The sequence below is a fragment of the Hippoglossus hippoglossus genome, chromosome 23 (assembly GCF_009819705.1).
Source record: "Hippoglossus hippoglossus isolate fHipHip1 chromosome 23, fHipHip1.pri, whole genome shotgun sequence".
In the NCBI taxonomy this organism is placed as follows: Eukaryota; Metazoa; Chordata; class Actinopteri; order Pleuronectiformes; family Pleuronectidae; genus Hippoglossus; species Hippoglossus hippoglossus.
This window is the reverse complement of record NC_047173.1, coordinates 2,216,646-2,280,496: the sequence shown is the minus strand read 5'-3', so window position 1 is coordinate 2,280,496 and position 63,851 is coordinate 2,216,646. Positions and strand designations below refer to the sequence as shown.

General features: G+C 42.5%; 2 protein-coding genes across 4 annotated transcripts; both read left to right on the top strand.

Moving 5' to 3' along the window:
• The first annotated feature begins 4,152 nt into the window (after positions 1–4,152).
• Positions 4,153–7,295, top strand: mrps33 (mitochondrial ribosomal protein S33). Of its 2 annotated transcripts, none has more exons than XM_034578596.1 (4): positions 4,153–4,369; positions 5,788–6,020; positions 6,619–6,842; positions 6,905–7,295. In XM_034578596.1, exons 2-3 carry the CDS (start codon positions 5,806–5,808, stop codon positions 6,722–6,724), a joined length of 321 nt encoding a protein of 106 aa, XP_034434487.1. In that variant the 5' UTR covers positions 4,153–4,369; positions 5,788–5,805; the 3' UTR covers positions 6,725–6,842; positions 6,905–7,295. The 2 variants fall into 2 exon arrangements, with proteins under 2 accessions (XP_034434487.1, XP_034434486.1); XM_034578595.1 differs by having other exon boundaries at positions 4,203–4,369; positions 5,804–6,020.
• A 1,713-nt stretch (positions 7,296–9,008) lies between these two features.
• Positions 9,009–30,787, top strand: braf (B-Raf proto-oncogene, serine/threonine kinase). Of its 2 annotated transcripts, XM_034578586.1 has the most exons (20): positions 9,009–9,259; positions 15,771–15,872; positions 15,987–16,274; positions 16,780–16,883; positions 18,269–18,371; positions 18,467–18,615; positions 19,705–19,824; positions 19,982–20,141; positions 21,547–21,586; positions 22,339–22,458; positions 24,135–24,271; positions 24,366–24,483; positions 24,793–24,877; positions 24,996–25,172; positions 25,287–25,333; positions 25,492–25,610; positions 26,026–26,157; positions 27,095–27,229; positions 28,021–28,174; positions 28,329–30,787. In XM_034578586.1, exons 1-20 carry the CDS (start codon positions 9,104–9,106, stop codon positions 28,349–28,351), a joined length of 2,469 nt encoding a protein of 822 aa, XP_034434477.1. In that variant the 5' UTR covers positions 9,009–9,103; the 3' UTR covers positions 28,352–30,787. The 2 variants fall into 2 exon arrangements, with proteins under 2 accessions (XP_034434477.1, XP_034434478.1); XM_034578587.1 differs by lacking the exon at positions 22,339–22,458 and having other exon boundaries at positions 9,014–9,259.
• The last annotated feature ends 33,064 nt before the right edge of the window (positions 30,788–63,851 follow it).

Sequence of the window (63,851 nt, the reverse complement as noted above, 5' to 3'; positions counted from 1 at the left end):
CGTTTGACCGGCTGGTAAATGAGATAGATTCTCATTGACTTGAGGTGCGGGTCGGTTGGGCTAAGGTTTTCAGAGGTTTGTGGGCTGCGTTCACAAATTGTGCAGTGTCATGCTGTGGTCCACTCTCCTGCTGCCATGGGAGTGTTTGCACTGACTGAGAGATCCTACCACATTCGATTACATGTACAGACTCTGAAAGTGCAGGCTCTGAATTCGCTTTGTCATAAGGTGTGTATTTCTCTTTGTAAAAAGGCTTGTGCTGTTCGCACACGTTCTCTATTAAACAGTTCATTACTTCTTCGCTCCTCATCTTCTTCAGAATTACTCCGTTCATATTGTTCAAGTCTATCTTTAAGTTCATTAACCGTGCTTTTCAACTGTGCCATTTCTTGCCTTAATAGAACCGTCTCTGGAGGTGAAGGGCAGGTTGCTCCGTCCTGCGTGAGGGCCTGGTTGTACGGTCGTCTTGGAGATAACCAGGTGGCCTCCGCTCTCGGCGGGGCCTTCCACTTCTTTCTTCATCTGAACTCTATCTGGTTTGGCTCTTGGATCCATATCCAGTCTAGAGGTTCACTCCGGCTCAAAGGACCATGAGATAAAGATTATAAACTATATTTGATTCGGTTGTGCCGTATGACTGGACCATAGAACCTCGAGCTAGTGTGCACATTCAAACACGAGGATCCAAGAGCCATTTAACCATTTACTAGGGGTGAGGTTGATGAAGGGATGGAGGAAGTGTAGGAAGGATGGTATAATGTATGATTTATATTAATGCGTTCTCTAGGGTAAGAAGTAATGCTTCAGGCCTTCCTTTGGTCAGGTTCTCTTTAAGGCTTCTGCCTGCTTGGTAACAATATAGCTTGGTTGGTGTGGCAGCATGGTCTCAAACAAAGCCTCCCCTTCTCTTGTCTCCTCCCCCGTGACAGGTAATTCTCTCCGCCCACTCCCGGTCTCAGCGAATGAACATTTGGGCTTGAGATTCTTCAACAGTCTCCGTCAAAAGGTGGTTGACCACCACAGCTCCAGTTCACAGAGCATAAACTCCATCCAACATTATATATGTTTTTTTCCTTACAATACATTAACTGCGGACAACAGATCATGAAACGACTCATTTACTTGAGGAGCTTTTGGGCTGTTTCCAGACTGAGACGTGTGGACTCCTGCAGCAAAGGGAAACATATAAAAATAAAAAATAAAAGTATTATAATCTCCCCATGTCACAGTGAATCCATTAGTTTTGTGAGTTCATCTCACAAAACCATTGTTGTGCCTTCCCTATCTGTCTCCAAAAAAGTGTCCTCTTGCAGAGATATTATCAACCTTCCTCCAGTTGTTATCTATCTAGCGTCCTATAACTCAACCTTGGGTCCTACACATTCTGCAGTGGAGAGAAGGGGACTCTTTATTATAACATACATTTAGAATGGATTAAGACAGATGCCTCTGACTTTGCTCTTATCTCTGTTCGAGAGGCCCCCCCAAAAAAATAACACAATGCATACTCTGTGAAAAAGAACAAAATATGCCTACAAACATTTCTACGACAAGACGGACCGTTTCTAGGTGAATTGCCTTGACCATGTAGCGACACATACAAGGGAACAATTAAATCAGCATAAATTATATTTAATCTGAAGCCATTGCGACCACAAACAGCTCCCAGCAGTTCAGCAGTTCAATCCCTGTCTCCCCATTCTGCATACCAAAGTGTCCTTGGTTAAGATACTGAGCCACAAATCCAGCTGTGCAGTGCACTTATGATAGATAATGAGACGGACGCACCCTTTGAATGTGTATGTGAAAGAGTGAATGGTCAGACTGAACTGTGCAGAGCCTCGGGAACATCTGCCTGCTCTGTTTACACTGTGTCTGCCTGTCCAGCCTAGTCTGTCCGATCCAGAACCTCTGCACAACAAGTTTCAAATGTTTATAATCAGCAGTTTAAAAGTCTCTGAGCCTGTTGAGCAGATGTGAGTCTTGTCCCTATAATAAAAACAGTCATAACACAAATCTCCTGCCCAAATTCTCTACACCATATAGAGAAATACGGACAAATGTAAAAAAGAAAATGCAATAATGGACAATGTCAACAAGGTAGATCCATCATTCAGAGTTTGGTGTCAGGTTGTAGTGTTTTGACTTCACAGGACCCACCAAAGAAGCAGCAGGCAGTGCACGCAGCGAAAACTATTTGTTTGAAAAGGCAAACAGGGTTTGAAGGTAGGCAGACACAAAGAAAACTCAGATATCCAAACTCAAAGTGTAGACTCGCATGCACTACATTTCTGAAATTGGCCTGGTACTCACTGGTAATCAATTTCTTACGATATCATCCATAAGGCACTTAGATTGAACACGTATGTTGTTTTTGTTCATTCTAACAAAGATTTCCGCTGCCACCCCCAGTGGAAAGTCCATTTGGCAACAAATCAGGATGAAATAGAAAGGCGCTCAGTAGAGTGAACTCCACAGGTGACTCCTCTCGCAAAATAAAATGGCCATACTCTTGATATTAGTTTAACTTTTGACATTCCATTCTCCAAAGTCCACATACACAGTGTCAGTTTATCTGATCATGTGTTTTCCACTTCCATCCCCTCCCAGATTCCTAAACCCAGTCTCACAGGCAAGCAGTTCTCTGATGCCTCCTCCTCTACTTTCATTACAGCTCCCCCTGCTGGTCTGGCCACAGAAGATCTAATGAGAATATTCAGGTGCCCTAGCCCTCACATATAAATTCAGTTTAACTCCATTACTGCAGTTGTGGAGAAGAACTGAGCAAAAAAAAGAAAAAAAGGAAAAAGTCTCACCAGCATCTGAGATCCTCTCTCAGCTACCAACAATTTATTCTCTCACATCATCAGATATATTCAAACACGCCAACAGAACCAAAGTGTCAGGGTTTAATGTTTGAAGGACCCAAATAACAAGCGAAGATTTAAAAAAAAAGAAGAAATATACAGACTTACAGTCACTGGAAGGCAGGTAGACAAACTAGAAATACAAAATTCCAAAAGGCAAAAGAACAAAGTAGAACAACGATGGAGGAGTGAAACTGAAACGTCAGGAGCACAAAACCGAACAGACCACCTCCTTAAGACAAAGGGAAACTTTACAGAGACTCTTTCCACAAGGGAGGCAGGATAATTGAGCACAGATGAAACACATGCAGACGAGGGACATACAGGAAATGAGAAATTCAAAAGGGAAAACACAGACAAATCCCAAAATCCAAAAGCCCAGTTACTGAAAGAATAAAATACACACAAAAACTCAAAATACGTCATAGCGAATTAAATCCAAGCCCCTAAAAATGTTCAAATAACTTAAACCTCAATGATAAAAAAAAAAAAGATGTGGAAGATGTAGGCATGATGAACTTACGTCAGTACGTCTTTCTGAAGACAAACTTCTCCCAACAACTGTCACAGCTCAAACTGTCCCAGAAATCCCATGTGTGAAAATACAACTGCTTCTGACACAAAGATAAAGGATTGTGTTTGGGATAAGCCCAAAAATTATTCATTCAGGGGTGATGGTGGTGATGATGGTTGGAGCCAAATCAAGTTGTGCGTTGTTGTGTGTGTGTGTGTCTCCTTCATGCATATTGATAATATATGCAGTTTGTTTCTTATAGTGTACTTTATTAAGCAAGTATTTCAACAACTCTTTCAGTGAATGCATGATGCAAAAAATGAATCACCTTAACTACCATTTATTGATACATGTGTATATGTATGTATATTTGTTTTATTTGATATTCAACCTCCACATTCAAATCCACCCTGTACACTTAGCATTTACACTAAAATCTCTGTTTACTACGTATATACCTATAATATTTACTATGTATTTTTTTCCAGTGATGAATATGAAGTTGAATACATTTGTATTTTTAATACAAATATTATTATTATATTTCAAACGCGAACTATACAACTTAGAGCGAATTGAAAAGCGGAACAATCGAAAAGGTTCAACAAACTCACGGCTCTTTAATAGCGACGGACTTCCTGTCAGGGCTTGATCACATAACACAGCCGTTTAACTACACATGTAATGGCGGCCATTCCGGGTTATTTATTCTTCTTTATGATCGTGAATCATTTTCACATCCTTGTGAGTTTTGTAGAAGCGGTATATTAGAAAATAAAATAGCGGAAAACCGGAAGTGAAAGCAACTGACCAATCAGCTCCAGGGAAAAGTGTCATGCGCGTTAGAGCCTGAGATAGTGTGGTGTGTGTGTGTGTGTGTGAAGGTTACAGATTATACTGGAGCTTCAACATTAATAAGAAACAAATGGAGCTGTGGTCATTCAGCTAAGACTTACTTTCAATTATTCTTCACCGACTTCAGACTGAGGTAAGACGCCATGTTGTTGAGAAGAAGTGAACATGTGAAGTCAGGACCCTGCTAACACTTAGCTCTAATGTGGAAGCTACCAAAAATATAAACACATACAGTAACATGAACTCTTTCACTTCTACAGTTAAAGATATGGCTTCCACGTGTATCGTTGAAATCATGAATCAGATGGAACGATTTGCTTAAACTAGTGTGAAGAACCGAGAGGGGACTTTCAACCATTTGATTTTATGCCCTAAAACAATGATATTTGTTCATTGTATTTTTTAATTGACCAAACAGATTTCATGTTCACTACATGACTGGTGCCAGACCATAAAGTCTGCAAGCTGCCATCTTTGTTTTGATTCTGAAACACAAGTGCAACGTGGGAGATGCAGAAAAAATCCTCTCTGCATTTTTCAGTGAACTGAGAGAAGAATATGGAAACTCCTTCAGAGCAACAGCTAGACTTCTGAGGGTGTGAATGAAGAGTAAAGGAATGTGAAACAAAATGTTTAGTGTCTAAAATTGTATTTTGAGTAGTTAGAATGATAATTAAGGACATCTATAGATAAACTCGGACTAGTCAGAATTGCAATCGAAGAATTTGTGCAGTTGCTGATCCTGTCCATCTTGAAAGGAATTATTACCAGTCAGTGCTCAAATTATATCAAATATATCTCAATTGTAGTTTTGACTCATCATAACTTCAGTTTCTGATATAAAAACAATTATTGATAATATAAGTATAAATATTAGAAATAGTACAATAAAGCTGGTGATGTCCAAAATGAATTCTGAGCAGTTGAAGCCAAGTAGATAGTAGATATCTTAAATCCTCATCCCGAGTAGTCAACATGCAATAGCTTATATCTTGAATTATAATTGTGAGTTATCAAAATGCATTTTTAGGTATCCAAATAGTTATTGACTTTCAAGTATGAGACGTTAGGGCTCACATGCAGCTCTAAATTCTCAGCATCACTTCAAAATGTTCTGCTTCACCTGTAAAATGTTGATTGAAGGGAAACTGCACTGATTTTATTTTTCAAGACTCAAAACTCCTACAAACACAGAACGTCATCACAACCAAATCATATTTACCTTATAATTGTGAAGGACATAGAAGAGTGGCAAATTCTTACATTATAGATTGTGAATATCAAAATGTATTAATCGACCAATTGCCTGAGGTCCAAGGACATTGCAATACAGAAAGAAATAGAATATAGTCAAATATATGAAGTCATTTAGACATGGTGTCTCCATCCCTTAGTTTGTCCACCAGACAGCACTGACAAGTGTGTTATTACTCTGTCCTGCTCACTACATACCTATGTGGTTAAAAACTCAAAGCATAAAGTTCAGTATCTCACTGGATCAAGTTTAACAGCATATGCTAATACCGTCGTATCTGTTCCCTGTGTGACAAGTCTCTCTGCTCTGCAGCCATGGCCAGTCTGTCCAGCTACGCCGTCCGCATGGCCAGGCTGAGCTCGCAGATCTTCAGCCAGGTTGTGCGGCCGACAGACCCCAAATCCATGAAGGTGGTCCAGCTGTTCCAGGAACCCCCCATGGCCAAGACAAAGGAGGTGTACGAGTGGTACCCTCATCACAAGATTTACTTTGCCATGACGCAGAAGCTCAGGTTCATGGGACTCTTCAGGTACTGTAGACACTGGTGACTCGGGTTGTGACTTGTGACTTGATCTTTGACAATATTTGCCTTGTTAAAAATAAAGTCAAATGTTATTTTATTTATTTCTTTCAACCAGCACAGCTGCTGATCACAAAAAATTACTGATACTGGTGCATTTGCACTTTAAGGGATTACACTAATGAAAGTGAATGGATGCCATTGAAATCATTCAATCAAAACAATTCAAAGCAAATAAAAAAATATATAAGTCCCACATTGAGAAAAGCAAAGTTAAAATCACTATACTTTACAACTAAATGTGTCTCAATTTCATTGATTATTTTAATTCAGCTTTACTTTGCAATGGTTTTTTGTTTTGATTGCTGCAATACTTCCTGCATTAAAAGCCCACCAGGGGAGGGAGGTATTAGATTCTTCGAGCTGCTGGAAAGGTTTTTAATGTGACACACGGGCTAAATGCAGGAAGTGTTAAGTTTCATTGGTGGTAGCTTGGCAGCAATCAAACAAGATGGCTGAGTTCAATGAATCAGTGAGGAAATCGGAAATATAAGTTTGGTTGTATCAGCATGGACACATAACAAAATGTTTCCCCCTTCCTTTTCAGAGATGAGCATGAAGACTTCAAAGACGAAATGCGTCGCCTGAGGAAGCTAAGGGGAAAAGGGAAACCGAAGAAAGGAGAGGGGAAGAGAGCGGGCAAGAAGAAATGAGCTGTGACATTTCTGCGTTCTGCAATCGTTTTACAGGACTTACCATTTTTCTTTTGCCTTTTTATGGAGGCAGACAACAGTCGACTGTGTACACTATCACTATGTGTGTATGGGGGGGGCTGCTAATCCTGAAAGAATTCCATTGGTCGGGTCATGACTCTCTGGTTGCTTTGTCTGAAGCTTCACTATGTTGCCATGAAGAATACCCGAGATCAGCATAAAACATTCTCATCTACGTCTGACGTGCTTACGTGAATGCCATCCTTTGATAGTTGAACCTGTATGAGGTCTTGTATTCCAGTTGCAGGGGTTGAAAAAGTATGGAGAAGAAATTATTATTATCTTACCATACGCTAAGGTCTTTAGGTACAATGTGATATAAACACACTGATCCCTTTGACAAGTTCTACTGTCGTGTCTTTTCAAGATTCATGGATTAATCACACTGCCCTCGTACCAGCTCAAGTTGTTAGCCGGTGCTAGCTCAACTTTCAAAGGAATGGTTGAAAAAGGATGTAAAGAAACTGATATCTTTTATGTTTTTCAAAATAAAATCAATGTGAGAAATGCATATCGTTACAAAGCCTATTGTTTAACACAATACATGGATGTTGGTCATTGTGCTGTGCATCGTGATAATAATGGCGGATCCTGTATCGTGTTGGCATCTGATAATGGTGGTGGACCACGGCCGAGGTGGCAGCTGATGGTGGATCCTGATGGCGGCAGTGGACAATGACCGTGGACTACAGTGGCATCCGACCTTGATGGTGGATCATGATCGTGGTGGCTGCTGACCATAGACTATGATTGCAGCAGGACTGCTTGATATACATAGTATTTCTCCTCAGATACTCGACCATTACTGACAATAATCCATCAATTCATTGACCTCCAGTTATGCTTCAAAATGTTTATTCTTATCAATGCTGCTAAAACCTTTATCTTGATGATGTTCTCCTTTACACTTGACATCTATTGCACTTCTGTCCGTCCTGGGAGAGGGATCCCTCACATGTGGCTCTCTCTGAGGTTTCTACCTTCTTTTTACCCTGTTAAAAGGGTTTTTTCGTAGTTTTTCCTTACTCTTGTTGAGGGTTAAGGACAGAGGATGTCACACCTTGTTCAAGCCCTATGAGACAAATTGTGATTTGTGAATATGGGCTATACAAATAAAATTTGATTGATTGATTGATTGGTCATGTCTTCCAAGTTTTGCTTTTAAGCTTTGGCAACAGAAGTGTCTCTCTGCTCTGTCTAACCATGTAGCTCCAAAACTCAAGGTCTTGGGAATAATCTGAACCTGCGCTGGGTCACTGCTAACTACTTGGGTAAATGGTGTGTGTTTAAAGAGCACTTTTCTAGTCTTGATGACCACTCAAAGCTCACTCCAGTTCAGTTTGTTTTGCCACTCACCCATTCACACAAACATTCATACAGTGCATCTATGTGCAGCACTTTCTCTATCCCTCACGCAGCCACTACAGATGTCAGGGGCAATTTGGGGTTCAGTGTCTTGCCCATGGACACTTCAGCACGTGGAATATGGGAGACTGGGATTGAACTGCCAACCTTCCGGTTCCCTCTATACAGCATCACATACAGAGGCCTACGTCCACATCTGGATCATACATTCAAGTGCACAGGCAGACAGCCTTTCTGGATGTCAGCTGGAATCAGATGGAAAACTCTCATTTTGATATCTAAGTCAATCAGATGTGGTCAATTTCCAGTATTCTATAGTTTAAAAAAAAAAATTAGTTGAAATTGTGTTATTTATTTTTATTTAAGAATGCACTATTTCTTACTGGAACATTTTTCGTAAACCTTTTAAAAAAATTTCGGTCTCACAATTAATACTTTCTTCCCCTCAAAATTGTGTTTCTTAGGACAAAGTTCTGGGTTTTGATCTCAGAATTAAGACTTTAATATTCAAATGTCTTTCCATTGCAAACATCATGATCAGATCAAACTAGACCTTTTTTCTTCAGGCTCCTTATTTTCTTGCATACGATAAACATGAAGAGAACCAAAATTCAGCATAAACTGTTTTCATAGTAAAGTGTGGATTTTAACCCAATTTTTTTTTTTTGTTATAACACCACGTGGTCACTTGATCGGGTATTTTTAACCTCGGCTAATGAGTTTCACTTTTCCCATCATCCAGTGGAAATTCTAGAGAGGGCTTGTATAACCATCCAGGCCATAATAACGACAATAGTGATGATGATCGCATATATTTGTGTGTAGTGGTTGTGTGCCATCCATCCACAGACCAGCGCTGTGGTCCTGCGCCTCCCTCTCTGTCTCCCCCTCCTGTCCTCAGCACCAGCCTGCGTTTCCCTCTATTATTTTCCACTCAGTTTCTCGCAGTTTAAAATGGCGGCGTTGAGCAGCGCCGAGTCCCCACCGCCCGTCTTTAACGGAGACACCGCGGAGCGGGAGCCGGGCAGGGAGCCGGGCCTGGAGGAGCTGGGCGCCGGGCTGGACGCCTCCTGCGCGCAGGGGATCCCCGGAGGTCCGCAGGATGAGGAGGTAAGCGCGCGCGGCGGCGGGTTAGCGGGTGGAGGCTAGGCAGGGGACACGGGCTCCGAGCGGAGGTAATTGGATGTAAATGTTCAGGAAACACCGGCTGGAACACGGATCGTGGGGGGCTGCAGTGCAGGGGGCAACGGGCGATGGGCTCAGTGTGAGCGAGCCGTCGGAGTGCTGGGTCTCCCGCGGCCCACGGCTTCCAGCGGACAGAGCGATGCGACAGAGCCGAGTGAGCGGGAGGGGGGAGCTTTTATTCGGCCGAGCCTGTGTTTATTTCGGGCCTTTATTCCACTCGCTCCTGGCTTCATTTTCCAGGCTCGCTGCAGCTGCAGCCTGGTGCGCCAACAGAGCGCGCGCACACACACACACACACACTACACTCTCTCATACACACACACACACATCGCACTCACACACACCTACCTCACGCACACACACACACTTGTCCCTCTATAGTTGTGAGGGCATAATACATTCCCTAGACCCTCACCCTAACCATCACACCTAAATGCCAAACCCTAACCCAAATCTAATTCTAACCCTAAACCCAAGTCTTAACCCACAAACAGCCCTTTGAATTGAGGACCAGCCAAAATGTCCTCACAATGATGGTATTGAACCAAAAGTGGTCCTCATAAGTATAGATACACACACACACACAAACACACAATTACGCTGCTGTCCAATGCATTTCGTGTGTGTGCAGTCTGATGTGCACACATTTTAATTTTCACCAGAGGCTCCTCACCTCAGAGGGCTGATGATGATGATGATGGTGATGATGATGGAGGAGGGAGCCAAATCAAGTCGTGCTTGTGAGTGTGTGTGTGTCCGTGTTGTGAAGTGCAACTGAGATGCACAGGCTACTTTTATGCATATTACAGGCTTTACAATCACTCCCCCCCCCCCCATACACACACACACACACACACACACGGACACACACATTGCCCCTTCTCGTAAGAGAAAGTGCTGCAAATAGACATACTGTATGAATGGGTGAATGCCAAAAACCTAAAGCGCCTAGAGTGGCTATCAAGACTAGAAAAGCACTATATAAATACAGACTGTTTACACACACACACACACACACACAAACACACACACACCATTTAAAGCACAGTGACCATGTCCCATGTAGCCCGGCCTGGGAATCCGTCTCCAGTCTGCAGATCTGAGGCCTCACTGCTGGACCATGACAGCAAACTGAATCCCACCAGCAGGACATTTTAACATTCGAGAATCAATCGCGCTATGTAAAAGTTTCTAATACGCAACATCAGTGCTGAAATCAGGTGTTCGACCTCTACGTTAAAACCGGCTCACCATCTATTATTTCCCATCTCACTTCTGTGGCCTCTAGCCAAGTTGTAAAATCTGCTCATCACCCCAGTAAAGAGCTTTCCTGTGGCATCGTATGTTGGGGCAGCCGGCTGTCATCGTTACCATCTCTGTCATCGCTTATTCAAAAGAGTCCATGGAGGGCGATCTCCCTGCTGCTCCTGTCGTTAAAGTGCTGTTGGGTTTGGTTTTTATCAGACAATGTAGTGATCATGAAACTATCAATTTGTCTCCAGAAAGGGCTAGAGCTTATCCTGAATGGAGATCTCCCTCAATCCTCTGTCTATCGGAGTGTGTGTGTGTGTGTGTGTTACTCTCTCAACTGTTACACAGACAGAAAACTAGTTTATGCTGCACGAGTTGAAACGGAGTCAGTTACAAATTAAATGTATAATTGAAATAATGTTAAGTCCACTGTCAATGTTAACAGATGTTTACTGGACACAAAAATATATCAGGCCTCTTTCAAGACCAAGCAGAAATAAACTCACAAAGACAACACCAGCACTTTGTAACTTTGTTTTGAAAAGTGCAAAATGAATTAATATATTATCATTATCATTATTGTTATTATTATTATTATTATTATTAAGGCACATACAGGGTCACGCTAGCTCACAGACCTGGTGGAAACACACATATGGGGCGGCTGTGGTTTAGGGGAATGTCAGTGGTTTGAAAAATGTCATGTGTACAAAAATGGCAAAAAACAAACCGTACTGTGAAGCGCTTTGAGTCATCAAGACTAGAACGGCGCTTGGAAAATGCAGGCTATTTACCATTTATACACACACAGGCTACAAGCAAGCATTAGCAGCAAATCCATGTTGAATGAATGTATAATATTACTATACCCTAGTTCCGATTGATGCTCATCCTTCCCAAATATGGCCAGGGACCTCAAAACAAGATGAGCGTTGTGTCTTCAATTAGCCGTATTCCATCTGATCACCAATGGCCACACCTAGGGCATCATTTCCCAGTCTGTCTTCAGGGAGAGCTCCTGGAGGCTGATTAGATATGTGCAGACTTAAAGGAAGTTCAATGATAAGCCGGTTGTAAAGTTGGGGGACTCGCAACAGACGGATATTTGTCACAGGCAGAGGAGTGATGCTCGTGAGTAAACTTGTGCTTATGTGCAGGGGTTTCCTCTAAATTTAATTTCAAATGACTAATATGTCAAGTAGATATCTTCATGTCATGTTTAAACCAGCTTTTAGCATTTCAATCATAGGATCAGGATTTCTAACCAGCTGCTGCCTCGATGGAAGAGGAAACACTTTCAAAACCAAAGCACAAGTATTGTCTAATAAAGGTGTTATTGCACAAGAACAGGGTATTCTTTGATGATGTGTACATTTAGTGTTGTAGATTTAGTTTTGAAATGCTTCAATTTTCTGCAAGCCCAGCAATCCATGTCTCACAAGTCAAACCGTCTCTCATTTAGAAAAAGTATGAGCCTTGGTTGTCCCTCCAAATTGTGGTCAGCTGCGTCCCCTCTGCTTTAATTGTCAATGTGATGTGTCCAGAATTTGACCGGAGTCTATATCTGGCAAATTAAATTGGTTGGGGATGGTTTAGAAAGCAACGCAAGGTCTCACACTTCAGACTGCATGTCAGAACAAGCCACGAAGTCCAAGGAATTCTCTGTGGTGAGGCATGCATCAGGGTTTTTAGCATAAAACAATTTCTAAAGCTTTGAGTGTCCACAGGAGCACAGTGACATCGATAATTTGGAAATTGAAGACATCTGGAACCAATAATACAGCCGTCACTGTAACAGAGCTTCGGAAGTTGTCTGCAGATATGGGAGAACGTACCAGAAGGACAGCTCTCCATCAATCAGGCCTCGGTACAGTGGCTAGACAAGTCAATTTTGAGTACAGAGCACATGACAGCCAGAAAGGGGGACAAAAAGGAACTCCGACCAACATTAGGCCATGGTCTTCACCCGGCTGATACATCCCTATGGTGAAAGCACAAAGGTGGCATAATCTTATGGAGTTGTTCCTCAGCTGTAAGGACAAGGGAGACTGATCAGAACTGAGGAATAATGAATGCAGGGACGTCCTTGAGGAAAACCTGATGGAGCTTCAGAGGATCTGACAAGAAGAACAGGATAAACTGAGCAAAGCTTGTAGAGACTTAACCCAGGATGATTTGAAGGTTTCTACAAAAGCAGCTTTTACATAGGACTGAATTAAGGGATGGAAAACTCTGGTAAATCAGAGATTTCAGTTTTTTAAATATTTTTTATAACTTTTTACTTGGTTTCTCCTTTCTTTGGCCAGACTTCAGTTCATTTAAGTTCCAGATAATAAATGGCTGCATATGGATCATCCAATACTTAATATCTATAGCCCTTGTCCTGTGACTGTATTATGTCACAGGAATCTACGTCAGGTCCCAGGTCAGTAAGGTCTGAATCCAATAGTTATTTTCAGAATTTATTTACGTGCAGATTATTTTGTGAGGATAAGCAATTCATAGTTTGACAATAAAATATCAGTAAATGGTGAAAGATACTATTTAATTTTTTCAGAAATCAGATCTACAGATGTGTTGTTTTGTCTGACTAACCCAAAGAGATTCCGTTTGGTACAACCCTTTAGGTTGGGACATTTTGTTGGGGATGACCTATATTTTGACTTGGGTACATCCGGATTAATTTCAGGAAATTCCGGCCTTACTTCCTAAAATGTTTTTGTAACAGTGCCTGTGTAGAATGTTGCTAACAGTTTCTCAGCTTCTCGGGGGTAATTTTTGATATAGCCCAACTGAGGCAGGATTTTTGGGAACAATGGCGATATTTTATTTTAATTGCTAAAAAAATTTTCAAATGTCAGCCAATATTCGTTACATCATATGCTCGTTGTTGGTCCATTTGTAGCAGAGATGATGGGTTTTGGGGTTTCATTGTTGCTGTTCACTTATCCATGGGCAGGGACTACAAATGGAATTTAGCTTTAAGATTATGCGTTTTCCCCTTCTCTAATTGACCCCAAGCATCTTTTTTGGCTTTAGGTTATATATAAAAATGTTTGTTCACATTTGACATCAGTACTGATATATCTGATTGACAGATGTTGATCAATGAAATCGGTCAACCAGTTGGTAGGGTCGTAATGTTTAGTGGTGCTAAGTAGAATTTCAGCTTTCAAAAGTGTCAGTTTTAACTTACATTGTCAGTAAGAGAGATACTAGCATTAATCCTTCACGCCGAGTTTGCTTTCATTATGAGGGTTAATAGAATCTTACACTGACTGAAATCAAGTAATGTCTCACTGTTGTTGTAGATTGGTGTTGCGTCACCTGTACCATCTCCGTGTTGCCAATTGCATCAGGGTCAGGAGGAAGCTAGAGAATGTGGTTTCTACCAAACTTTCAGATACGAGCAGTCAGATACAAGCTAAATTTGACCAAAACAAGACATCTTTTCACATCAAATTTAGCTTGGTCTATTTTTCATTAAATAGTATCGACAAATAGGAGAAATACTGTGTATCAATCACAGCCCTGCCCATATATTGTCAGGTTAGCTCAGGTGTATACCCCGCATCATACTCTCATGTTACCTCATCTTTCTCTATCATCTGGAATGTGAAAACATCATAATTCTGCATGGTCGAAGAAAACATTGGTGTCTCGGTCATCTCGGTTATGAGCCACACTGGAGTCTCTCGTGATGGCTGCTGACAGGTGCCAGAGCTGAGGGCTGGAATCAACAGAAATCTCTTCCCTCTTTCGTCCTGCCTGGTGTTGTGCTGCCTTCCCGTTTCATTACCGATCTACTTCCATCACAGTTAGATTTGTTATTCATGTTACAGAAAATTAAATTTGTAAAGTTTACAGCCTCGTCCCCCTGTTGCTACAGTGTTGCTCGATGAGGCAGCCAAAAGTTAAAAAAAATGCAAGTTCTTAATGATGAATTGACTTGCTGTCTTTTAGGGGACAGCCCTGTAAAGTAGAGGTGAATTCAGATTTACAGTGACCCGTCACATCATTATAAGGCAATAGCTACATATGAAAACAGGAAACAAAGAAAGAGAAAGAAAGTTAGTGAATAGTAACACTTGCTTCCAAGTAACTGAAAACAGTTACTTTAATTTGGGGTTCTGCTAGAATAGTTGTACATATTGTTCTGCTCAAAATCAATATTTTTTCTCTTACTGTACACTTATGGAGTGCCTGTTTTCACCCTCTACAATGCTCCGCTTTAGCTCTTGAGTCACCTCCCCAAAAACCCACTTCTGATTGGCCCACTCTTTTGTGATTGTTCAACCACTTAGTGTATGTAGGAAGTGTCAGGGCCCGTTACCCAGATGCTTCCTGATCAGCAGTAAACACCGCTGTAGCCACGGTAATGATGGCGTCAGTTCTGCTGTACCAACTCTGCCTTCCTTCATCCTTCCTTTTGCGTTTGACGTCAGTCTAGAAATTGTTGGGTTATAAAAAGTCCCAGAAGAATCACATCTCTAGTACTTTACAACATCTGCAGTACCTTTAGTACAAACTGTACCTTAGAAGAACAAGCAACATGTTTTATTACAGAAGCATTGGTTCTACTGGCATTACCATTTATGAGCATTGCACTGCTCATAACTATAACTTAGTCATAACTAGTCCCTCTGGTTGCAGTAACTTGTACACTGATTTAACTGTTTGTTTAATTAAATGCTTCACCTGAGTAATGAACCATTAAGAGTGTTTGGCACCTTTTTTTTTTTCTGCACAACCATTTCCAATATGACCAAAGAATGAATATTTTGCTCTTTTGTGTTGCTGTAATGTCTTTGACTATTCACCTGATATAATTCTGATAGCCTGAGTAATTTCACTGGGTTGTGCGAGAAGTCTTCTTCTGGGTCATTGTGTGTCAGGTGATTAATTCAGCTAAAATGCTTCTTCTTTGTCATTGTGCGTTGTATTTTTTTGAAGTCGTGAAAGCTCACAGCCAACATGTCGTCCGCCATGTCACCCTGCCAAGTCGTGGCCAGAATTTGCGACTAGAACCTACTGTGACAGATTGGCAATATTAAAAGGCAAAAGTACGACATCAACGGAGGCCGAGTCATGGACAGATTCATTCTATAGACCTCAGACTAAGGCTGCTGTTCATTCGTTGAAAGAAACCAACTCCGTAACGTTGTTTGGTGTGTTGTCCCCACAGATCTGGAACATCAAACAGATGATAAAGTTGACACAGGAACACTTAGAGGCTCTTCTGGACAAGTTTGGAGGAGAACACAATCCCCCCTCCATATATCTAGAGGTAAGAGTGCTTTGACTTCGGTAAATATAACTTTGGAGACAACAAATCTTATGTATGACACTATAGGTTTTGAAGCTGTCGAGTCAGTGCTCTCTGGTGTGTCGCCCCCTTCAGGCCTATGAGGAGTACACCAGTAAGCTAGACGCCCTGCAGCAGAGGGAGCAGCAGCTGCTGGAGGCCATGGGGAACGGCACAGACTTCTCCTGCTCTCCCACAACCACGCCAGACCTTCTGGAGGTCAAGATGGGTGGCTGTGGGGCTGGAGGGGGGGCTCAGGCCTTTCCTTCTGCCCCCAACACATTGGATTGCCTGCAGACCCCCACCGACGCCAGCCGAGCCAACCCTCGCTCCCCGCAGAAACCCATCGTGAGGGTCTTCCTGCCCAACAAACAGAGAACAGTGGTACGTCAGGAGGATTTAAGAAACCATTTATTTTTTGATTTGCAATAGATATTTATTTTTATTCGCAACATTAAACCTAAATGTTACCATTTGATGCTTTGTACTATACCAGGCTAGGGCTGATTTTCTGCTGCAATCCCCCGGCAGGTCACAGATAAAAGTTAAATATAATGACGAAATAGCACTAAGAAAACTAGACAAAGACTAAAACACATGATACAGCTTACACACAGTAATGCATCACGCACCTTGTCTAACTTGAAAGTCAGAGCGCAGAAGAATCTAGACATGTCTGACCCATTTAAGGCCTCATCATACTCAGCAGTTCTGGGTCGTTCTAGATGAAAATTGACAGATGCGAGAGAAATGTGGTGAAATCTTTAGTTATCAATCAAAAGCATCGGTGTTGTGAATGTTTGATGAGCTCAAACCTAGCAGTTGCCCCTCATCCAGCCTCCTCTGCTGTGCCGCGTCAGTTCAGTGAGTGTTGTTGTGCTGTGCTCAGGTCCCAGCCCGCTGTGGGATGACTGTGAGGGACTCGTTGAAGAAAGCTCTGATGATGCGAGGCCTCATCCCCGAGTGCTGTGCCGTGTACAGGATACAGGATGGGTAAGTGTGTCTCTATTGTACTGCGGAGGAGACTAACTAATAATGCATATGCTGATACTTGACCCTTTCTTTTGTTGTGTGCTGTCCACACACTGGTATCAGGTTAGACTGTCTTTGATATCCAAACGCACTATATTTTCCCTTGGATATACATTTGTATATATTATTATAAAATGTACAGTGTTGTCCTGAACTTAATTTACATAAATTACCGTTCGTCTCTTAACTGTTCTGCTTTCAACCTGTTTGGAAAATTCTGCTTTTATATTTAAATGATAACACTTTAAAGAGCGATGCACATTTTGGGAGATGATATGTGAACAAGTACATTAAGCTCTATGACTCAGGTTTGTCCGATTTCTCTTGATCTTCTTTGAGATGTTTTTTACACGTTGACCGGAGTCCCCATGTGGAATATCAAGTTGGTAAGACATGATTTGAGAAGACATGTACAAACTGTCCATATAATGTCTCATAGCTAATAGTACATATCGGAGCAAAAGACATAAGTTCGAAGGAGCTCAAAGGCAGGGTTGCGTCGAGACACAGATCGGGGGAAGGCTACAGAAAGATCTGCTGCATTGAAGGTTCCCAGAGTGGCCTCCACAATTCTTGAATGGAAGAAGTTTGGAAACAACCAGGACTCTTCAGCGAGCCGCTCACCCAGCTGAGCAACCCACTCGCACACATCAACTCCTGTGGACATTCTGCGGACTTTATGCTAGGGGGCCCAGTGGAGAAAATCCTCATACGTCAGTGGCTCTCACTCGGACATTTGCGTTCACACCTCCTCCAGAGAAACCGTCGCAGAGCTCTAGAGATCCTGTGTGGCGATGGGAGAAACCTCCAGAAGGACAACCACCACTGCTGCTCTCCACCAATCAATGCTTCATGGCAGTGGCCAGACAGAACCCTCACTTTAGTGACAAGTGTTTAAAGGACTCTGACTCTGAGAAAAAAATATATTTTCTGGTCGTGTGAAACCGAGACTAAACTGTTTGATCTCAGTTCTTAGGAGAGGATGTGCAAAGAACAATGGCAGAGAATCCCTTAACCCCAATGTGCAAAGCTTGTTGCTTTATACTTGAGAAGACTTGGCTATAATCACTGCCAAAGGTGCTTCAACTAAGTACTGAATTAAGGGTCTGGATATTTATGTTTTAAAATTTTTAAATCTAAGGTACAGTTTTTACTTAAGGTACAAATATTCTGTTTCACTTTGTTAAGACGCAGCAACATAATGAAATGTGTGAAAAGTGAAGGAAGGCTGAATATTTTACAAATGCACTGTTCATATAAAATGTACATATGCATATGTGTGTTTTTACATATTTCATAATCACATAAATCATATAAATCAGTGGAATATGAACTTCCTGTTTCAGAGAGAAGAAGCCTATTGGCTGGGACACAGACATATCCTGGCTGACAGGGGAGGAGTTACATGTAGAAGTGTTAGAGAATGTGCCGCTCACCACACACAACTTTGTGAGTACGACCAGACAAACTCCGCCTGCTGATTATATTCCTCAGCCTTGTCTGGTGCCTGATTGTGTGTTTGCGTGTCTGTGTTTGATTGACAGGTGAGGAAGACCTTCTTCACACTGGCCTTCTGTGACTTCTGCAGAAAGCTGCTCTTCCAGGGTTTCCGCTGTCAGACCTGCGGTTACAAGTTCCACCAGCGCTGCAGCACTGAGGTTCCCCTCATGTGCGTCAACTACGACCAGCTAGAGTGAGTTTCACACAGCGTTGTTGCACCATGATGCTGTAACCCGGTCGGGACTGAACCTCCTGTAATGTGTTGCACACAGGAGAGGGACTTCCACTGCGATCTCGGACTTTGGATTTCATCGCACGTGTCCAGTAAAATACACCTTTATCCTGCTGTAACAAACTGCAAAGTGTAGCTGTGCAAGCTTTTATGTGTTAACTCGTGTTAGCTCAGCTAGAAGGGTGCTGGATAAGAGCCTAGATTTGTTCTTGTGGATGGGTCTATTTGCTGGTGTGTAATATTAAAGTGTATGTCCTGGAAAGTGATGTGAAAGTTGCTGATGTTAGCTTTACACATCATCTATCGGTTTCATCTTGGGTTGGGTGATGTCTGAACTGGCATATGACGATGATGACATAGGGGCAGTCAAGGTGTGATGAGCTCTGGCACAAAAAAAACTCCATTAGCAAAGCTGCAGATTCTCATTTCAACCTGATGCTGAGCGTCGCTGAGCGTTGGTTCGTGGTTTCACGTGTAAATATTTATCTAGGTTACATGTCAAAATTAAACATGTCTTGTCTCAGCGCAGTCAAAGATGGATCGTGAAAGTATGCTGTACAACCACGAATTAACTGTTTCTGCAGTTCCAACAAAACCAACCTTGGTGTTTCTGCCAAGGTGGGCAGGACATGAATAGTAATGAATAAGAAACGAGTAATGGCGGTGACTTGGTCATGATGCTGGGCTCATATCTTAATGGCAGTCAGTCACCAGTGATGGATCCCTATGTCGTTCAGCAGGTCATATTTTGTAGTTTGGCTAACTCCACAAATAAATCGAAATCTAGACTTGATGTGAAGGGACATTTAGCTTGAAATGGTCATTGTAGTGATTTGCTCAAACCCTGAATTTACTGTATACATGTGACAGTACAGTACTGTTCATCTGGCTGAGCTTCGTGCTCTGTGCTTTCCTTTGTCTGTCACACGACTACAATTTGTGCAGTGTTTCCTGATTCGGTTCTAAATAAGTGCGACTTCATTGCTGAGTCAGGCTGGGAGTGACTGAGTACTGAATTATTAACTAACCTTGGCGATTTGTGTCCTGCAGCTTATTGTTAGTGTCCAAGTTCTTTGAGCATCACCCGTTCACCCAGGAGGAGGTGTGCTCCGAGGGAACCACCCCCGTGTCGGAGGCCTGTCCGTCACTTCCCCCGTCCGACTCCATGGGGTGAGTCGTCCACTGCCACCGCTTTGCAGTTTTTCATTCCAGAATGTTACACTCGCTGATGCTTTTCTCTGTCATTTTAAGTAAATATGCAGAGTGATGTCTTGTGCTTTTTTGTTTTTTCGCAAGTACTCTTAACTAGCAAACCTTATCTTTCCAGGTCTATGTGCCATGCCAGTGTATCACCGTCCAAGTCCATACCCATCCCACCCAGTTTCCGGCCCAGCGAGGAGGACCACCGCAACCAGTTTGGCCAGCGGGACCGTTCGTCCTCGGCCCCCAACGTCCATATTAACACCATCGAGCCTGTCAACATAGACGTGAGTCTGCTTTCCCTCTGCTAGTATTATGATGAGAAGTGTCAGCCATGAATTGTCACCCAGTGATCAGATTACAATCAGGCAGAGCTTGACCACATGGAAGCACAAGTGTAAATGCACCCGAGACAGATTGTGTCCGAACGGTCAAACCCCCTCCGGCGGTGGTCAGGGGACGACTGCATACACCCACTACTTGGGCAGAATTACACACTCACACACACACACGACTGTTCAGACCAGTGAGCCAGCAGCAGCGAGGCAGCTTGCAGCCATTAGTCAGGAAGCAGTCCTCTCCTCAGTCCTCACGTTATTCAAAACAGCTCTGAATAGAGTGAAGAAGAGACCAATCAAAAAAGAACACAGCTTTATGGATGCATACCATGTTCTTCTATTCTTCTTCTGCTGTCTTTTAGTTTTGTTGTATTTGGACCTGCACAAATGATAGGAGGATGTAACGTGTAATGTCTTTCTGATTACACATGTCACCTGGTTTTCACCAGAATAAACTTACTGAGTTGAATTCCTACATTTCCCAGCCTGCCTATCAACACCTCCCAAAGGGGTGGGGGTGTATGGTCACATGTTGATGATATGTATTAATACCAGGAGTAAATGTGATCAGGTTAGAATCCTATCTGACACAGTCTGGATGCCATGTGTGAACTGAGTGGTCCACTTTAATGAGGATGACTGTTGGCACAGACCGAGCAGAAAGGTCCTAACACCGACTAACCCAGATAGAACCTGCACTTTGTTCTGTTGGCTGTCATGGCGTCACCTCCTGGTTGAGAACTTGAGCTCAGATCAGCATGCGGAGTCTTTTAAGTAGGGACTACACGGTTTGGAAGTTTTCCCTCCGTCTGATAATGAACTCTTGACCACAGCTATGTTACCGATTTACTCTGGACATTTCACAATAAAAATAATTGTGTGAACTCGGTATCTGTGGAGCACTTATTTGAATGTTTAATGGTGAATTCCTCTGTGGGCAGCCTCACTTCGCAGTGCTCTTGAAGTTGTGTGTAGATTAGAGGTGTTAACGTCCAGATGTTTAAAAATTACAGAGTTGGCTTTTGGTTAAATCTGAAACTTCGCCAAATAGGTTCCTTGTCCTTTTATTGTACTTAATACAAAGAAGAAATAAAACCAAAGTACTTTGTAAGAAAACTGCTATTAAGTAAAGTCTATCATTCTTGTTATTACAATTGAGGCACATTAAAATCCGGTAATTTCCCTTCACATTATTTCAATGTGTTGCCTCTAAAATGACACAATAACACAAACATGGGTGCACCTTCTGTTAGAGCCTGGCTACAGTACATTGCATATTACAATATTAAATGTGTGTGTAAATAATTACATATGTTGTTCATATTACTGATTTTCTTTCCTCCTTTCATTTCAGGACCTGATTCGAGATCAGAGCTTACCACGATCAGATGGAGGTACGGTTCACAGCAGCAGACGTCTGCAGCTTCTGTTCCCACCATCCTGCGTCTGTGTGCTCTTAGTCTTTTGTGTGTGTGTGTGTGTGTGTGTGTGTGTGTGTGTGTGTGTGTGTGTGTGTGTGTGTGTGTGTGTGTGTGTGTGTGTGTGTGTGTGTGTGTGTGTGTGTGTGTGTGTGTGTGTGTGTGTATATGTGTGTGTGCATATGTGAGTGTGTGTGAATGTGTGCGTGTGGAGCTTTGTTTAGTCCTGCAGCCAGTCACTGACAGTAGTAGGTTTTATTTTTCAGATCTGTGGGTCAGGGTTTTTGGAAAGGACATAACCTCCACTTGTGCAGACCAGTCCTACTTAAGAGTTGCTCTGCCAGGTCAGGAGGAGACATGCGTAGCTGATGAATCGTTTCAGCTGTAATTGCTAAAGTATTCATGGAAATAAAGTCACCCGGAAGCTCGACAGTAAATCCGCGGTGTGCTGTGGGCGGCTGGTTCCCCCGCGTCTACTACTCGTCTCGCTCTCTGACACAAAGTCGTTCCCGTTGCGTTAAATGATTCCAGATTGACGCGTGAACGTTTCGGCTGCGTGAAAACCTGCAGATACCCTGACTAACAGAGCTAAACTAGCGTGCTAGCAGCGTAGGGAGGTAGCGGGGCTCCTCATTCGGGAGCCCGGCTGTGTCCACGGACACCAGCTAGAGGTGAGAGGGGCAGGGTGAGTAGCAGTGATGGTCTGTCTGTCTCTCTTTGCCCTGCAGCCCCCCCGACCCACCCCGCCCGCTGCTTGAGGAAGCACCGAACACGGACCTCAAGCCCCCTCCTATACTCCTACCCCAATGACATAGTGTTTGATTTTGAGCCTGAGCCTGTTTTCCGAGGTAGTTAGGCCTCTGCGTGTTCCTGTGTCCTTCCACATCCACCCCAACCCCACCTGTCCAAACCCTCCCCCCCCACCACCACCACCCCCCATCCCCCCCCACCAACTTCCCCACACTCCCTGTGTCCCATCCACGACATCCACTGTGTGTGCCCTCTCTCTCTTTTCCTCTGTGTCTTCTCGTGCTCTCTCTCTCTACCACACAGCCGTCACTACACGGGTTACACAGGGATCTCCCTTCACTCTGATGAGACACTTGTGATTTGTGTGGATGGTGGTTTGTAACGTACTGTAGTGTAGAATGCATCAGAAAGTAAACCAGGGGATTTAACAGCACATTCTGACTTATTTAAAGGTTGGAACAGTTTATACACTTCGAAGAAAAGATTATTTTATCCGATCAATATTGTGATTGCAATCAAAATTTTATTATGACTTATAAATCAATCCTTAGTGCTGTGTATAGCTTTGTACTAGACATCAGCACTAATGTATCCTATTTCTACATCAGTAATCTGAGAAATTAGGATGTATGCTTTTATTTTACAACTTAAAAAGAATAATAACACTGAAAATGCGTTTGAGCACTGAAGATAATTTTGCTACCGGCTCTCGAGAAGTGTGCTTAATGATATTGTGCCAAAAAAAACAATTCAAGTTAATACATTAACATCTGATAGGATTTGATCAGATAAACCTGTTTAAGCGAGCACCATCATCTTCGTCACAGACTCAAATCTAACTCCTGTATGTTCATAATGTGTTAAACCTTTAAAGGGGAATTCCAGTATTTTTCACCCTGGGCCTTATGTTTATATACGTGGGTGTGTAAATGTATGGTAGTAAAAATCAGTCCAGTAGATCGTCTCCACTGGCAGCCGTGACAGGTGGGAGTTGCTACAACGTAATCTTATGGGGCAACTGCGACAGTCTTCGAAATGTTCACTCAATTTATTTACCTGGGTCTTTGATAAGAGTGTAGCAACATTAAACAAGTCTCACTCATAACCGTGCAGCAGCTCGGTGTGCGAATCATTTCCACAACCACATTTATGATCATATGGCCCAGGTTGAAAAATACTGGAATTCCCCTTCAACTGGGGGATTCCAACCACTTTTTTTAATATCTGAAAACGGAGACTCAACCCACTGTCTGTTAATGACAGCATCCTATGTTTGAAGCTTTTTCACTCAATGTTTGCTTTAAAGAACTGCACTTTTCAAAAATAGATTTTATTTTCTTAACTTTTAAAAAGAGTCGAACCCCAATTCAGATTAATTTGTAATATTTACTTCAGTTAATTTTATTCAATATTTTCCCTAAAAATGTCCAACTCGTTTATTGCAACAAGTTTTCACGTTTTATAGCTTTTTTAGTAAACAGTTCAAACTGTTTAAATCAGCTAAAGTCCTCTCCAACATCATAATATCCTTTTAAGTTAATAACATGTATCTGTAAAGACAAGATGATTAAACCATTAACTACCATCCAACCAAGCACCTCGCTCACCTCTCCTCTGTGCATGTGACCAGACACACTCGACTGATTCAGACGCCTCGGTCCCTGTCCTCGCCTACAAACCGCTCCTTCTCTGCACCTCTACTTCTCCTCCTCTCCTGTTTGACCTGCCTTTCTCATCCTCTCTCCTTCTTTTGTCGCCCGCGACCCGTCTCCAGGCTCCACCGCAGGGCTGTCGGCCACGCCGCCCGCCTCTCTACCCGGCTCCCTGACCAACGTCAAGGTTCCACAGAAGTCGCCGTGTCCGCAGAGGGAGCGCAAGTCGTCGTCCTCGTCTGAGGACCGCAATAAGATGGTAAGGGGTTTGGTGCTTCTGCAGAGTGTTTCTGCAGTTCAGTGTGTGAGAGTGTGTGTGTGTGTGTGTGCTGACTATGTGTCCTGTGGAACAGAAAACCCTGGGGAGAAGGGACTCCAGCGATGACTGGGAGATCCCAGAGGGTCAGATCACTCTGGGCCAGAGGATAGGCTCTGGATCCTTTGGAACTGTCTACAAGGGAAAGTGGCATGGTAAGAGCAACAGCACCCCCTACTGTCAGTCCACTACCTTCTGGTGAGGAAGCAGTTTACATCCTATAGGCATCAAATCACTATTCTATTGCTTCATTACAACACACACAGTTTTTTAGCTCAATCCTACATAAACATAATTAATACAAGGAATCAGAACAAAACAGTCTTTATTCCTATTTCTTAGTGGGTTCCAGATGTTTGATGTATTTTTCACATGTCTCTATATAAGCTTTCTGAAATGTTCCAACATTTTGGACGAAGCCATCTTGCACTATTTGAGAACCAGCTGTCCTCTCCTCCTCTCAGGTGACGTGGCGGTGAAGATGTTGAACGTCACCGCGCCCACGCCACAGCAGCTCCAGGCCTTCAAGAACGAAGTGGGAGTCCTCAGGTAACTTCTGCTCTGGGATCAGGAGAATCTGTGCACCTTTTTTTTTATAAATAAACAGCCACACAAAACACATGCAGACGCGTAGTTTCATCGACCTGTCTGTGTTGTTTCCCTGAAGGAAAACGCGTCACGTGAACATCCTGCTGTTCATGGGCTACACCACCAAGCCTCAGCTGGCCATCGTGACCCAGTGGTGCGAAGGCTCCAGTCTGTACCACCACCTACACATCATCGAGACCAAGTTTGAGATGATCAAGCTGATCGACATCGCCCGGCAGACTGCTCAGGGCATGGAGTGAGTGCCCCTCCCCACACGCTCACTCACACAGACACACACACACACACACACACACACACATAGTCTCAAAGATTCAACAGTGTGTTTAATCCCTTTTCTCTTCCTCCTCAGCTACCTGCATGCGAAATCAATCATCCACAGAGATTTGAAGAGCAACAGTATCCTTTGTCACTTTATGTCACTGAGTCAAGTCAAGCTTTAGGCCGAGGCCTTTAAGTAAACTTGCAATGAAAATATAAACTCTGCATAGAATTCATGGCAAAGATCATAGGTATGGAAGAAAAGAGTGTGTTTCCATGACGACCTCTCCTCCCAGATATTTTCCTCCATGAGGATCTGACGGTGAAGATCGGTGACTTCGGCCTGGCTACAGTCAAGTCCCGCTGGAGTGGCTCCCACCAGTTTGAGCAGCTGTCTGGATCTATTCTGTGGATGGTCAGTATCACTTCCCTAAATTTTACATTCACTCTGTCTTTTATTTTGTGAGACCTCTGCGCCGTCGACAGCCAGTGGCCGGAGACATCATATTTTCGTGTGGTCTGATCGTCCTATCCTTGTGAACACGATAGTTCAAGAACGCCTCAGGGGAATTTGTTCAAATTTTGTACAAACATCCACTACGACTCAAGGATGAACTGATTTCGATTTTTGGTGGAAGTGTCCTTGGGCAAGACACTGAACCTGCTGTGCTGCTAATGTGTTAGTGATGTATGACAGAGAAAGTGCTGCACATAGATGAACCGTGTGAATGGGTGGATGGGGAATCTGTACTGTTAAGCCCTTTGAGTGGTCATCAAGACTAGAAAAGCTCTATATAAATACAGACCATTTCCCTATTGTGCTCCCTCAGGCTCCAGAGGTGATCCGGCTGCAGGACAAGAATCCCTACAGCTTCCAGTCAGACGTCTACGCCTTCGGCATCGTGCTGTACGAGCTCATGTCCGGAGTGCTGCCCTACTCCAACATCAACAACCGGGACCAGGTGGGAAACTATTAAGTTTGTTTAAATTTCGGTTTAATATATTGTCCTCATTTTTGGATTTAACCATACATAAACAGAAACGTAAGTGCTTGTTAATTTACAACGTGTTTCATTCAGTCTTGTTTGTAATTGAACACTAATAATAATGTGGCTGTCATACTCGGATTATTAAACACCACAAACAATAAGCTGCAGTGTAATTAAATCTTTGTACACCGGCTAAATAAATAAGATCAGGAAAAACGAGAGCACAGGGGAACTGTAGAGCTGCTGGTGGTTGGTTTAACAGTTTATTAATCTATTGGACTTTAAAGTTTGACAGTCGCGTTGTAGTTCCATTTAGCTGAAATGCGCTGATCTCTTGTTTTTAAGTGTTTCCGCTCCACGACAATGTTACACTGTCACTTGTACAAATGATTCCACACCATCTACAACCTCAATAATCAGTTAGAGCTGCTGCCATTGAATATTCTTTCAATAATCGAATAACAAAAACTCAGATTTTTGAAATTCTTTTAATTCCATTTTAAAATATAATTGTTTGTTTAAGTATAAAAAAATGTATGTTCAATTTAAACGTACTAATGTAGTGGCCACTGAACCTGCAGAGTATCTTGTTTTGACTCATGTTCCAATAAATCAAAGTTGACCTTATTGTGAACTTCAAAAATCGTGTTTGCCCATTAGCAGCAGACTGCACTATGGGCCCTCACCTTTCGTAAGCTGTAACCATATACATGTATTAACACAAAACAACAATAGAACCACAACTTAGTATATTCCACTAATCAAAAATCATTACTGTGCAAATAATATTAGCCCATACTTAGCATGTCATAATAACATATTTACCAAACAAAGACATGTAGTGAAGCGACGGCCTGTTTTTATCTCTGCAAACACAAATTCTGATGCCTCCTCTCTTCTCCTCCCACAGATCATATTCATGGTGGGTCGAGGTTACTTGTCTGCCGACCTCAGCAAAGTGCGCAGCAACTGTCCAAAGGCCATGAAGAGGCTGATGGCCGACTGTCTGAAGAAGAAGAGGGAGGAGCGACCTCTCTTCCCTCAGGTCAGAAAGAAATGTTCCTGCTCTTTTATTTTATTGGGAAGACGACAGATAAATACAATATTTGTGTTGGTGAAGAAAAAATGTTTCCAAGAGTTTCCATGTGTCCCCATGGTGTTTGTATGCGAGTGTGAGGGAGCGGAGTCAGGAGGGGCTGAATAAAAGAATGAAGACAGATGTAACTCATTTAAGAAAACTATCAATTCCGTTGTGACCCGTATTGATGATGTGGCGGTGGTTACGAAACAAGTCATCATTTAAACTGCAGCGGGTCAGAGACGTCAGCTTAGTCTGTGTGTGTCTGGGTCTCAGCACAAGAGAGAGAGTGAAAAGTGAGCGAATGGAGTCAGGATGAAGAATCAAAATGTATGTAGGTTAACAGTTTGTACAGTTGAATTGATTCTCGGAGGAAAAGCCATTATATCAGCAAAATAAAATGACCAGTCGCACAAAACGAAACAACCGACGCTGGGCTCAGCCAATCGCAGATGGACGATGTATTCCTCCAATCGCTAAGCCCTTGCAGATATTTATTTTCAACAGGCTCAGAGACAGTTCTTCATTTCTAACCGTCCCTGTGATAGAAGACAATAAAAATAAAAGCCCTGCATTTTCTCAAAGGGCAGAAGGCATCCCTCCATTTCTGCAAAGCTCTTAAACTTCCCCACTCCTCCCCCTGTTAGGAGCACGTCACTGAGACGGATTACAATACAGCTCACAATATTTGTCGTGGTTGTGTTTAAATGCTGTACCAGTGACTGATGGATCTGTGGCTGTGCGGTGTGTTCTTACAGATCCTGGCGTCCATCGAGCTGCTGGCTCGCTCGTTACCCAAAATCCACCGCAGCGCCTCGGAGCCTTCGTTAAACCGAGCCGGCTTCCAGACGGAGGACTTCAGCTTGTACGCCTGCGCCTCCCCCAAAACCCCCATCCAGGCCTGTGGCTATGGTGAGCTCACACACACACACGTACACAAACATCTGACTTCACAGCACCCGGGAGGAAACTAGTCCACTGAAGGATACAGTGTTGGCAGCAGCAGTACTGTGGCTGCTACAGAGCTCACACACTTATTTTCTCCATGTTTTCTCTTGTTTTTCAGGGGAGTTTTCAGCATTTAAGTAAGTGCTGCAGATCCCACCACTCCATCCCTCGTCACTTCTCAAAAGTCTTGTGTCTCTGCGGTGGATTAATTACTGGAGAAAAAAAAGAAAAAATTTGTCTCAAAGAACCTGAAGAAGACAACCAAAAGCTGTCCTGCAGTCAAACGGCCACTGCGACAGACACAACTGAATTAGGAAAAATAAAAAAAGAACAAAAAAAAGCAACTTGAATGACACAAAAACGAAAAATAACATCCATACCAAAACCGTTTTTCCCGCCTGCTGGAGGGAAAAGATGAAGGCGACAATGAAGGGGAGACGGCGGAGGGACGTCAGGAGAAGTCGAGGCTGTGGACGCCGCTCGTCTCGTCGTTTCCAGTGCGAACGAGGAGGGGGGCTGGTTTTCTTTTCAGCCGGGCCGCCGCCGCCGACCTGCACTTGGAGTGACGGCAGAACGGGGCCTGTGGAAGGAGACGCAGCGCCCCCATCTGACGGGGGGTAGAGATGGAAGGTCGGGCGCCGGCCTTGTTCCCCCCACGAGAGCTGGAGGTCACTGGGCAGGGGGTTAACCCCACCACCCCCTCCCCTTGAAGAGCGATGACTTGAAAGATAGATCTATTTTTACTTTTTCATTTGTTTCTCCCGTTTCAGAGTTAAGCTAGCATTAGCTAGGAGTGATGACCTTTTTCTGTCCTTTGTTCCTCTAGAGGAGATGGTAGCTGTGCGACATGCAGCACTGGCCCCCTTTTTTTTTTTGTTGTCCTTTTGGGCTTAATGCTGACCAAATTCTGCAAAATACTGAGTTTTGCCTTCTTGTTTGCCTCCAACAAAGTCAACACCGGTGATGAAACGGCCGCAGCTCTTTATCTCTCTGGAATAGATTGTGCATGCGAAAAGCAGGAGAAGCAGATTTGCAGGAGTCCCGAGCACAGGAGCTGCTCTCTGGGAGGAAAAATGCTAATTTATTTGGTGATGCTGGAAACAACGCGAGAGGGAGTTCGTAATCCCTCTAAAAAGAACCTGGTCGGAGTTAACTCATTAGATTGGACTCGATTCGCAAGATTTCTCGATGTTGGATAATTCGACGGGGACCCTCTACCTTTTCAAATGATCTCATCGGAAGTGGTCATTTGTGTGGCTTCCGTTTGGAAACTCCCATTGCGCGGCGTGAAGGGAGGAAAGACGCAGGCTTGATAGATGATGGAAGCTAAACAAGGTTTGTTTTTTAAAGAGCCGAGTCTAAGCCAAGCTGCTGCCCGGGGGTTTATACTGAGCTAAAGAGTGTGTACAGTGAGTTGTTACACAGCATCTTTGCAACTAAAGCTTTTCATTCGCTTCTGCCGCTTTCCCACAGAACCCAACCTCTACTTTCTTTTGTGACACCAAGTGCATGTCTTTCTTCTTTTTATTTTTTTTTTAAAATCACGTGGCTTTAATATTGCACTCTGCTTAAGACGGGGACCTTACTTGTTGCCGCTGCTGACCAATGAGCTGCAGTGTGATCTGCTGAAGGGACACGTGGTCTTCTGGCAGGTTCTGTTAGTCTTGAAAAAAACAAAGTTCTGAATCGTTCCTTTCAGTCACACCTTTCTAACCTTTTTCTACACACATGCACCTGTTACTCTTTTCATTCCAGCGTGTGTTGTAGGTGTTACACATTCTTTTTTTCATTTTTTTTTTTCATTATTGTCATTGTTTGCCTTTTTCTGTACAGGCAGGCCTGCAGATATTTACTTATTTATGTGAATCTTTTTTTTTTTTTTTGTTGGTTTAACTGATTTAATTTCCAGAACCGCTTTATTTGACGCTCTTGTCTTTCTCTAGACGCTTGTTTTAGTCTTTGTGACTCGTGTACTTGCACTTTGTAGAGATGAGACGGATCGAAGCAAACGAGCGACTTGCCTTGACTTTTTTTTTTTTTTTTTTTTAATTTTTTTTATTGAAGAATAAATTGTGACATACAGAGCTGATGACCTAAAAATCCACCTAATGCATGAGTCATCCGCCGAGGCCCGAGTGTGAATATTTTTTTGCCGAGAATGACTCTTTGATAAAGCCTCCACGAGCCGAGTATGTCACCGTGTGTGATGGGGAGCTGAGAAAATGAGGCTGCTGGCTTGATGAATGGATGTTTTTGGAGGTAGAGCACACAGTTGAAGCGTCCATCCATCCAAATACGACAACCTGGTTCTTCACATTCATCATGGATCATGCCTTTCCATCATAAACGCCATGAACTAAACCCCCACTCCCCCCCCGACCCCCAACCGCTTCATGGAACTGTCCGGCTTGTGAGGAGATACACTTACTTATCATCTTACCCACAAGTCCCATCTTAGGGCTGCAACGGATTTAGCCTAGCTTAGCACAAAGACTGGAAGCAGAGGGGGGGGGGGGACTGCTAGCCCTGACCCAGGACAGTCTTACAGCTTATCCCAGTCCTGGATCATACACCTCCTTTTTAGTCACAGGGCAGCTCATGAAATGTGTCACACTTGCATATTGAACATGCAAGTGTGGTTAAAACTTAAAGAGTGACCAAACCCACATTTGTGTGAAGCCTGGCATCTACTGGCGAAAGCAAGGTACTTCATTCCCACCGGCTATTGTTATGGTAATCATTCTTAGCATTATTCTGTCATTGTCTCAGCAGTGTCGGCCACGTCGCTGGTTCACATGATGCTTTGGTTCAGGTCTTGTAAACAGCTTGTGCCCTCTCGTGGTAAAATGCTTAATTTATTGAGCACAAGTTGGTGTTGGTTTTAAAAAGGACAGCTCGAGTTATGTGCTTTCACCAGGAGATTTTAAGGTCCACGTTGGGTTTGGTTTGTGCTCTTCTATAGTCTGTAAATTCCAAAGACATAGAAACAGTATTGGTCTCTTACATGTTACATATCCTTTGGTATGAGTGACGTTCGTCTCTATCCTTTAGCTTCAGTAAGCATCTGAAGAAAAAAACCATCGGGTTCAGGTTGTGAAGGAGACTTTGAGTCATTAGAGAGACAACGATGCCATGGTCAGGAAAGGCTAAAGGTTTAGAGATAAAGATAAAAAAACAGCTTTAGGTGGAAGTGGAAGATGAGGTAATTGGTCAAGGGTTCTAAATTGAATCATTACATTCTACTAACAGACTCAGAAACCTGATTTAATCCTCTCCTCTGCCTCAGAGCTATAATTATGGCTTTACATATATATATATATATATATTTATTTTTTATGAAGTCAGGGCTCTGACGCAGGCCTTGGTCATTACAGCTCAAGGATACACATCTCCAAGCACTGGACCACACAGTCTCAAACACTTTCACATAAAGGACAGTTCAGAGTCTGTGGACTGTGGCAGGAATCTGCAGGGAACATACGCAGTTTACAGAGGAAGCCGCTGTCAGTCTCTACTCACTGAAACTGACTTTATTCTCACAAGAGTTTAGCTTCTTAAGAAAGTGACACAAAATACATTTTGTCACATCTCAATTAATTTAGAGTGCCGAGTAAGGTTGGAAAGCAGGTAAACTCTGTCCAGGCTGTTCTCTCCAAACCCAAACACATGAAACCAAAACCATCTGCGTGGAGAAATCCCACCAGAGGTTGTTTGCCTAACGGTCTCTGCTCAAAGTCCTCTCACATGCTCGTCTCGGAGCTGTTGACTGTATCTCATGGTCTTCTTCAGCACGCTGAGCTGACACAGTTGAAAAAAATGCAGATGTTCAAACTTTGATCGACGATTCCGATCAAATCCTTCTTGTGCATGTCGGGGGGGAAAAATGCAGACCATGGAGGTTCATTCTTGACGTTGGGAAGAACCTCAGCTCCAAGTTTACTTAGTGGCTTGTTGTAACAAATGTAGGTCAATGTTAAAGCCCACACATTCGAATCAATTAAACCTCCAAACACGTGATATGGTCCAGAACCAGTGAGTAAGTGGACTTGTTTGGTAAACTTCAGTTTACTAGGTCAACAATGAACTGGCGGCCTCACTGGAAAATATCCCGTGGTCCCAGTCCTCTTCCACAGGCATCGCTGTGGTCCCTCAGAAACTAGCAGATTAGTTGTAATCTGGGATTTCACATTTTCATATTCTTCATTGTTACCAGGACAGGACCTGAGGGAGTAAACAGCAACGTCTTGAAGAATGCTGTATTCATTATCAAGTTTTCTGATGTCCGTCTATAAACCGGAGAGTTTACAGGACTGACTCTCTCCTCCGCCGCCCTCCTCCTCCTCTGATCTCACTCTCTCACTCTCTTCTCCTCCACGTAATGCACAGCCTTGCTCTCTCTTCATTCCTCCTTTTTTGTTCTTCAGACACATTCCCCTCCTCCCTCCTCCTTGCCTGCACCTTAAACCCAACAACTGAGAACTATCATGAAAAAAAAAACCTAACTTTATGGAGACATTTTTTTGGGGGTTATATGTTTTGTTTCACCTGTAAATAGTTGTACAAAGGAAATACTGTCAGTTTGCTAGGAGGCATGGAGACCACAAATGTAACAAATGATAAACTGTTGAAAAATGAAGAGACGAGGATTAAAAGATGTTTTGATAGGCAGACTTCTGAGAAAACCAGTTGAGTGTAAAAACTATTTAAGGCTGTATCATAAGAAGAAAAAGCTTAATGTATTTGTTGTGAATATGAAAAACTGATATATTAAAGAAGTGCATGAAAACTGTAGCTGGGTTTCTGTCTCGTTTTGTATGGTGACGTGTTGGGGGGGGGTGTCCTCCTCCACTGATAGTGTCCGTCCACACGGTGGCAGCACCTGCTCCTGTTATGCTCCCAGAAAGATGCTCTGCTGTGACGCGAGCCGTGAAATGATGTCAAAGTGGAGCTCAACATCTTTTCCTCTTCTGTGACGAGTCTGCCATCACAATGTCTGTGTTTTTAAAACACACGTGTCGAAGCTGTCTTCTCTGATGGACAACCAGTCCCAGGCCCTGCAGGAAACCATCGCAGCACTGGGCAGCTCCTTCAGAGAGGTATCTGGTAAGACTGTACAACCAGCCCTGCTCCCAGTACACTACACGCACCTTTAATGGACTTCTGCACTTTAACCCAGGTTCACTTTTTAACTGCAATATTGATTTCTGTCTGTGAAATTCAATGGCTAATGTGCAATCCATTTCACTGTACACATGTTCACTGTACATATTCTGTTTACACTGTATATTAGTTTTTATACTCCATTTGTGTTATATATTTCTCATGTCTCCTTACATAAAACCTTTCATTATAAGTATTGCATGCTACTTATTACTTTATCGTTGTTTATTTTTGACTTCCCTCTTGATGCTGTAACATTGCAGATTTCCCCACTGAGCGACTAATAAAGATTTTCTTATTTTATACTTAATCTGTGCACAAAGTTAGAGTTAATAAATGAAGTCAGTTCATTCACACTCATCCCTCCTCATCTGCATTATTATCTCGAAGTTTCATTTGGTTGAAACACTATTGTGCTGAAGTGTCCTTGGGCAAGACACTGAACCCAAAATTGCCCCTTATAGAAAAAGTGCTGCCCATAGATGCACTGTATGAACGTGTGAATGGATGAATGGCAATAACATGTACTGTAAAGTGCTTTGAGTGGTCATCAAGACTAGAAAAGTGCTATATAAATATTTAAATACAGACCATTTAAAGAAAGAGAACATGCTTAACTCACAGCTTGTAATTCAGGAATGTAGGAGGTGACACTTGACTTGAAAAAGAATCTGCAAGTGTTGTGGTGAAGGACGTACATTCAACCTTGAGTCTTTTGTTATCACTGACGGGAGCTCCATGTTTCACTGTACACACCATCACACTGAGAAAATACACTGATCAGTCACAACATGAAAACCAGTTCTGATCTATGTACAATATGTTTTCTTTTTGACTTTTTATTTCTACACATTTGAATGTTTTTCCAAGGGTCTCATGATTTCCTGGTTATAGAACTGTTCAGTAGGGGCACTGTCAGTTAATGAGTTCAAATGAATTGCTGATGTCAGCTGAACATGCAAATGTCTAATTCATCTGCAGGCCAGCATACGACACTGTACAACGACACCACAATACCTGCCTCATGTTGTTTGTTGTTATTGTCCCCTTCAGTTGTACATTCTTTAGTTTTCAGGAGACTTTATAAGAAATAGCTGGCAGTGAGGAATTAAAGACTCATAGGAGGAACTGTCACTGAAACAACATCATCCCGAACATCAAGTGAAACCCGTGAGTCAAACTTTGCAGTCACTGAACAGAGACACGCGTCTCTCCTGCCCTGAACAGGAAGAGGTCAGGAGGCTCCTTCATATTTAAGATTTGATCGATGTGTTTGCACCATTCTGCTTTATAGATCAATCTTGCTAACCAATATTTTAACAGCCTCAAGGCATCAGATATATTTTTTAAAGGTTTCCAAATAAATCAAAATTTATAGACCTTTTTTTAAAAGCAGACATTTAAACGTGCTGTAGCAGTAGAAGCAACTGGCACAACCTTACAATGTTGATCATGTAAAGTAACACACTGCCTCAATTAATGATGGTTGTAGTTAGACCTATGTTTGATACCTATATGTTCACGTATGTATCTTTCAGTTATATATTTATTTTACCTTTGGACATAACCGAGCCATGACCAGAACCTAGTGAAGCCTTAAAAGACCTCGTTGGAAACGTATTGAGATGTAGTGTTGTCTCGGGCCATGGCTCTTTTCCCTCCTGCAAAGAAAATAAACTAAAGTGACTTATCGACAGCAGAGCATCTCTGCTCGCTATTTTGTAGCCTCTGCCCCTCTGTTGCTGTCTGTGACAACATTGTACTCACCAAAGTGGCTGCTGAGAGCTGAGAAACAGGCCCAGTGGGGCAATGAACAAGAGCAGCACTGACGGGCCGGGCCATCTGGCAATTGGGCAAATGCCAGAAGGGCCGGCCCATGTATGGGCTGCTCGGGCTGCTCCGAATGGGTCATTGCATTGATTTATTTTGGATTTCGATGCAAAACATAATTTAATTTATGCAGCAACTAAAAAAAATTGATGTGCCCAATTGTGCCTTTTAATAAGCACAATCAGGATCTATTCAATGTAGCCAGTGGGTCATGTGAGGGTGGGAACCAGGATTTGTGTGTGTATGATACAGCATCGCATGAGCAAGGGAGTCACCAGGCTAAAGAAAATGAATCAGGGCACCAAACGACCAAAGAGGGCAGAGAACAAACAAAGACAGCTCGGTTGGCTGCAGGCGTAAATGTAGTAAATTAACATGTATATCTTTTTTTAAGCGTCCACAGTGCCAATGTTAGCATGAGTGCCACCAATGACATGGACACTGCAGACAAAAAAAGAGGAAGACACTGAAGAATCAGAGTTGGACACTGGACTTGTGGCAGAAACTGATGCGGAAAAAAAATTGAATAAACGCCTGGGACAGCGGGACAGCCACTGGTGCAACAAGTGTGGCCTCAGAGGATGCTCAACTATACAAATTTTTTCAGGCGTCTGAATGTTTATCAAGTTGTACTCAAATATGGAGACTCCTATGCTGATGATGACGGTGAAAGAGATCCTAATGAGTCAGGACTTCATAGCTTGTTCACTACAAGATCATCGTGTATTTGAATGTGCTTTAATTTGAGCACATCGTGTTATAGCACCTAGTGCTTTGCTACTCTCAGATGTTCCCTCGCTGTTGGCAGTCACTAGTGATTATAGTGCGTCTCATTTGTGTGCATCTGTATGGTTTTATCTCAAGCTTCTAATGTGTACATGTGGGTGGGTTCATGGTTGGACACGGAGCCGCTCGGTCGCAAACGTCAGCGCCATTTCTGATCTCTGTCCATCACTGAATGGCAGTTAGGTGATCTCACAGACTGCCTCACAATGGATTGATTATTTGATTGATAGAGAAATGATCCCCCCCCCCCTCAGGGACCACCATCATTCACGAGTTCACCCCGGAACCCACCAACAGGGTAAAAAGTTTGAGCGAGGACATGAGGTCTGCAGTTATTTCCCTCAGGAAGTTGTCGTTTCCAGAGCTTTATTATCTGAAAGCAGTTCTTCATCGATGCTGCAGGAGTCACCAAGGAGCTGCAGAACAACACGGAGTGACTGGGATGAAAACACACGCACATACACACACACACACACACAGACACACACACACACACACACACATAAATACTTATCAGATGACTTGGAAACTTGGCTTGCCACTGAAAATGTGATCCAGGAGAAATTAATTTCACATCATGTCAAATTCATTCACCTGCATTAAACACTTGTCGAACAGAAGTTATTACTTAGGGAAAAGTGTAAGTAGGTTCATCAGTGTGGCTGTGCTGGTATCACATCTCACGTGCACGCACACGCACGCGCGCACGCAAGAGGCTGTTTGAGACATGCTGCTTAGCAGATAAGCAGCTTAGCAGATAAGCACACTCAACCCTGTCTCCTAGAAATTACATTTAGTTAGATATAACTAAACTGCAGCAGCAAATGTGTTTTTGTGAGAAATGGAAAAGCAGGCTGGATGTAATGGCTCACATGCTCTGAGGCAAAGTTTTTTGGGGGGGGAGTGAATGTAGGAAGTGGCATCATGTAATAATAAAAATAAAGTCTCCAGAAGGTGGTTGAGCGAGAGTTGGGTTTACATCCGCAGTCTAGAATTCTGACTTCACTGTTGATGTACTAGTACACGTGTACAAATGGGATTTTCTCCAACATAAGCTCGGCTCACGTACATCATGGCTGTATGATACTGTATGTACAGTGACATCAGAAAGAATTCAGTCCCTTTCACTTTTTGTGTTGGTGATTTAATTTGAAATGGATGGAATTTGCCATTTTAAAATTATATATCAATAACTCTAATACATTAATTTTAAAAGTATCCAGACCCAAAGGAACATGATACTCGATAGGAGCTCCTTTGGCAGCTCAGCACGTGAAACAACAGCTTTGACTCTTCTTGGTAACGTCCCAAAAACCTTTTCACTCCTGGATTTGGAGAGTTTATCCTGTTCACATCCTCTCAAGCCCCGTCAGATTGGATGGGAAGTGTCTGTAAACTTCGTCTTCGGGTGTCTTACACGGATGTTCCGAGGGTTTAAGTCTGAGCTCTGGTTGATCCACTCAGGAACAGTACCCCGCATACACGTAAGAGGTGACTTGGATATATGCTTCAGGCAATGTCCTGTTGTCCCAGTCCATTTGCACTCCGGAGCATGTTTTCTTCAAGGGCGTCTCTGTATTTGAGGGCGTTCACTTTTCTTTCAGTTCTGACTAGTCTCCCTGTCCCTGCTGCTGAGAATCACCTGCATAACATGACGCTGCCACAAAGATTCTTTAACATTTGGATGGCATCAACCAGTGAACCGGTGTCTGCAGGACAAAGTATTTACAGTTCTGCCCGAATAAATTCCCTTTTTCATACCATGTGCCTTTTACTCAGAGCGGCTTCTGGGTTCTCGGTCACCTTCTCAACCAAGGCTCTTCTCGCCCACTCAGTTCGGCTCGACTTTCGTCTCTGGGGGAAACTGTTCCATTCGATTCAAACTTCTTGCCTTTTACAGTTATCGATGCCACCGTGCTCCTGAGAACGCTCAAAGCTTGAGACACGATTTTATACCTTTACCCTGATCCGCGCCTCTCCACAGTTTTATCACAGATGTCTGCAGGGAGCTCCTCAGAGTTTATGTCTTGGTTTTTCTCTTGACATGTAGTATATATATTGTGGGACCTTATATACCCCAGATGTGTTGCTTTGTAGACTATGTCAAATTATTTTCTATGTGCCACAGATGGACTCCAGTCAAGTACTACACACATTTCATGCATAATTCAAGCAAAAAAAGGGTCCATAATTTGATGAGTTCAAACACAGGATGAATACTAAATACTTTTTTTTTAAATGAGAGATTTCAGTTTGGGATTTTTCAATAAATGAGTAAATAATCCATGTTTTATATACATGATGATTTACCTTGTCATTATGAGTCATTGATTTCAGATGAACGGATAAAGAACGGCATTTTCCTCCAATTCAAATGAGATCCACGGCTCGGTCAAGTGAAGGAGGAACTGTACGTGGGCACATTGAAGTGGAACATGTTTGTCTATACGGAGGTGCACGGCGTCACACCACACCCCGAGTCTATCTACATTTTCCAGCCGCGTTCAGGCCGTCTGCGCTCTGAAATATGACCGTGCACACCATTAAACATATTTACAACCCTTCATAAAAAAAAATCACAGGGACTGCCTGTCTCATATCTTATTCCCCATTTATCACCGCTGTGGTTACAATATGGATACCTTTATTTATATGACAGTGTGTAATAGCTATAAGATCCAAATCCGCCCACACAGTGCAGCAATATGAAACATGCGTCAGGCGGGAACATAGAATGGGGGGGGGGGGGGGGAATTAAAAACCCTCTGCCCTCCCTCATCTGCACTGGAGGTGATGGGGGTGACTCCCCCGCTGCTCCGATGGAGCACCTCACATTGTGGAGGAAGTTCCCGGTGTAGAGAGCTCACTTGGCTCCCTTTAGAAAAATGATGGTTCACATAAGTAGTGAGCGAAACAAACACACACACACACACACATCTTACTTGTCCAGGTGCTGAGACCAAGTAAGTCAAGCTAATGGATGGATGGCTGCACAAACACAATAACACAATTAGACCGTGAAGAAAGTCTGGGAAACAAAATGAAACAGTGGTTTGTCAGAGCATTCCTAATTGTTATTCACAGGAAAGCTCCAGCCGCAGCCACATGGTTGATTTAAACGTCGGTAAGGCCGGAGATACATTTGCTTTTAACTACTCGAGTGCACATAATAGCTGCCTCGCGGTTCCTGCATCTGTTCGGAGCGTCAGCGCGCACATTCTCAGAAATGAATGCTACCCATACACAAGATGCAGTATGCCCATTAATGGTAGGGGGCAGCGTGGGGTCAGCATGGCAGAAAGTTTGCTAATAGACCAAGAGTGCAATGTACGACGTGCCATTGCTGTTCTATAGTGACACAAATGCTTAGCTTAAAGAATAAATGGAAACAAGTCGGAGACAGTTACATCTGTGCATCTTTACTTCAGTCAACTGAGACCAAAATAATACAAAAGTTGTAATACATGTTTAATGTTCACATCATGCAAATCAAATAGTTCTGTACGGTCTGAAGTGTAGCCCTAGAGGTTTCCTCTAGTACCATAAGGGGTGAATTGAAAAGCAAGTATATCTCCATAGGTTACACTAAATTTGTATTCATTGTATATATACACACTAACGAGTTCGTGCAGATTCATTATGTGTGATGATGTTGTATGCCACGCCCATTCTCCCACTACCTCTATCATTACAATTGTCATTATTGCACCCTTCATCTCTGTCGGACATTTTCTTCTGTATAAATACTTTAATCATTGATACAACTCTATTTATGTGAGACTGTCTTTTCGTTGTTAATGTTATTTTGTTGATGTGCTCTGGTACACGTGTCATTTATTGCACCTTCGTCTCTCCTAGGAGAGAAATCCCTCACATGTGACTCTCTCTGAAGCTTCTACAGTTTTTTCCCTGTTAAAATGTTGTTTAGGTAGTATTTCCTTAGTCTTGTTGAGGGTTAAAGGTCGAGGATGTCGCACCTTGTAAAGCCCGATGAGACAAATTATGATTTGAATGAATGAATGACTTAATTTCTTTAGAAACGTCATTAATTACTCTAAAACGTCATTTATTACATTAACTTACATGTAACAGTACTTACAACCAACATTGTATCATTCTTTACAAGTAAATATCCCATTCAACAGTGTCACATAAGTCGTTTTATTAAATCATTTGCAAGAATCGCTCTAACAACCTCTGCACGTCCCTCAGGATACGAGCTATAGTCCATTTGAGGAAGGTGGAAAACCTGTCAATCATTTGGTGGATATTATTTCACTGAAGAATCCTTGAATTCCCTGATGGTTAGCTTCTGCTGTGATGGTGGAAGTTAACAATGGAGCAGCACTCCACCTGAAACTGTGTGTCCCCCCCACTTGTCCCAATCTGGTGTGTGGTGTGTGTGTGTGTGTGTGCAGATCTGGAGCTGTCAGCGGTTGGCAGCATCGAATCAGTGCCCCCGTTGGCCGAATTGAAGCAGACACTGAATGGTGTTCACAAGCAGCGGTCGTACTCCACACAGACTTCCTGTGAGAGAGCCGTGGGTGTAGATGTGGTCAAACTGGGCCTCCCGCACACGTCCGCAGGCTCTTCAGGGATTGGTGAAGAACTTCAAAGTTACCCTGGTTCACTGTTAGAACCATGATGGTGACCCAAATAACAGTGAGGCCAGTGGACTTCTTAACTGGCTCTGAAACGGTCTATTTTGATATTGCTGCCTCTTTATGACCTACAACAGGAAATTAGACAATCAGGGAGAAGTTTGCCTCTTAAAGGTTCAGTGTGTAACATTTAGGTGAAAGGGATCTATTGGCAGAATATAAAATAATCCTCGTGATGTTTTCACTCGTGTGTGATCATCTATATTGTATACATTGTTGTTTTCTTTACCCTAGATTGGCCCTTTATATATAAATACTTGATATTTACCTCGGTAGCAGGTCGTCTCTACGGAGGCCGCCATGTTTTTAAAAGTCGTCCAAACTGGACAAACTAAACCCGTTTTGAGTTTTTATGACAACTGACGGCTACCACAGGTTCTCTTTCATGTTTGGAAGGGGAGGGTGAGGTGAGGGGTACTCAGCTGCAACATGCAACTTCACCACTAGATGTCACCACTAAATTCTACACACTGGACCTTTAATTATTCTCAATGTCTGTGATCGGACAAAAAGATACATTACAGCTTTGAAGTTCCTGGTAGGGGCTTTAACTGTTGTTGTTGTTACTGAATAAATTAAACTAAATATATTTATATAAGCCCTAAATATCAATACCTGCAAAGATATTACTGTTGAAACATTAAACAAGTATAATCATGATAAGATCATACAATTAACGTGAATAATATTTTCACATACAAGCCTATATCATATGGAAGATTTTCAACGTAATGGTAAATATTCCATATATTCTGAGCACTGACTGTGGAGCACTGTTCCACCATAAGACAACCTGGTGTGTCAAGACTTAACCACACCTCCTAATCGTCCCCACACACCACCATCACTGGAATGCTCACTCATATGATCCGAGTCATGCTGTGTTCACCACGTGTCACACTCACTATTAACCTCCTGTCTGTATAACACCTTATTTCAGTGTCTCTCATCTCTTCATTTCCTGTAGCAAACACCTCCTCTACTTTACTTTCGGCACTTTCTATTCATGCAGCAGCATCCCTCCGTCCGTCATCAGCTATTCCATCCACAGAGCACGCTCACTGCTCGGGCCCTCAGGCGTTGCCGCTCCGGAGTGATTTATCGTTTTTCCAGGCCTCTTTGAATGCTCGCAGCACCTCTGTGAGCCTCTCGCCCCCCCTCTGACAACAGAGGGGAGGGAACCTCACCCTCTGGGACGTCACTGTACTGTTCAGCCTCCTGACATCCACACATCACCGTACAGTGGTGCTGGGCTGGGTGCTGCTTCGGGGCTTTGTGTCGTGTGCTTCTGGCAGCAGGTATCAGAGTTTGAAAGGCGTGGGCTTGTGAAGCAAAGATCTTCACAAAAGCTATAAAGAAGTTTCTATCCTCTGTTCAAGTTACTGCACCAAACGGCCACATTGTTGTTGTCATATTGTTTTAGATTAGATTGATAGGATGACCAACACACACACACACACACACACACACACACACACACACACACACACACACACACACACACACACAGGAGTGAAAACACCTAAGCTGGTGTGCAGGCTAATCATCGATTTTCACTAAAGTTGAGGCGACTATGTGTTGGTTTATCTCCAGTATATCTCCAGATGATTCACTTTTAGAGCTGATCAGTTAAAGGCCAACAACTATATGGGCTAAAAAACACATTTTCCAAGATATCACTGCAAATAGTAGAGAGACAATTGAAAGCTAATGTGTACATTACATTAGAAAATGTTTGCCTATCATATGATGTCATATGATAAGTGATGTCGTGAAGAAGTCAGAAAATGATCTAATTGTCCAGGTATCTCTGGATCCTATAGGACTGTAGACACGACCTAAAGGTTTTATAGATATCATTTTATCATGGTTCACTGTAAAAGATAATGATAGGATGATGTCCTGGTGCCGTATTATAATGACAACATTATAAATTGGATAAAACTAAATAAATACTATGCAAGTCTACATTGTAAAACACAAACAAAGAATTTCCTTCAGCTTTAGGTGTAAATATTCTCAGATTAATTAAAATAGAATAAGTAACAGTGTGTCGCTGCCGACTTGAAATCAAATGAAAATGATTGAAGGGCTGATGCATACCATGCGTGTGCGTTTTTATTACACAGCAACCTTTATATACACATTATATACTTTGTGTCCTGCCATTGTTTTATTACGATAGTCTATTTTACAAAACATAACAAATTTCGAACTTAGTACTTTGTGCCTTGCATCATTGCAGAACCCTTCCCTCTCAAACGTATAACTCCTGACAAATAATCTTTTCTCTACAGGTCATTAAAAAAATTTAAATCTCTAAAAACAAACTGAAACCATTAGCCAGCTTATCATTCACACTTTTTCATGACAGTGAAGCTTTTGCAGCTGCCAACATGAATTCTTTAAAATTCCAGAGCCGTGTGACTTGGTTTCCCCTCAAGCCGACTTTGCTGCACTGTTTTGATCCTGCTCTGCAGATAGAGCCCTCCCTCGGCAGATGGGGGATCACTCAGTCTACCTTGGCCAGTTTGGAACGCTTAGGATTGGATTTCAGTAAAATCACTGACGAGAACTTCACCAGCCACTGAGAAATCCAAGCCTCCATACCCACAGTGCGCCGTCATCCCAGAGAAGGCTTCTCATTATGCCACCGTTGAGAGCAACTGTGGCAAGAGCTGACTTGTCTTCGATGTTAACGTCTTGGTCAAAATGACCGATAAAAGGTTTTGGACGGCACCAGCAGCCAAATTCACTGTAAACAGGAAGATTTAAATGTCATCCTGTCACCTTAGTTCTCATTTCAAATATATGTAGAGTAACATTTACAAATAAAACATTAGAACTTTAGAAAAACGCTTATATGAGACATAGGCTGTGTCCCAATTCAGTGGCTGCATCCTTGGTCGTGACGAGGATGTCCCAATTCGAAGTCTCCTCCAAATGCAGCCGACAAATGTGTCCATCCAGCCCTGACGTTTTCAAAGAGGTAATGGCTGCAACATGTGAGGGGAAAATGTCAGGAGAATTTATTTATAAATATAAGTAAAAAATACATGTTTTCAACATTTTTAATCAACCAAAGAACATTTTGGTCTGTAGCTTTGTTGCTACAGGCGACAGCTGTAATGGCGGGACAAGCTGGTGACGCAATAGGAAGACCATCCTCCAACAGCCGACATCAGCATATAAGGTTATTAATACAGGACTGGCCCATTCGAAGAACGATGCGATACTTTTTCTCTCAGTGTGCTGAGGAAATGTCAGATCTTCTACGTGTTAATCTACATTATTAGGTCTTTGTTGCAGATCAAATCCTGATGCAACTCACTGGCAACACTCCTGCCTAACTGTCACAGTATTACGTTCAGTAAGACTTCATTTGATAGCTTGATGAAAGAAAAGACAAAAGGAAAAGTAAGCAGCAACTCTAAGCAAAACTATGCAACCTTCTTTTTTTTTTTTTTAACGGGGCAACTTTCAATGCTGCTCCTCATCCCGTAGGTCTGTTCTTGCTCCGTGGAACTTTGGTGAGGGATCTCCTGTGAGAAGTGTGGAACCGACCGATAGTGGCAGCTTCAATTGCCAGTATCAGGTCCAGCAAGTTCAACAGTGATGGGGATCAGCTAAAAAGAACTAGAAGTCATTAAAAACTAGTGTTTATCTCCAATAGTTCAAGGAAACAGAGTTTGGTGTATTTGTTACAGCAGTAGCTCTTCCCCAAAAGTCCCCTGAAAAACTCCTGGATTATGCTCCAGCACAGACGACTCACGTGATCACTTTAATGGGGGTGTTCTGTCTCTACCAAGCAGTGTTGTTTATTTGTGTTGCACATGTATATCCTGTAATAACCTGTAACACAACCGGGGCATGCAACTGATCATGAAGACTCTTCAGGACACGAAGGCACTCCAACTGACCTTTGTAAAATCTACTCCTGCTCTCCTCTCTACACGACAACAAGTGAGTGAACTTTGCTTATGAATTAAAATCCCATCATCCCACCTTCATTCTATTGCAGCTGGGTAAACGGTAGTGGTCTCACTCCTCTGCTCTCCTCCTGTAATAACACTGTCCACACACACAGTGCAGCTACAGTTGTGACATATGAAAACCAACGAGGCCATTTCTCTCCATCTCTGTGTGTGTGTGTGTGTGTGTGTGACACTGCCCATCTCCTCTTCATCTCTAGATTACACTAACAAAAGATGATACTGCTGAGATTACAATCCTGCATAACACTTATTTCTCCCCACACTGTGCTTTGAGGGGGTACACATGTTCCACGGTTTGTTGTGCACATACAGTATGAGTATGTAGAGTATATGTACATTCCCATAGTATGTCTGCTTTTGTTTCTCTATGGTATTATATATAGGTATCATATCTGAATGTGACATTTAAATCATGGAAAATATTTTGACACACACAAAAAGTTATATCTTATGATTGTGTAGCTACACATAGCTGCATTATATATATATATATATATATATATATATATATTTATTTACATATATTTACATATGTCTCTTTAAATTTAGAAACTGTTCAGGACAACCACTCTACTCACACTATGGGGACATCTCTGTAGTGTTTAATGCTGCTTAGTGTGTAAATGTATCTATGTGGATATTTATAGCATATACAATGGCCAAGTCTTAAATAAAAAAGAAAGTGGAATTACTTGTACTATTGTGTGATCGCTCTCTTGATAAATGCACATTTTACTTCTTACATTCACGGTCTTAGGGCTGAACCCGTCGCTTGAATCCAATTTGGATGTTCAATGTGAATTTTGGTTATTATATTGACTTTTCAAGCAATGCTTCACGCTACTAGATTTCAGAATGGGGCTCAGCGAGACGTTCAGGGTCACACAACGGTCACACAATGGATCCGACGCATTAAGGTATCCCTTTGAGCTTACGCGTGTTGACTACACTGGCAATGCATTAAGTTGCAGTGAGCTGTACTTTGTCTGGCTCTGGGCAGAAGCCTGACCACAGCTGCCTCCGTCTCACTCACACTTCCCCTGGGTCCAGGTCTCCACAGAAGAAAAGCCGAGGTAGTAGAATTATGTTCCTACAGAGAGCAGCATGAAAACAAGGAGCGCTCACTCCGCAGCTACTTCGGGGGACCAAAATACCACAAAAGTACACATCAGATTGAGTGATCTCAGACTGATGCTTTTAATCATCTGGTGAATCCACGAAGGATTATTTTCTTTTTTTAATGTAAAACATCTTTGGGAGTTTCACTTTTAATAAAATATTGTGAGGAAAATAAAAAGGAGGCCACGTTAACAAGGCTCAGCTACGAAATGATCGAAGCCTCAAGCAAAATAAAGTAAACATTATCTGTCAGCAGCTCCACCTTGTAAAGAGAATCTGAGTGCTAAATATCTTTACTTCCGCCATCACCGCTGATGGAAATATAATGTAACGTATTCGTGATGTATTTTTAAGTGATCGTGCATTTGTGTTTATTGATTTTTAATCACCTGCGAAAGAATTTCCCTTCTCTGGTATTGAAAGCAGTTTGTCCTCAGGTCACCCACAGTTCACTTACTAGAAGAATAGTGCATCATCTGTCTCTCGCTGTCAAAGAGAGTTTAACTTGCTCCCTTCCCCCAATGGCAGTTGCCTTAGCAACCAAGGTCGTAGTACTGTATGATAATGTAGTTAAGCATGACAAAGAGCCAGTGTCTCAGAGTCTCTTGGTTAGTAACAGAGCTATTGGGTTACACAATGGGAGATATGGGTAAAATGTGGTACCAAATATCATCTTCACACGTGTATGAAGGATCTGCCTCCGTGAAAAATGACTTTATTCGGACGTATAGTATGTGTTAAGGTTAAATATGTGGAAGGAATGCTTCAGAACTGGATGTGTCAATACATTTTTTTCTTTTTATGTCATGTTGGTTTACACAATGCAAGAAAATGTTTATTATATGTACAGCTACATACAGGGAAACCTCTTAAGGGTATTTATTCATACGGCTGTATGCAATGCTTTTTGTATCACACATGATTCACACATGTCTTGCACAAGGACACATCAGTACGTGGTCTGAAGGACCCAGGCATCGAACCAACAACATTCTGGTGAGTGGACGACCCGCTACCCACAACCCACAGCCACCCCTTTTAGAGAACACACATACAACCCCACAAGTGAACAGTTGAATTGATCAGATGACATACATGCAATGAACAATGCACTTTGAAGAACCAGAAAGAGAAGGCTGCAGAGATCATACAGCAGCTGGGTAGATGCCTGAATTTGGAAGAGGGGCGGACCTCGCTGTAAACCAGCCGCTAACCAAAACTACTCAACTCACTGTAAATAAAGCAGAACAATTACCCAACAGGCTCAACCCCACTTTTGTGAAAAATAGCTTGACCCAGCATTTTTCTCTTTGCACAAATGCAGGTTTTACTTTTGTGACTTTATCCCACTTTTGAGTATCCAGTTTCCACAAGACACCAATGTATCGAAAGGTAAATAAAGAGACAAAAACATCTTCAGTTGTTGTCAATCTCTGGTCAGTGCCAGCAGGCCACCATCTTGTTCTGTTGGGTGGGAGACAAAGGGCGAAGGAGGTGAACAAGTCCCATCTCTCCCAATCGTGCTTGTTCAGCGACTGTTTTAATACATTAATCTAATAGCCTTTTTATTCATAAAGTTTTCATTGTACTTATAGTAACGGGCACAGTTGTGGTAACTTGAGAAAATGTATCCACCGGGTTCTCTCCCTCCTCTGTGGCCTCACTGCCTGCCAGGAGTGTAAATGTGTGTGAGTGTGTGAGCTCAGCCGTGTCCTCAGGCAAACAGACATCAACATGGAGCTAGTTTTCTTTATGCACGATAGAAAATCTGTCCTCCCTGATTTTCTAAAAACACAGCAGAGTACTATCGATGCTATTAGGTAAAGGAATTACCCCTGATGACTGTGCCGTTCTCATAGATATATAACAAAAAAAGTGCTGACCATAGATGCACTGTATGAATGGATAAATAGCAGAAAACTGTACTGTAAAGCGCGTTGACCATCAAGACTAGAAAAGCTCCATGTAAAATACAAACCATTTACCATTAATATTAATGTAATTGTTACAACCCTGAGCTCATCTGGGGATGGGGAACAATAAACTATGTACTCTATGTAAAGTCCCTTGGGATGTATATTATGATTTGGCGCTATACAAATACAAGTTTATTGAAACAAAATGTTATTGGTTAAATGAAATGATTTGTTTTGCAAACGCCAAAATCGATATTCCAGAAATAAAAGAGGTGAGGCAACTATAAAAGGAAAACGGGCTGAAGGATATTGTCCAACTCAAAGAAACAAATACAACAAAATGAGGACTCTAAATCTAAAGTTAACTGATTAAACAAAAGAAAACAGTAATGAGAAAATGGAAACAATCCCCCCCCACCACCGCTATCTAACGATTTCAAACCAAAGAACAAAGGGGGCAGCAGTCGTAAGCCTAGTGTGGTTAATACACACAACATGTATCAAACTTGTAATCAGCTTTGTAAACTAGTACCCGGTCCAAGACTCCAAATAAAGTAATGAGTGAGGTATTTGAGGAAAGTGCCTCATATACAACAATCACAAAACTACCATACAGGGTATAACAATAACACACAAACAGCACTTCTGGCAATGCTGGTACAGCTGACATGACATGCGGGGAGTCTGGGTTTATATACCCTTCAGGTTCCTGTCTTCTCAGGGGTTGGTGGAGCGGGGACTGGGCCGACCAATCAGGCAGCAGGCATCAGGAACAGGAAAACGTGCAGCTGGCGAAGATGAGGGAAGGCCACACCTTCCTAGCTGCAGCCAACCGCAGAGCAGGAAGGGCACACCTTGATTTACATCGACAAAACTGCACAGAAAAAAGGGGGGGGGCCATGACAGTGATACAAGTCAATGCTCATGAGCGTTACCGACTTACAGACCTTTAACAGCCTGTTGCTCACTTCAGTAAATTTAACTTGTATTACGTTTAAAAAACAATTAAAATACTTGTACATACTTAATGTACAAGTCCCAAAACGACCGAATGCACATGGACATTATGGCTGTTTAGTACTTGGGTTTTTCAGTTTGATGAATTGAGTTATTTAAGGACAAGGGACTGGCAATAAAGCTGATCCCTTGTACTACATTTCATCAGGTTAAAAAGTTGACAGGACTCGATCGGAGCAACAAACTTTATCTGGACAGAAAGTAGCCGATCTGGACAAAAAAAAAAAAGAATAGTGAGGAAACTTGTCCCTCACTGATAGTAATACAACGCCTGCCTCCCCCGACACTCACAAGCCTTTACACCTCACCTCAGCCGGTGCTGCAGCATCCGAGCAGAGTGACAGACGTTTCATTTTGCTCTTACCATCTCCGCGGAGGTATGAAACAAACTGCTGGAGTGTGAACGTGCGAAGATTTCGTAAAAGGAAAGGAATCGAGTGTTCCCAGTGCGCCTGCACGCACATGTTTGCATAACCCCCCTCCCGTCATTGTTCTCTCGGCAGTGCACGACATTTGTTCTCCTCAGTATTTAATCTCTGTAGACATATACTAGTTTTGATGCTGATTGGGATGATACTGTTAATTCACAAATAGCAAATCAACTTCTTATAATTTGACGATTAAAGACAACATTTCCTCTTTGTATCTATAAACGACATTGTAGGTGTATTTAGGTAAAGGCTACACATAAGATGATTTTAGTCATATCTGTATGTCATTTGCATTTCCGTCACAGCACTTTTCATATGGTATTCGGTTATTACGTGACAGCGCCCTCTATTGGACATATTGAACTATGCGGACACCACTTTCTATAGAGCACTTATTTCACTGTGTTGGACTATAAGCCCCAAGGGAAGGGGAATCTCAATGCTCGGGCATTGTATTTATATTTGAGACTACTCTTTCAACTTTCTTTCAACAGTAAGTGTTTCTTTCTTGTCTTTTTTAAGGCGATTTTTAAGTATTTTGGGTTCCTGTGCACACAAAGCCAGCTCGATAAAGAAATGGATTTCCCAGTTTAACCAAAGAGCCACATTGATTGGTGCAAGTGAGCGTGGCCTATCACATCTTTGCTCATAACTGAAGATGCCTTCAAGGAAAATGTATCAAATTCACTGGAGACACCGTGTGGTTTCAAGATACTGAACCGGAACTGGAAATTGCTGTACAAAGATGCACTGTGTGAATGGGTGTATTGTTATTTTATTGACTTTTATCAATAAGTTTGTTATTGTCAAGTTATGAAACTTTCATCATTTTGTCGATCACTAATATTCACCTGTGGCTGAAAGTTCAAATTTTTGATATAGAGAAAGTTGCCAATTTTTAAGACTAGCTGCAGCATTGAGTGTCGCATTTCCCTGAGTGCACCTCCAGTTGTGTTTGGCAGTGTAGAAGAAAGTGGAAAAAATAGTCCTTACATTTTTATTTTAGGGTTATACCAAAAAGATTACAACTATGCCAAACCAATTAATGCATACTGGCAGATATATGTCAAGTGTTGGGCAAACGCTAGCAAAAAAGAGTCACTAAAAACAAAAAATTGTATTTGAAAAAGGTCTGAACTGAGACAATTTACAGCTTCTGTGAAATACATGGATTTGTCAAATGATGAAGAGGTTGAAATGAGCTCTGCCCAATGGGAAGTATTGCAATATGGTTATATATTTTTTGCCATTTGTGCCTTATTATCATTATTTGTTCATTATGTGCGGATACGGCACCCATTTGTTTGCTTAATGTTGTATTCATTACATTTCATTTGGCTGTATTAATATGTATGTTTACAAGAATGTTTCAAATTAATTATTTATATATATATGGTAAATGGTCTGAATTTATATAGCGCTTTTTTCTAGTCCATTGATGACCACTTAAAGTGCTTTACATTTTATTATATGTATAAATATATATTTAATGGTCTTGTGTCTGACACCCCTGCAGCCCGGTTCCAGGGCGGGACACCTGCACAGTGGAAGCTCTTGGAGCAGCACACTGACGCCCATGGTTTTGGATGGGCCTCAAGTTTGGGTGTCAACAAAGTACATCAACTGCTTTGAGGTCGGTGTTAAAAAAAGGTGTTAAAAATTGAGGTGGGCGTTTTAGGAGTAAGGTTGATGTTAAATATCACTTAGGGGTGAGTGATTACGCATCGCAAGTTATGCCTCTGAATCTTGGCGGCCTCACGGACAATCATATGAAAATTTAAAGACACTGTTGCATCTATTTCCTTGCATGGCCAAAGCATTTTATATCAATGTGTGTGCCTAGGGGCAGAAAGCTGGGATAAAACAACTGATAGGTTAATGCATGGCCTCACCCCAGTTATCATCATAAGGCTAAAAGCCAGCATTCTGGATAAAACCCATTACAGTTTTAGAGAATTATTACATCACTGCCCTTATATATGCGTATAAATTGTTTACTGTAAAGTAGTCTATGAATTTATGTTGTAAGGAGGTTAATGATGATCAATTCCTCTTGTATTTGGTCGATGTATTTCAGACCTATTACTCTTTCTTGGGCTCAATACTGATGCCCCAAAATTGTGTTGTCGATTTAACGATGCCCCTCATCGGCTCTGGAGTAAGTTAAACTGTAACAGGCTCCGGAGCAGCCATCACAGGACAGACAGCAGCTCAGTCGCTGTCATCGGGTCTGATTCTGGCTGTTTAATTGAAATAGTCAGTGTGATCTAACACGGGGGCATTATGGGATGATGTGGACATCTGCCGCAACGGCAGTGCTGCTGAATGATGGGCACTGTCTGTCCCATATAAAACTCTCACAGATTCCCATATGGGGACATACCTGTATGTCATATGGGTGAAATGGGAACAAATAAATCGATCCATTGTTGCTTTCCCTCATGGTTCAGCTCATCCACTTATTCATATCTGCCACACTCTGAAAACCAAGTTGTCCTGGAGTGACCCCGGCCCTGTTTGCCATTCCCCCGGTTTCCCCTCTTATCTTTTCCCCCCCTTTCCCTCATTAGTTCACTCAGCATTGCAACTGGCCCACTTTCACTCATTCCCTGCCAAACGTATTGTTCCCCTCCCGCTGTAGATTCAGTCTGTATTCCTGCCTCCCTGTTTCTTGATCCCCCCGCCTGTTTTTGGACTTTGACTTCTTGCCTGTTTCTTTTGATCTGCCCGGGATTCCTGCCTGTGCCTGTCCGACCCGAGCACAACTGTGGACTTTGCCTCTTGCTGTTACCTCCTACTTGCTTTCACAAACTTTCAGTGAGGGTGAAAGTTTGTTGATGTGTGGAAAAATACGTATAAGTATATTTTTACCGTTTTTTAACATTTGTATCAATAATCCATTTTCTACCACATATTTGGAGATGGGCAATGTAGTCCAGATGTCTGTCTCCCCACCAATGTTTCCCAGTTCCTCGTGGGGAACCCTGATTCACTGATAGAGATCAGGTAAACCTAGGAGGGTTGAGGCTGGTGGGTATGGTTCGCCTTTATCTGTGAAAAGGTTCATGCCAACACCATGAACCACGATGGCACCCGGTTAAGTCAGGGGATCACCTAAATCTGAACTCATGCAGTATTTGTCGGGGTTGTTGAGGAGGATCTATCCACAGAGATATACTTGCATCTTCTGACTGGGCTGTTGTTCCGTGGATGAAGCCGTAAAACATGTCCGGACAGCCGAAGGGTTGCGGGTACCAGCAGCACTACACTTGCATTAATTATAAATGCAAACATGTTTCCACTTATTGAATCTGAATGGCATAGTAAAAAAAAAAACTAGATTTAGTGGGACTCGTGAAAAAATTTACAACTCAACGTTGGAATCCTTTAATGATCTGTAGGTAGGAATTCAGATCGAGTGGCCGTGTGGATGCACCCGTCTTTATGATGCACATTTGTTCTGATGCATTAGAGCCGGCTTCAGAGGTTTGCGCCAGGAAAGACAAACAGACCCTGACCACTTCGAAGAATTAACTGTGTTGAATAAATCCTCGGGCCCGCAGCCGTGTAGCATGTTACAGTTCACTTTACAATCTGTTCACAGCTAAAGAGTCGGAATTTGCTGGTGAGTTAAAGCACAATCGTAAAAACCGAGCCTCGCAGGCCACAGATGCATATGGATGCACCTTTAATGGCCCATCTTTCCTGAGAGCACGGTGAAAAAAAAAAATCACACAAATTCGTCTTCCAGGTCCTCCACCCATCTGTTTGTCCTTTATCTCACTGTTAAAACACATTAAATTCCGTTCACTTACTGTGGCTCTCTGCCCCGAGCACATTGGTTCTCAATGAACGTGTGAATCCATCTCACAAATGTTGTGTATAATTTCATTAATAAACAAAAACCTTCACTAATTTCCTAAACCAGGCAATCTCGGAGCCCTGCAGCTATCGTCTGTAGATGAATTAGCCTCTGGGGCCAACAGCCAATATTCTGGGGCTCACAGTGCAAAAGGGATATCTGGGCCAAGACTCCTCTTCCATTAACCCTACAGTTGAACATTTCTCCACACAAAACACAAACAGTGATACTTTTTGGAGCTGTTTTAGGTCCAGATGAAATTTTGGCTAATCTCTATTAACAGCTGTATTTATATAGCGCTTTTCTATTCTTGATGACCACTACAATTTCTTTACAGTACAGTTTATTGCCATTCGACCATTCACACACACAGTCATACAGTGCATCTATGGGCAGAACGTTTTTCTATGAGGGGCCATTTGGGGTTCAGCATCTTGCCCAAAGACACCTCGGCATGCAGATGGGGAACGCTGGGATCGAGGATGACCGCTCTACCCCTCAGCCACAGCCGTCCTCGCTAGATAGCGAATGCATTTCAGTCAATGTCAAATATTCTGCCTCATTTGCTGTCTTTGGGGGGGGGGCAGCAGGATGGTGTATGTCAGGTTGAGTCGAAATAAACTCAGCTGTTCGAGTACTGCATTTAGAGGATCATTAATTGGTCCTTAGAGGATGAAATACTGACTTTTACTCCAGCAAACTGTTTGGTTCAAACTTCTGTTTGGACAACTATTGGATGCACTGCATTATACATGATTGTTGGCTGTTGGCCATACTTTTCATCTGGTGCCATGATCAGGTTCAAATCTGTAGCTCGATGAAGCTTGGTTTATGACTGATTAGTGAAGGCGAGCTAAACGATGAACTGAGGGCGAAGGAAGGTGATGATGGGGTGGTCGATGGATGATTTCCTACTTGTCACCAGCTTGTCCTGCTCCTGCCCACCTATTGGATCCTTGGGAATGGAAGGACACATTTCATGGCTGTTTTTTGAAGGAGCCTTTCGAAATGGGACATTCTAGCTGTGATGTCATTGGTCTTCAAATCCATGCAAAGCTGGTACGAAGCGATGAATTCGGGGTTAAAATGGAGGCAGTCCACTTCTTTTCAGTTAACTCTCGCTGATCCATTCCACTGATAGTTTGTTATTTGTGTTCTTCGGTGTTAAATTTGTGGGATTGTTAAAAAAGTGCGTTGCCCAACTTAATTGTTTAAATATCTCCTGTCAAACGCAATCCGTGTCTGTTCAAGCTAGAAGCCAAGTAGTTGGTAGCCAAGTAGCCGGTAGCTAATAGAGATGACGGCAGACGCATCACGTATCAATGGTCTCTTCAACAAACTGTTGTTCCCTCGGAGACCTCCTTCAACGCGAGCAGAGAGGAGCTGAAGACAGATGAAGTATTATCTGAGTGTGCAGCTGGTACACAGTGCGATATATAAACACAGACATTAGAATCATTAAGCCAAATTCATAAGAACACGGACACTTAACTTAGTTTTTACACAATGTGACCTTGGTTGAGCAGCTGAATAAATAGCACTTCCTTCTGTTTCCATGGTAACCATTAAGTGGAGATTAGGAAATACACAGACGTGGTTGTTGTATAGGGTTTAGCGGTGCTGCTCTACTTATTTTATTCTAATAGTGGGTGTTAGTCCTGTGGGAGGATGCCACCGCTGCAGGATGGAAGACTTTGGAGGAGAGAGATGTAACTGTTCATGCACGCCTGTCTTCTGGCTTTTTGTTTTGGTTTGTTCTTAAATCAAACACTTAATAAATCATTGATTATGCTAAGTTAGTGTATTTAAAGACAAGTCTTTCATCGACTTCCCCTCCCTGTACTCCCTTAGAGTACACAACAGAATAGTGTATATAACATAACAAATATAATACAGAATAAGATGTTTTATGTTTACATAAATAAGGCTAATTATTTCAATTTTGGTTTTCAGGTTTAAAATAATTCAGCTTCTAGTGTCACATCATCATACCAACGCTCTTCACATTTTATATTAAATCCAGTAGATTGAAATGAAAAGTCATGAGTGCAAGTTCCCAAAAAGAAATGTGTGTGGGTTTTTTTTGGAGAAAGACATGAGCACCTGAATCACAATTTGTTAAACCACGATAGAGTACATGTCTTATTTTGAAAGAATAAATCAATACCGCACATGATGAGGGTACTCTTAGGAGGAGACTTATTGAATCCATACATAATGCTACACTGGCAAAGATAGACGGGGACAGAAAAATCTATACATTCACATCCCATTCTAGGAAATAGTTTCTATGTGACCCAGCTGTCAAATGAACTGAATATAAATCAACGACAAAATCACTTAGACTTTTTTTTTTACGTATATCCTGTCCTGACAGCCGAGCTGATTTGAAAGCGGCGCCTGCAGCGGAGGGGCGACCCCACGGTGGAGGCCCGCAGGCAGATCGCCGTGAACTGTGTAGACATGTGACAGCCTTCGCACAGTCACTCTGCCGCTCTCTCTCTCTCTCAGGCAGGAACCGATGAGCAAAGGTTTGATGTACAATACGACCCCGGTGACAAACACTGAGCCGAGCGAGGACTCCTTAAATTCAACAGGTGATCACCTTGGAATAACTTTCAACAGTGTTCAAGCTCAACTGAAAGCATGTGAGCTGTGAGAAGATATGAGATGATTCCATTTTAAAGTTTTCATTACAAAAACAAGGCAAGGTTCATACTTTAATTTAGACAAACTGCCCCTGAGTCCTGCTGCTGCTGCAGACTTGCTATCAGCTTGGATCACTTGGTGCACTATCCAGCCCAGTATTCCCAATATAATAAAATGAATGCTAAAGCTGTCTCCCTTAAGAAAGGTCAACAACCACTGTGCACAACCCGCAGCACTTTATCTATGAGGGGCAATTCGGAGTTTAGTATCTTGCCCAAGGACAGTTTGGCATGCAGATGAGGAAGACTGGGATCAAACCGCCAACCTTCTGGTTAGGGTACAGCCGCTCTACCCCCGCAGCCACAGCCGCACTAAGTCTCATCTTGCAAGTACCTTGCAAGAGGGCAAAATAACAGTGTCACAAACTGCCCTCAGTCACAAAAAAGTGCTGTTGAGCAGTCGATGACTCAGTAATCTGTTTATCACAGTGCTACTTCAAACCCCCTGTCTAGTCTGGGTATTGTTCCAGGAGTTATTTTTGCTGCTGACCGACTTTCTTTTGTTGTTTTTTCCTTCTCTCTGCTGCATTGTCCACAGCACACACACCCGAATCATCAGAGACCAAAATGATAGTCATTGTAGCTAAAGTGATGAAACTGCTGCTTTTCTAGACACTTGACGCACATCGAGACGTTACTGGTGGATGGGATTTTATACTATCCATCACAGTGCCACCTAAAACATCTTGAAAGGACATGTTTGAACTTTATTTGGAGTCACACTGAGTTCAGTGGATCTTCGCTTCAATTTTTTAACTTGCAAAAAAAGGACATGAGTTTTTAGTTTGAACAAAGTTTGGTCATCATCGCTGCCAAGTACCACAAAACTAAATATTCATACAAGGACTCTATTTTAGGACAAACTATCATACATTCAAATCCAAACCACCCAGACAACTTAAACCCTACATGCCACAGATCACAATACATCCACGGGTTGATCAAGTTGATACCATAGACAGTATATAAAGATGGAGGATGTGTCTCCACTTCTTTCTATGAGTTTCACATCTAGTCGGAGCTGGTGTACAAGACTCAAGACAGATTTTCTGTGAGGCTGTGACTCATTGGCTGTAATTTCCACCCGGAGGAAACTCTGTGGTTTGGTGAAGAAAAGGAACAGACGTGAGTTTCAAGAGCACCTAAATCAATTTTATTTGAGAGTCATAAGGGTCATTAATTGTCTGCAAATGGTTACAATGGGACCAAGGTAAAAGTAGATTTCTATATTACAAAACACATTATGAACACAATTTTGAAACATTATGTCTCTCGTGGAAAATTACAAGTAAATGAAGGTCCAAGGGAAAACCCACGGGAGGAAGGGGGGGGGGGGGGGGGGGGGGGGGGGGGGGGGGGGGGGGGGGGGAGGGAAGGGTTCCAGTGTCACAACCAATGGCAAGCAAACCTCCACCCAGCAACCAACCACCTGCAAGGATTTAGCACACACTCAAAAGGAATCGCACTCCGCTCTTCATGTAATGCCGTGCTAAAGTAAAAGGTAAAGGCTAACACTAGCTCAATGCAGATGGCAACTTATTACTTTGTTGATCCCCCTCAAAACAGTGGCAGTGTAGGAAAAAACAGGGCAAAAACCTCCACCTAAACATCTAAATTACTATTATTAATGAATTAAATATCAGTGCAAGATAGAGGGAAGCTAAAGGGAGTGAGTGCAACCTATTAGAGATATGATATGAAGTCTTTATGACAAAATGTACAAAATTACTATATTTGAGAGTCTATAATTTGTTCAGTTCTTTGTTTTTTTGTCCTGCAGAGAAAGAGTTGCAAAAGGAGAGGTCCTTCATATTTGGCCCAGGACGCATTCGCATCCACACTGTTAAAGGGATGTGGAAACATGTGGCCCAGACCACCTCCGGATGTGGTCTGGTGTTATCGGAACTGAGTGCGTTCACACCTGAACTTCGAGCTGTCCTCCTGTGATCGGACCACAAAACCCACATGTTAATACCAGGTGCATTTGGGGTGAATGGTTTGTTTCTCTGCGTATGGCAGCCTTGTGATATGCTGGCGACCTGTCCCAATGTCAGCTGGGATTGGCCCCAGCTCCCCCAGTGACCCTCGAAAGGATAAGCAGTATAGATAATGGATGGATGGATGGATGAAAGTGTGTTGGAGGCATGCCTTAGGGGTTTTGAGGGAAGTGCTGTTCCTGTTGGACTTACCTGAGTGGAACCAACACTAATGAGATGAAGTATAGCAGCACATATGTTTATTTATATAAAAATTGCCCTCAAGTGTTTTACTTTACTACCTAAAGTATATTAGTAAAGGTTTGTTTATACTTAAAGTGCCAATACAAAGGTTCTGTCAACAATTGTGTCAGTGTTTCTGAATCCACTAAATATGTTAAATAGCAACATGAGTGCTAGCTCCTAATGGGCTTCTGTCGCTTTCCAGATGACAGCTTCCACTTAATCCTCTCCACTCGCCATTTCAGCCACATTACTTTACATTATGCATATAATTAATTTACTTTCACTCAAAGCTCTCAAACAGATAACAGGTGCAGAGGGTTCAGAGCAGGGGCGATACTGTCTCCCAGTAATGGCCCCTTCACAATGCCAACATATATTCTCCAGGCCAGTGCAACTTCCTCTTCCCCCCCCCCCAGTGTTTCTGGAGCTGAACATCCTACGCAGAACACTCACAGCTGACAGGGCCGCCGTTGTAGACTGACAGGAGTTATTGGGCCGTGCCATTGAGGATCAAGATACCTGTCAGTCAAAGAAACAGCCAATTTATTTCCTCAAACACATCAAAACCATGGACCTTTAACAAGGACAGCACAGGGTGGCACTGTGGGAAGATTCTGATTTATGTTTAAAAAAATCCAATGTTTACATTTGTATGGGTACAATGAATTTCTTGAATCCTTGAACTCTTGGATTAAATTGTAAAAAATGCGTCCTTATCCACGCGCGGTATCGTAACCAGAAACATACACATGAAACAGAAGACCTTTTGGAGCATGAAAGAAACATAGAATGACAATGTGACCAAATTATAGATAAAAAAAATATTCTAAACCATGTGGTTAACAAAACATTTGAGTAAATTCTAAGCATGTGACAGCATCGAGGGGGCTGGGAAATAAATGTCATGTTAAAAATCAACTCCCCACCGTTGAACCTTTGAATAAAGTGGGTTAATCAAGTCATCGGAGAGAATGTGCCGCTGGTCGGCCTCAGCGTGTTATTGGAAACATTTTGAAGCTGCTCCGTTTTGAGCTGCTGAAATTGGCTTCGACATTTGGCCCCTTAATACAAAATGCGACAACCTGTCTGAGAATGAGTTCAGTGCACTTCAATGGCCCCAACGTTCACCAGATTTGAAGCCAATATCTGTAGAGAATGATGAGACAAATCTGCAGAAATGATGTGATGTCCACATGCAGTGCAGTCTCAAAGGATTCTGTAACACAAAGTACTGAAACCACTTAGAGAGCAATGGGGAGATAAACCCAGTACTAATATGGTGTTATTAATAAGAGGACTATACTATTACATAGCGGTTTCACACCCACATCCATGCAGCACTTCCATTCACTGCTCTCTCACTCATTCAGGACAGTGACACAATGACAACTTGGGGTTCAGCTTCTTTCCCAAGGACACTTCAGAATGAGCAGCTGGGGATCGAACCACGAACGTCTGACGAAGGGACGACTCGCACTACACTCTGAGCAATAGCCGGACAATAAAACATCTGCATTTAGGTGTATATCTATTTTCCAGGAAAGAAGTTACTCATACTTATTACACCTTTTCAAAACATACTTTAGAATTTTGGGCTTTGGGGAGAGTAAAATAATTTTAGCTTCCAGGTGCAGTCACAAGCCATTGGTGTTAAACTCATCGTTAAACCTTCTTTGAATTTTGCCAAGTGAAGTGCAAAGTCATTAAAGTCAATAATCCAGTCAAGGAATCCCATGAGCAAACTGGTGGACGTGGTTTGTCTCTGAGGGCTACGCCGCAGTGTTCGGACCAATCACGTCATACATGTTTTAACTTCCTGTACAGACTGCCAAGGCTATTAGAAGGTGTCTTGACTGCAGCTTCTTGTCAACTGCCTACTCTCATCTGCTCTCCAGACAAGGCACAGTCCATCCCAGGCCTGTGTCTTTACGGCTGACAGGAGGGTTTTAGGTGTGGTTATGTTTTCAAACTTCAGCTCGAATCACATCCTGTTTTATTTGAGCAATGAATAATTGTAACTTTAACATTTGGGACAACGTGTTTATCCAATTAGTTCAACTATAAATCAATATCCCCTCTGTTTTGTTTTGGTGGATGCTGCTACCTTTAGTTTATTAAAGGACACTCACTTGTTCAACAGTTTGAGTTCCGCCTGCTAAAGACAAACCTGAGACGTTGTGTTCAAGTTAATTCCCCCGGAGGCTGCCCTCAAAGTTCTGTCACACCCCCTCCCCCCCACAAAAATCAATACAGGCATTTGTCCTCAGATGTCTTCATCGTGACATGTCTTTGCATGCTTAATGAACTTTCCCTGTTCCACTGTCCAAGGATGTATTGATCCTGAGAGCGGCTGGTTTTCAGCGGAGGCCTCCATCGGGTCCGGGGGCCGAGCCCAGGCAGAAAGCTCCATAGATCACGCAGACAGACGGAGTGCATTGTGCTTCCCTTTTTCGGATTCAAGCTGTTCAGCCACTGGCCATTTATCCGCTGTCTCCTGCAGACAGCTGTTGAGGAGAGGTGAAAAGGGGAGGCACTGTGAATCTTAATCTAATTAAATGGAGGAAAAGTCGGTGGGAAAGTCTCTATCGGCTGTCGACTGTCTCCGCGTATCTCTCGCTCTGCAGATACCGGTGAATAATGAGCTCCAAGGTCAGCAGTCACACAGCCACGCCTGGATTTACTCTCCCCTCCACTTTCACTCATGCCGCGCACAACACTCTTTGAACCAAACCCCCCCTTCAGAGTAACGAGGAGGAGTCCGTGCACGTTTCACTTTCTTTGGCTTTCAATATTCTTCAACAGGGCAGAGAACAAACACACAGAGAGACACAGTACAACGGAGAAGACTTTTCGGAAGAAGTTTTGGATGACTTTATAACCGTAGGAAAACTCATTGACCCTGATGTAGCCTATATTGGCTGATTTATAGATGTATTAGGAATAAACATACGATTTAAGACATTTCAGCACCAGGCTTTGATGTATTTCAGAACATGTTTTTTAAATGAGTCGCACAAACGGGCATGCTAATCGGCTGGTAACTCTGAACCGTTGTTGTGACATATGCAGGTGTTGAGTTATGGACACCACAGATTATAACATAACCATAATTCATGATTCATAAATGGTTAAGCATATTCGCTGTTGATCAGTGTGCAGCACTGAGCAGTTTCTGTGGAGTTTTTTTTAAATATGCAAAGACTGAGCGTTGAATAGAATACGCTTTCTATATAAAGCAGCATTTAATGATAAGGGAAGTTGTACAAAGGGTAGTAGCAGTTCCCTTAAAGAAATTACATTTTTTGGGACAACTTATCAAATATGCTAATTTATAAGTATATGTCTAAAACCTATAATGATCTAGATATCGTTTTACTATGAAACAGTTTGAAGATGAGCCAAAGAAAAGGCAAAACACGTAGAAACATACAAAAATAAAGCTATTATATCAAGTTAAATGTCACATAGTGTTTCTGATGGACCCACAAGCCGACCACAACATCAATTCAAAGTTTGTGGATAAAGCAGGCAGGCAAACAAACCTGTGTCCAAATTCGGAAAACCCGGTCAACGCAGTCGGCGTCGTCTACATCCTCCATTGGCTGCGTGGAGCCAAAATGGGTCTTGTTATTGCGTCACCAGCTTGTCCCGCTCTTACACCTATCGCCTAGCAACAGAGCTATGGACGAAAAAAGTTCTTTGGTTTAATGAAATATTGAAAAGATGTTTTTTTTACCATTTGTACGCTTAGCTGTTCGGTTGGGTACTTGCATTCAAAAATGAATTCTTCTGATGTCTTCGCCTCGCTTGCTGCCACCATTACCTCTTTGAAAAACAGTTTGGCTGTGTCTGAAATCACCCACTCACTCACTACACTTCCCTCCTACACTAAAAATGCCTTCGGACACTACTCTTTGCATTTTCACTGTGCAGGTAATTGTCAGTGTCGTACATTTATGCCGACAACAACAACTACGTCGGGCCTTTGGAAAATTCCACAGTAAATTAAAAAACGTTTTTTTACACTTGATTTAATACTTCAAGGTTAAAAAAACATGTTGAATGATCGTCTTTAAGAGTAGAAATAAACTTCCCACAGTTTGTGGTCTGTGATGCGCTGCTCTGCTCGTATTTACATTTGTACGACAGGTCGGTCTGTTCCTGCTGCCATTTCTCCTCTCGTCTCTCCGCCACAAGCGCAATGCATTATGGTTCATATTGCTCGGTTAGTGACCATCGGTTGTACACTACTTTTTCTTGATGCATTGTGGGAAACAATGAGTGCACTATATGAAAAACGTCATTAAACATTCAGACACCACTGCAAAATGACGAACTCACTATACAGGGCACTGTAGTGATGATTGAGTGATTTGGGACACAGCCTATGTCACTGAAACACAATGAATCATGGGATAGGTAGGGTTTTGGAGGATCCACCGTTGCTTGGGAAATAACATATTTGTCAGCAGCATTTGAAGGAGCCTTGGAATTTAGACAGTCTAGTGCTGTGGTGCAATCAGCCTTCAAATCGCTACACAGCAAATCATGTAGGAGGGGAACTGGACAAAGACAGGGAAGTTTACTTCAGAGGGAAGTAAAGTGAGAGGGACAGAAGGAAATAAGCTTCAAAGTGCAAACAAAGATAAATCCAAATATGAACAATTTAATTCCAAACTGAAAGTACAAATTCTACCAATTCAAAAATGTGTGCAATAATAATAAAAAGTCGATACAACAGGAAGCCTTTCATTCCATTTAATTCAGTTCATTTTAATTCCATTTTATTCATACAGTGCCAAACAACAGGACAGGGACAGAATCATGAGAGTAAGGACTCGTGTGATGTGTGGATAAAGGCAAGTGTCAGGCCTGGACATTTGCCGCTACAGAAGAAGAAGACAGTGAAACAGTTATGTAAACAGTGTTAGGGGTCTGCAATGATTGTTTTCCAGACCCTGGAGGGGACCACCAGTGATCTCTTCAGACCTCTCCTTTATTGCCTGCTCTTCCCCCTGTTTTGTGACCAATTCAAACAAGGCTGTGCAGAGAATAGACTTCCTGCGTAGAACTGAGGTCAACAAAGCCAGGTGGGCAATCCTCATCTGTTGCTCGGAGTAGGCCCTCTGTCGATTGTTTCAATGCTGGACTCATGTCCTGAGGGATTGCAAATTCCACAAACCTCAGGGTTTCCCCGGCTGATACAACACTGTTGAGTACGGGGGTGAAGGATGTCAGTGAAAACAAAATGCAGGAAAAGAGGCTTTTAGCACTAATGAAGCCCACAGGTTTTTTTTTTTTCCAAATGAGATTTCCAACTCCTGCAGTTCTTGTACACTTACAGTATTAGTCCTTATAATTCCAAGAGGTGGTTCAAGCACCATAAAATGTGATATTGATGGAGAGGGTCCCCACTGATCCACTTGTAATAAGAAGATATTTGCTTAATTTACGACTTCAGGTTTCGAGGTGATATTATATTATGTAGAACTATATTTTGTACCCGATTGTGTTGTTTTGTCTCAGAGTTTAGCATTGTTGAGTCCTGTGTGAAACTGTGTATCCATGATGAAAATTACGGTAAGCCTGGTGGATTAATATTATTATATGAATATGAAGGTATATTTGTCCGGTAGTGGGAGAGAGAACGCTTCTCTACAGAGGAAACACCATGCGCAGGAGCAGAGTGTGCATGTAGCAGACAGTGTTCATCTGTTGTGCACATTACTATCCCGATAATGAGCATTCAAATAACAGTGAAATACTGCACCACCGACTTCAGATGAGCTTTGTGCCGGGTGTAAGACGGAGCCCCCACAGAGCTACGTTTCTTCTCCTTGATGTATTGTAAATAAACGTGGAACCATTGAAATGAAGCTACAGTCGTGGTTCCAGTAAGTAATGGGGAAACAAACCGACAAAGAAACAAAAACA

Bases quoted from the DNA above. Each gene is read 5' to 3' on its own strand.
- mrps33 (XM_034578596.1), top strand. From the start codon at position 5,806: ATGGCCAGTCTGTCCAGCTACGCCGTCCGCATGGCCAGGCTGAGCTCG. The intron at 6,021-6,618 runs GTACTGTAGACA...CTTCCTTTTCAG, and splicing joins AGGTTCATGGGACTCTTCAG to AGATGAGCATGAAGACTTCA.
- braf (XM_034578586.1), top strand. From the start codon at position 9,104: ATGGCGGCGTTGAGCAGCGCCGAGTCCCCACCGCCCGTCTTTAACGGA. The intron at 16,275-16,779 runs GTACGTCAGGAG...TGCTGTGCTCAG, and splicing joins CCAACAAACAGAGAACAGTG to GTCCCAGCCCGCTGTGGGAT. The intron at 21,587-22,338 runs GTACGGTTCACA...TTTGCCCTGCAG, and splicing joins CTTACCACGATCAGATGGAG to CCCCCCCGACCCACCCCGCC.